This window comes from Tamandua tetradactyla, chromosome 7, assembly GCF_023851605.1.
Source record: "Tamandua tetradactyla isolate mTamTet1 chromosome 7, mTamTet1.pri, whole genome shotgun sequence".
Classification (NCBI taxonomy): Eukaryota; Metazoa; Chordata; class Mammalia; order Pilosa; family Myrmecophagidae; genus Tamandua; species Tamandua tetradactyla.
The window spans coordinates 122,091,036-122,163,124 of NC_135333.1; the positions used below are offsets into that span (position 1 = coordinate 122,091,036).

Below are 72,089 nucleotides of genomic sequence, written 5' to 3' on the forward strand. Positions count from 1 at the left end.
CTTTCCATGTCAGACATCAGCCCTTCTTTGGAGTGAAGATATCTTTTTCTGGATGCCTTGTTTGAATATTTCTATGGCCTCAGAACAGTAAACTCTTGATGTAATAAATGCCCTTCTTAAAAGCCATCCCATATCTGCTATATTGCATCCTGGCAGCTTTAACAAACCAAAATATCATCTCAATAGCAAATATATGCAGAAACAATTTACAAATGGAAAGGAGTGGAACTGTGTTAGAACCAAGTCAATGGTTAGTCCTGGGGTGAATCAAATCCCTCCATTAACATTAGGAGGGTTACCTTTATGATTATAAAATTCTTACATTAAAAAAAAAGGATAACAGGGGTACCAATGAGGGTCAATCACCAGGTTTTTACAATCAAAAAGGTCACAATATGAAAGCTATACAATCACTATCAGAGATCAAGACAACTGGATTACAGTTAAGAGATTCCAGGTATTTCCCTCTGTCTAATATGTGAGAAAGTAAAAAGGAATTTCTATATAATGACTCAGTAATCATAATCATCTCCCAATCCTAATTTCTCAGTTACATCATACTGAACTATTCCAAAGTCAGTACTAAAGCAAAAGTCATAAAAGTAGAAGAAAAAAAAACATTATCCATGAAAATATATATATATATAACTGCAGATTTCTTATCCAAAAAATAAGCAAGCAAAAAGACAACAGTATAACATCAAAAAATGCTGAAAGAAATTTTCAACATAGAATTTAACAGCCAATGAAAATATCACTCAATGATGAAAGTGAAGATAAAATATTTCAGAATTTTTTAGACATTGAAATTTGTGACTATTAAACCTGGAGTAAAGTATGTTAAGTAAGTTTTGCAAGAAGAAACAAAATGCTGCCAGACAGAAACCATGATCTGCATAAAGGAATGAAGAAGGCCACAGATTTCAAATGTGTTTAATTGGCAGCAAAGAGGAGTTTTTGACAGGGCTACAGTGTACTAACATACCAATTCCTAACAAACTGGTATTCCTTGAGCACCATGGAAAACATATACAGGGTGATTATTATAGTAGTTTTAAATTAAAAAAATAGAAAATCATGATTGTTAAGCAGCTGCTGCTACTTATTTTCAGTTTTTAGCCTGATTATGGGTTTTCTCTTTTTGGGGGTGGGGAGGAGTTGCATGGTCCAGGAATCGAACCCAGGTCTCCCACATGAAAGGTAAGCATTCAATCACTGAACCACCCATGCATCCTGGGTTTTCTTGAATAATCCAATCAATAAACCTGTATAAGATAGACTAATCAAAAATGGTAAAATTTAATATATATGATTTAGGGGCATTGGAAGATGGAAAGATTTTTTCACTACAAAAGATTTCTTCAGTTCCCCTCTACTTTGTTTCAAATTTCTTGTGAACTACAGAACACAAGTCTGTGAGATATTTCACTTATGAAATGTTAGTTCTAGACATAGGTAGGCTATCCTAACCTTTAGGTCCTGTTTATTTTCTTTTAATATATATTTAGAGTTAAAGAAGCAACCAGGGAAGAAACTAGCACCTCAGATTAATGTAGAATTCTTTGTTACATTCTCTGAATTCACCCTACAAACCCCACCTCATAAATTCCTGGTTTGGTCTGTATTGAGGATTAATGGGCCTATACATGACTGTGGACTAACTGCAGAAAATGGGTATTTTACTTTTTTAAAGCTGCTGAAATGCAGATAGCATAAAATGGATTGGCTTTTATGATGGGGATTTACTAACTTACAAGCTTAAAGTTCAAAAACTGAGAAAAATGTCCATATCAAGGTATCATCTGGTGATGCTTTCTTCCTAAAGACTGGCTGCTGGTGATCCTGGGCTCCTCTGTCACATGGCAAGGCACATGGTAAAATCTGCTGGTCACCCCTTCTCTTCCAGCCTTGCTCTCAGCTTCTTTCTTCTCTGGCTTTCTCTCTGTTACTATAGCTTTCTCTCTCAGATTCTGTATCTTTTCACTATAAAAGACTCTATAAGAGGATTAAGGCCCACCCTGAATGTGGAACCTACTCACCAAAAGATACTACTGAAAATGGGTCCAGTCCTACAGGAATGGATTAACTTTAAGAGCATACTTTTCTGGGGTCCATAAAAGTCTCCAAGCCATCACAATCGGAAATAAAACTGCTGTGATAATCTTAGAATTTGAATCAAGATCCAATAATTAGAAATTATTGCTTTAAAATGCCATCATATTGTACAAAGAATACCTAATGAATTCCCACAGATACCTTTACAAGGCTTACAATTCATGGCAAAATGCTGATTGTTACTGTCATAATGCTTTTCAGATGTCACACAAAAGAAAGTTGAAGAGGAAATTCTGAAGAGCAAGTCCTCAGCTTACATGAGAGTACAGTAGCATTTCCCTCCCTCCCTTAGAAGGAAAGTGTAAGGATGAATGTCTTCCAACAAATGTTAAATGTCAGCAGATGCAACAGGAAAACCACTTGGAGAAGTAAAAGGTGTGATGGTTAATTTTGTGTGTAACTTGACTGGGTTACGGTGATCAGTAATTTGGTCAAACACTAATCTAGATGTTGCTATAAATGTATTTTGTAGATGTGATTAAATCGACTTGAACTAAAGGAGAATTCTTTTAGTAATGTGATTGGACCTAATTCAATCTATTGAAGGTCTGAATAACAAAAACTGAGGTGACTATTATGGCATGTAGACAATGCAGGGCTCCATCATCCCACGGAAATGTTGGTCAACAAGCAAGAACTGGCAGACACATATTAAACAGTTAAAGGATTGTAGTTAACAAGAAAAATACTGAATCTAGAAAAATGCCACCTAAAAATGGTAAGATTTCACCATGCCCTTGTTGGCCCATCACCCACCCCTTCACCATTTCAAAGCAGAGTTGGCCCATGTTCCCAGTGCAAGTTGATCCAGGTTCCAAAGGGAACAGAGTAATCCTCATGCACATACTGTGTGTTTGCATGTCTTTGCCAATCTCTCTGATAGCAATCTGCAGGATTGACTAGGAGACACATCCTAGGTTCACCACACAAAATTTTATTCTGGGTGGCCCACAGAAGTTTCCTACAGCATTCTGTCAAATATTTGAATGTCAGTTGAGTGCACTAGCTATGGAACAGACAATGAACTACCCAGACTGTCAGTAAGCACTACTTTCTAAGGAAATGAGGACATTCAGATATGTGCAAATGGAGGAATCTCTAAGGCAACATACTCATGTCCAGGATAAGATGTGTGCACCAGAAAAGATGAGGGAAGAGCTTATATATTTGCGTCATGCTATTCTCTAAACTCCTTGTTAATAGAACTAATCTCTGAAGGGCACCACTCAAATCTAACAATCTTCAAAAACTGTGAAAGATGTTTTATATTATCCCTTTGTTTTACTATTACCTTCTGAATTTCAAGAAATTCTCTGTCATGAAGCTAGTTGGATATAAGCTTAAGGAACAGACAACTCAGAGTCTAAATTCCTGAACATCATAATAAATTATCAAAAAGTCCATGTTTTTTGGATGAGAAATAAGAGAAGACACCTGCTGGCTCATGTTAGAATATAATGAGAGCAAAAAATAGTCTTGTTAGGTCAACCCACTGGAAATAAAATCCAGTGCATAGTTTTTGAAAATGCTTACAAAACACGCAGAGAAACAGGAAGAGATAGAATATGCAAAGTGAAAGATTAAAGCATCAGTGAAGAGGACTAAGCCTGGGACGTTCCAGACAAAGAGTTTTAAAAACGTTCCAAGTATGTTCAAAAACATAAAGGAAAACAGAAAAAGAACTAAAGGACATCAAGCAAGAGGCAGATACACACAGGGAGAATATCAAGAAGGAGATAGAAATCACAAAAGGAAGCAAAAATACTGAAGACCACTTTAAAGATGTTTTTAATTCCCTAGAGGTATTCAATAGCAGATTGAGTTGGCAGAAAAAAGATTAATTGGACCTGAAAAAAACACAATTGAAATCATCTAGTCTAAGGCATAGAAAGAAAAAAGAATGAAGAAAAGTGAACAGAGCCCAAGAGAACTTTGGGATACCATCTAGCATATCAATATACACATTGTGGGAGTCCAGAAGAAGAAGAAAGAGTTAAAGGGTCAGAGAGAATATTAGAAGATATAAATGGCTAAAAACTTCAAAAATTAGCAAAAGATGTGACTATATACATTCAAGAACCTCAATGAACTCCAAAGAGGATAAACTCACGTAGATACATAATGAGATGTTTTGTAATCAAACTGTTCAATGCCAAAGATAAAGAGAAAATTCTAAAAGCCACAAAAAAGAAACAATGGGCCATGTGAAAGGGATCCTCAATAATGTTGTGTCAATTTTATTATCAGAAACCATGGAATCGAGAAGGCAGTATGATGACATATTCAAAGTGCTGAAAGGAACAAATGCCAACCAATCATTGTATATCCATCAAAATTGTCTTTCAAAACTGAGGGAGAAATTAGGACATTCCCAGATAAACGGAATCTGAGGGGTTTGTCAGCACTGGGCTGACCCTACTAGAAATGCTAAATGGCGTTCTTCAGGTTGAAAGGAAAGACACTGGACAATATATCAAAGCTGCATATAGAAATAAAGATCTCAGATAAAGATAATGGTACAGGTACATATAATTCCCACATTATTGTCATTTTAGTTGTAAATCCACTTTTTACTTCCTACAGGATCTAAAAACAATGTAAACACCAAAAAAAGTAATGCTAAATCAATGGTTTAGCATCATATAGTTTTGGATTAATAACATAACAATGTAATTTGTGAAAATAACTACATAAAGGTGGGGAAACAGAGGGTCATAGGAACATGGCTTGTGTAAGCATATTAATTGAAGTTAAATTGATATCAGGCCACAAGAGATTTTTATAGATTTAAACCTCATGGTAATCACAAAGAAAATGTCAGGTAAATATGCACAAAAGAAATGAGAAGGGATTTTAAAGATTTCATGACAAAATATCAGCTGACTGGAAATATAGGCAGTGATGGACCTAGCCTTGAAATGGGAGAAGTTCTGATACATTTCGCTACCTGGATGAACTTGAAGACATTCTGTTCAATGAAATATGTCAGACACAAAGGGACAGTTATTGTATGTTTCTGCCCGTCACTACCTGGATGAACTTGAAGACATTCTGTTCAATGAAATATGTCAGACACAAAGGGACAGTTATTGTATGTTTCTGCCCATGGGAAGAACTACAACATACAAACTCATAAAGAAAGAAAGTAAATAAAAGACTAGAAGGGTCAGGGGGGAGGGGAAATAAGAATTTAATGCATAATGGGTATAGGGTGTCTGGGTTGATGGAAAAGGTAGAACAACACTATGAATATGGACACTACAATAGAATGGCATCCCTGGGAGTAGTTGAAACAGAAATTTTATGTTGTATATATGTTACTACAATTTAAAAAATAAAGAGACAGTATATGGTTGACATTAGCAAAATGATAATGAAAGACATCCCCTGAAAAAGTCCCGTCTCAGAATCAACTAAGTGTAAAACCTATACTACATGTCCAGGGCAAGAATCAGGTGCAGATAAGTTTAGAAAACCTGAACAGCCAAGCACAGGCTATGCCAAAGTTCAAACTAGGTTGAGAAAAGTGTCAAAGAAGAGCCTTAACACAAAGCCAATTAAGAATAAAAACAGATAAGAGAAATTGGCCTTCAGAGTTAAAATACCAAAATAATCAGATTTTGTAATAATAGATTAATAAGCAAAAAATTCAAGCATATTAAAAAACACAAATATAAAGGCCAGTCAAGGGAAAAAGTTAAAACTTGAAAGGAGGCATGGAATTTGCAAGAAAGAATCAAAGATATTCAAACAAATACCCTAATCAGTTCAAGGAGATGAAGGAAAATATAGATAGAAATGAACTATTGGTGGAAATGCAATTAAAGGATATTAGGAAGACAATATGTAAGTGTAAAAAAAATTGAAAGATGTGCATAACAGAAATTATGGGATGAAAGGCATAACAGAGATTAAAAATAGACTAGAGGCATATAATAGCAAATTTGAACAGGCAGAAGAAAGAACCAGCAAGCTAGAACACAAGACTATTGAAATCATACCATCGGAAGAACAGATGAAGAAAAGAATAGAAAAAAATGAGCACTGTCTCAGGGACTTGACTGACAGGATGAAGTGTACAAGCATACACATAATGGGTGGCCCAGAAGTAGAAGAGAAAGAAGGGACATAAACAACAGTTGAGAAAGTAATGGTCAAAAATTTCCCACCTCTTAGGAAAGATATATTCGTGTCCAAGAAGTACAACATACTCTAAACAGAATAAAACCCTAATAGACCTACCTGGAGACACATACAAATCAGAATGTCAAATGCCATAGATAAAAAGAATTCTGAAAGCAGCAAGAAAGGAGTGATTCATCACATACAAGAGATCCTCAATAAGACTAAAGGCTGGTATATCATCAGAAACCACAAAGGCAAGAAGGCAGTGGTATGACATATTTAAGAAATTGAAAGAGAAAAACTGCTAGCCAAAAATTCCTTATCCAGCAAAATTCTCCTTCAAAAATGAGGGAGAATTTTAAGTATTCACAGATAGACAGAAACTAAGAAAGCCATCAGCAAGAGATCTGGCCTATAGGAAAGACTAATGAGAGTTATTAGGTTGAAGGTTAAAAGACAGGACAGGGTGGCTTGGAGTAGCGTAAAGAAGTGAAGACCATCGTTAAAGTAAATAAATGGGTAAATGCAAAACCCAATAGGACTATATCATCAATGCACTACTCTACTCTTTAATTCCCATTAGAGTCAGAATACAATTGGACAGGAAAATGTCATATTTCCTGCCAACAATTAGCATTTAATCACCAAAGACAAAGTGGGCATTACTATGCAATGAGCAACAGAATTGAGGCAGTATTCAGAATCTGATCCTCTGAGACCAATGACATTGGCTGATTGATCATGATTCCTTAAAAAAAAATAGATGGACAGTCCATGAAATTCTTTCTTGACCTACATATGGAGAAGAGTTATAGGTCAAGAGAACAGAAGTCTAACTCAAATCAATAAAACACAGTCATGGCACTTCAATCAATTACCAAATTTGAACCAGTTTAAACCCTTGTATATAGGCAAGGATGGGTCAGTATAATGAAGAACCTCATTATACTGACTGACTTTTATAATATTAGGGAGACTGTTCATTTGGAATTTTATAATATTAGGGAGACTGCTCGCTGGGGAAAAGGAAATAATCAAAACTTTCAGGAATTATTGGATATTGACTCTGAGCTGACACTAATTCCAGGAGACCCAAAACGGCACTGTGGTCTACCAATAAAAGTAAAAGCTTATGGAAGTCAGAGGATCAATGGATTTTTAGTTTAGATCCATCTCACAGTGGGCCCAGTAGGTCTCTGAAAATACCTTATGGTTACTGCTCCAGTTCCAGAATGCATAATTGTAATATACATATTCAGTCACTGTCAGAATGCTAAAATTGATTCTCCGAAACTCTGCATTGAGTTTCTGCTATTATAGTAGGAAAGGTGAAGTGGAAGTGACTAAAATTACTTCCATCTAGGAAAAAACTAAATCAAAGCAATACAATATTGCAGGTGTGATTGTAAAGATTAGTGTCTCCAACAAAGATCTGAAGGATTCAGGGGTGATGATTTTCATTTCACTTGCCTCTTTTATCAGTGCAGAAAATCAGTTGATATTGAAGAATGACAGTGGATTATTATGATGATGATGATGATTATGACCTCATAATGACTCCAAAGGCAGCTGTCATTCCAGATGTGGTTTATTTACTGGAAAAAATGAACACATCCCTTGTATCCGGCATACCGACATTGATCTGTCAATTGCTTCTTTCTCCATATCTGTTATGAAAGGTCGCCAAAAGCAGTTGATATTACCTGAAAAGACCTGAAATACACTTTCACTATCCTACTTCAGTGTTATACCCAATCTCTAGCCACCCAGACTACAGGGATATGTTTGAGAATAAGAAGGAATTTCAAAAATGAAAGTAACCAGATATATATGCATTTAAGATATCATCAAAGGTGGGCAGGCCATGGTGACTCAGCAGGCAGAGTTCTTGCCTACCGTGCTGGAGACCCGGGTTTGATTCCCAGTGCCTGCCGATACAAAAAAAAATAAAAAATATATCATCAGATACATTTTTTATCTGGATCAGTGCATGGGTAGTTCAGTGGTAGAAAGCTCACCTTCCATGCAGGAGATTGAGGTTTGATTCCCAGACCATGCACCCAAAAAAAAGATATCTTCAATGATTAGTGAAAGAATATCCATCAGACTATACTTGGAGTATGAAAGTAGAGATAAATAAAACTAGTTCAATCAATAATTCGATAGAAAAGTGAGAGCTATAAAATATGTGGACTAGATCATCATCCTGTTTTGGATTGTTGTCAATATAACTCAATACCGTTAAAACAAACTCAAGTACAAAAGGTGTAATTTAAAAGAACCAAAATCAATGTATGATCCTTTGAAGGCTATGGAAAAATGTAGAGGAACATATAAGCTTCAGAAGAAAATAAACTATTTTACTTCCTGCAATTTTGAAAGCCCAAGTTAAGAGTCAGTAGGAAATTTGTCAATAAATGAGTTTTGAAAACTTTGGTTTCTACCATATTTATGATTTTGAACACGTTTTAATAATTCATTTCTTGTGCTCTATCATCTGCTACCAAAGGAGGAATGGCATGAAACCCCCACCCGAGACCAACCACAGATATCACAAGGCCAAGATTGGAACCACAGGGCAAAAGACAAGAATGTGAGAAACACCCCACATCCAGGCCCAGGCATATTAAGCTTTGCTTGACATTAAATCTGGACCAGGATCTCAGGGACACTCCCAGTCTCCACTAAAAGCTAAGCATGAGTAAAAGCAAGCAGCAGTCTACTGCTGGTGGGTGGGGAAGGGAAAAGTTTTAGAGAGAATCTCTCTGACACAGTTCTGTGAAGACAACTGAAAATGAAAATACAACAGAAACACTGAAAAAACATTTGGCACATTAGCCTATATGGAAAGAAGAAGGAATGAACACCATTTACTAAATCAATTTCAAGTCTGATTCAATAAAAGTAAAAATTACCAACAAGAAAACACAAACCAAAATCAATTGTTGACGAAAGTGACCCAAGCCCCAACATTAACACCTGGATAAAAGAAGTAGCATGTTCCTTTCCACATTTAAATAGTACCTATCACAGTTTCCAACCTTGTAAGTGCAATTTCTGGCAATAGGAAAAGAGGGAAAGAAAGACTCATAGTCAGCATATATAGCAATCATCAGAAAAAATTAAAGATTCCATAACTGATGGATCTATCAGACAAGAAATTTAAAATAACTATGATTACTATGTTAAAAGGTCTAGTGTAAGATTCTGAAACATGCATGAACAGAATGGGTGCTACAGTAGAAATATGGAAACAATAAGAAAAACTGAAATTAAAATGCTAGATATATGCTATGTACATATAGTATATGTATATATAAATGTCCACAAGTGTGTGTGTGACAAGAATGTAATCGATAGATTTATCCAAACTGAAAGAAAAAAGATCAAACAAAATAAATCATCCAGGAAAATACAAATGTTTAACATACAAATTTTTACAGTCTCAGAAGCAGAAGAGATAGAAAAAAGGAAACTAGACACATCAAATTGAAACTGCTGAAACCCTAAATCAAAGAAAAATCTTCAAGACAGCCAAATGAGGGATAAATATTATATACAGAGTAACAAAGATAAAAATCATAGCAGATTTCTCAACATAAACTACAAACCAGATAACATTTTTAATACCATTTGTCCTGGTCAGGATCATGTGTCAACTTGGCCAAGTGGTGGTACCTGTTTGTCTGGTGAGGCAAGTGCTGGTCTGTCTGCTGCTATGATGACATTTCATAGAATTAAATCATGATCACGTCAGTTGCATCCATGGCTGATTCCATTTATAATCAGCCAAGGGGAATGTTTTCTGCAATGAGTTATGCTTAATCTAATCACTGGAAGCCTTTTAAGGAGGATTCAGAAGAGATAGGCTTTCTTCCTGCTTCAACTGGTGAGCCTCTCCTGTGGACTTCATTCAAACCCTCCATCAGAATTGTCAGCTTCACAGGCCTGCCCTACAGAATTTGGACTCTACATTCCGATGGTTATGTGACACACTTTTATAAATTTTACATTTATGAATATTTCCTGTTGTTTCTGTTTCTCTAGAGAGCCCTAACTAATACAACTTGGTACCATGAGTGGTTCTTAAGAAACAGAATCTTAAAAATGAGGTTTTATGAATGGTTTTCTACTTTGACTGGACTCAAACACACTAAGGACTCTAATTCCCATAATGAGAATGACACTGCCAATCCATGGAGTGAGTTGGCAAGAGATAGTCAAAATATCACCATTCGATTCTTCTAATGCTTCGCTTGTACAAAGCCAAGCTCTGGGGGGTAATGTTTTTTACATCTTTATGGAGTTTTGTGGAAATAGGAGGTATAGAGATGATAGCTGGTTGTTGTTAGATACACAGGATGCATTAATGAGCAAAAGGGATGGGCTTAAGTCTTCAAATGAGAAGCTTAAGTACTGTCTGACAGATATAGAAGTTTCTATGAGTGTCCTAAAGGAAAATCTTATTTCTTATAGCCATTGACTTGAGATCTCTGACAATCAGACTCAGAATCTTATTGTTAGAGTAGCAACTTTATAACATAAACTGAAATCTCAATCTTGCATGGTGTCTGCCATTAAAGTGAGGGCAGTGATTAGAAAGGAGTGGGACACTGAAAAATGGGATGGCGACATATGGATTGATAATGATGAGGGCGAGGTTGAAACCCTAGGTCATGCTGAGTCTTCTTTACATAACCCTGGAATAGTGTGCCCTGAGGACATAGCCACCCCACCTCCAGCCTGCCTTGAGGAGTTAGTCACCCAACCTCCTCCTGAAGGGATTAGCCCTAGAGTGATTAATCCTGTCTCACCAGATGAAACTGCAAAAGAAGGCCCTGAAGCAAATGGCTTGGAAGATATTTCTAGTTCTTTTCATGACCCACTCCCACCACCCCTCATTTCTTCCAGACCTATAACTAGACTAAAGTCCCAACAGGCCCCTAAGGTAAGGTACAAAGTATCACACATGAGGAGGTATGCTATACTCCAAAAGAACTGTGTGAGTTTTCCAATTTATATAGACAGAAATCAGGGGAATATGTGTGGCAATGGACATTAAGGGTGTGGGATAAAGGTGGGAGGAATATAAGGCTGAATCAGGCTGAGTTTATTGATATGGGCCCACTAAGCAGAAATTCTGCATTCAATGTTATAGCTCGAGGGGTTAGAAAAGTTATTAACGATTTGTTTGGATGGTTGGTTGAAATATGAATCAAAACATGGCCAGCATTACCTGAGGTTGAAATGCCAGAACTGCCCTGGTATAAGATAGATGAGGCAATCCAAGAAGCTTAGAGAGATTGGAATATTAGAGTGGATTTATCATGCAAAGCCTGCTCTTACACCCCAGGAATGTCCAGAGGATGCACCTTTTACCAGAACAGTGAGAAATTTGTGAGATTAACGCCATCATCCCTGAAGAGCTCTTTAGATGTACTTCTCTGTAGGTTAGATATTACTGTGGGAACTACTGTCACTGAGCTGGAATCCTTAAACATAATGGGGATGACTGCATCCCGAGTTGGCAGAAGCCAGGTGGCAGCACTTAATTGCCAAACACAGGGTGGATGTGGCTATTATAATAGACAGCAAACTGAAAGCAGGACTCAAAATAATCTAACTCCCAGAGATTTGTGAAATTGGCTAGTAAATCATGGGGTACCTAGAAATACAATAGATGGGTAGTCATCTAAATACAATAGATGGGCAGCTGAACTGTATAAACAAAGGAGTTCTAGGTCAAGTGAACAGAAGTCAAACCTGAATTACAAAAACAGAGTTATGGCCCCTTAATCAATTTCCATACTTGAGACAGTTTACAGACCCAGAGCCTCTTGAATGAAGGTGAGGTAAAGTCCCTTTGGAGGAGAACCCTGTACACTACCACAAATTTATACAGTTAATGTTCCTCCAAGCCTTCCCCAAGGAGACTGACGGCCTTATGCCAGGGTAACTGTACACTGGGGAAAAGGAAATGGTCAGATACTTTGGGAATTATTAGACACTGGTTCAGATGTGACATTAATTCCAGGGGACCCAAAACATCACTCTGGTCCATCAGTCAGAGTGGGGGCTTATGGAGGCCAGGTGATTGACAGAGTTTTAGCTCAGATCCATCTCACAGTGGGTCCAGTGGGCCCCCAAAGCCATTTTGTAGTTATTTCCCTAGTTCCAGAATGTATAAATGGAATAGACATCCTGAGCAACTGAAAGAATCCCCACATTGATTCTCTCTAACTCATACAATGTGGGCTATTATTGTGGGAAAGGCCAAGTGGAAGTCACTAGAACTGCTGCTACCTAGCAAAATAGTAAATCAGAAGCAATACCACATTCCTGGAGGGATTGCAGAGATTACTGCCACTCTTAAGAACTTGAAGGATGCAGGGGTGGTGATTCCACCACATTCCCATTCAACTCTCCTATTTGGTTGTATTCAAAGAACAGATGGGTCTTGGAGGATGACAGTGGATTATTACAAACTCAAGCAGGTGGGAACTCCAATTGCAGCTGTTGTTCTGTATATAGTATCATTGCTTGGGCAAATCAATACATCCCCTGGTACCTGAAATGCAGCTATTTATCTGGCAAATGCTTTTTTCCTCAATAGCTGTTATTGAGGACCACCAGAAACAGTTTGGTTTCAGCTAGCAAGGTCAACAATATACTTTCATTGTCCAACCTCAGGGGTATATCAACTCTCTAGCCCTATGTCATAATCTTGTCTGCAAGGACATTGATCATTTCTCCCTCCCACAAGACATCACACTGGTCCATTATATTAATGAAATCATATTGATTGGACCTAGTGAGCAAGAAGTAGCAACTACTCTAGACTTACTGGTAAGGCATTTGCATGTCAGAGGATGGGAGATAAACCCAACAAAAACACAGGGGCCTTCCACCTTAGTGAAATTTCTAGGTGTCCAGTGTGGGGGGCGTGTTGAGATATCCCTTCTAAGGTGAAGGATAAGTTGCTGCATCTGGCCCCTCCTATCACCAAAATAGGCACAACACCTGGTTGGTCTCTTTGGACTTTGGCGACAACATATTCCTTATTTGGGTGTGTTACTCTGGCCCATTTATCGAGGGACCAGAAAGCTGCTATTTTTTGAGTGGGGACCTGAACAAGAGGAGGCTCTGCAACAGGTCCAGGCTGCTGTACAAGCTGCTCTGCCACTTGGACCACATGATCCAGCAGATTCAATGGTGCTGGAAGTGTCAGCGGCAAATAGGGATGCTGTTTAGAGTCTTTAGCAGGCCCCTATAGGATAATCACAATGCAGACCCATAGGATTTTGGAGCAAAGCCTTACCATCTGCTGCAGATAACTACTCTTCTTTTGAGAAAAAGCTTTTGACCTGCTACTGGACCTTAGTAGAGACTGAACACTGAACTTTGGGCCACCAAGTTATCATGAGACCTGAGTTGCCTATCATGAGCTGGGTGTTGTGACCCACCAAGCCATAAAGTTGGGCATGCACAGCGGCACTCTATCTTAAAATGGAAATGGTATATACGAGATTGGACCAAAGAAGGTCCTGAAGGCACAAGCAAGACTTCCACTCACCAAGGCTGACCTGGCAACAGCCACTGCTGTTTGCCCAATCTGCCAGCAGCAGAGACCCACACTTAGCCCCTGATATGGCACCATTCCCTGAGGTGACCAGCTGGCAACATGGTGGCAGATTGATTACAGTGGACCACTCCCTTCATGGAAGGGGCAGTGATTTGTTCTAATGGGAATATATACCTACTCTGGTTATGGGTTTGCTTTCCCTCCACACAATGCTTCTGCCAAATTCCATGGGCTTACAGAATGCCTTATCCATCATCATGGTATTCCACACAGCATTGCTTCTGATCAAGGAACACACTTCACAGCAAATGAAATACGGGAATGGGCACATGCTCATGGAATTCTCTGGTCTTACCATGTTCCCCATCATGCAAAAGCAGCTGGATTGATAGAACGGTGGAATGGCCTTTTGAAAACTCAATTATGGTGCCAACCAGGTGACAATACCTTGAAGGGGTGAGGTAATGTTCTCCAGGAAGCTGAGTATGCCCTGAATCAGCATCTGCTATATGGTGTTGTTCCTCCCATAGCTAGGATCCATGGGTCCAGGAACCATGGGGTGGAAATGGGATTGACACCACTAACTATTATCCCTAGTGATCCACTAGGAAAATTTTTGCTTCCTGTCCCTGCAACCCTGAGCTCTGCTGATCTACAGGTTTTAGCTTCAAAAGGGTGAGTGCTTCCACCAGGAGAAACAACAATAATTCCATTGAACTGGAATCTAAGACTGCTACCTGGTCACTTTGGGCTACTCATGCTCCTGGATCAACAAGCCAAAAGGGGGATTACATTATTGTCTGGGCGATTGACCCTGACTATCAGGGGGAACTAGGGCTGCAACTACACAATGGATGTAAAGAAGATGTTTCCTGGAATATAGGAGATCCCCTTGGGTGTCTTTTAGTACTACCATACCCTGTGATTAAAATCAATGGAAAACTGCAACAACCCAATCCAGGTAGGACTACCAATGGCTCTGAAATTTCAGGAATGAAGGTTTGGGTCACTCCACTAGGCAAAGAACCATGGCCAGCTGAAGTACGTGCTGAGGGTAAAAGGAATATGGAATGGGTAGTGGAAGAAGGTAGTGACAAATATGAACTATGGTCACATGATCGGTTGCAGAAACAAGGACTGTAATGCTGTTTTGTTCATGTTATACTATATAAGTTGTAAGACATCAAGCTTAAGAATGAATATTACCCAAGGATTCGCACCCTATTCTGGAGAAATTTAATGTGTTTCCAGTTGTATGCAGGACAGTTGAGTATTGTTAGGTGAAAGAAAAGAAATTTGCATTTTATTGTTTTTTATTTAGAAATTAGGTATGGTTTAAGTGATGTGTATAGCTGCCAAGTTGACAAGGGGTGGACTGTCATGGTCAAGTTCATGTGTCAACTTGACCAAGTGGTGGTACCTGTTTGTCTGGTTGGGCAAGTGCTGGCCTGTCTGTTACTATGAGGATGTTTCATAGAATTAAATCATGATCACATCAACTGCATCCACAGTTGATTCCATTTGTAATCAGCCAAAGGTGGTGTCTTCTTTAATGAGTGGTACTTAATCTAATCACTGGAAGCCTTTTAAGGAAGATTCAGAAGATACAGGCTCTCTTTCTGCTTCAGCTGTCGAGCCTTTCCTGGGTAGTTCATCCAGATCCTGCATTGGAATCATCAGCTTCACAGCCTGCCCTACAGACTCTGGACTCTACGTTCCCACACTTATGTGAGACAATTTTATAAATTTTACATTTACAAATATTTCCTGTTGATTCTGTTTCTCTAGAGAACGCTAACTAATACACTATTGAAAGGTAGCATTGTTACCCAAGAATTATATACCCACTGAAATATTTGTTGAAAATTCTTTTCATAAGATTTGTTGAAAAGGTGAAACTTTTGTGTTTCACCTTCTTTTTGATAAAAAGTATTTTCTACACCACCCTTGGCTGATTACAAATGGAATCAACAGTGGATGCAGCTGATGTGATCATGATTTAATTCAATGAAACATCTTCATAGTAACTTTTTTATATGTCTATAAAAAATGAAGAAGGTGAGAATTGTCAAAATAAAGTTAAATATAAAATGCATGTTTGGCACTATTTTATCACTGTAAAAGGTAATGGCTGGCACAGCTGGGCATGGTAGAAGGAAGGCAGTGTGGTCATAAGACTCAAAAGCAAGCAATGGGTACTGAGCACAGTGCATTCAGATCCTACATTCTCAGAAGGTAGAATGGTATCATTGGGTTTATCAAGATTCCTATATGGTTTGAACATGAAATAACAGTGAAATTAGTATTCATACATATTAATTTGTCCTACCATGATAAGGCCAGTGAATGGACCATATGATCAATAAAACAAAGGAAACATCAATCCTCCTAGTCATTTAAACAAGAAGTTTTATGAATTAATAATTAGATATCTTGGAAGGGCTACCTCATTTAGAACATATGTGCAATGTCCTATAACACAGAAATCATCACATATTCCCTAACATCTCCTCAACTAGTTTTCTCCTAAGTTTAAACTAAGACATCCATAGAAAATATAAAGAGAACATCATGACAATCAGATTTTCACTTTATCATCTAATTTTTACTTTGATGAAACTGATAGATATTATTGTTCCATTTCCTATTTCTGCGGACATTGTCCCACAGGTGCTGATTAATTTATTTTCCTTTTTTAAATTTTTTCGTGGCCAAGTTAATGTCACTGTAGATTCATTAGTGGTTTGAACAGGATCACTAGGGACATTTTTGTTTTTTTCACTCAGCTATTCCCTGGGCACATGGGCAGATTAAAGCAATAAAACACATGCCATATCTATTAATGACAATATACACTAACCATTTTCACTGAACAGGGAGTTTAGACCATTTTTACATCCAAAGCCATGGATAGTTGCTAACATTCATTTGCCATTGTTTGTCTACTGTTTCAGCACCAGAATATGGGAAAATGTTATTTCCTGGTTTAATGAAATAAGATCTCTGATCAGATTCCATTCTAGAATTGGTGAGGGTAAAAGTGGTACAGTCTCTGTGCTGTTGCAACCAAAGGTAAACTTGAGGCTCACCTTGTAGTTGTAGGAATCTTACCTGGAAGAGCATGTACAAACTGAAAAGTATGTCACAGTTAAAGGAAATAAAACCACTAGCAACAAAGTTTCTCAGACCCAAGAAGATACATTGGTTTCATAGCCCAAAATTGATGGGAAACTACCAGAAAGTAAGTATGAAATGCATGTCTTATTTGTGTCTGAAAGTTTGGGAGTTGGAACCATAGTGTTGTGCAAAAGCAGTCCTTGGATTAAGACAGGGAGCTTAGATGTTTCTGCTAGAAAATCTGTGGTACATTCATGTTCAGGGAGGATTTGAAAAGTAATCTCTGAATTGTCATTTTGTTCCACATAATCTGACACCTGAATCTGAACATGAGTCTTGAATAGTGTGCTTGGTAAGGATCAGGGTTAAAGGTGATACCAGGAATGTATACAAATGGAAAATGTGGTCACCTCCTTGATATACTGAGGGAGGCCGAAAAGGATATTGAAAATTATTTCTCCCTTTTTCATAGAATCATGAGTGCTAGAAAAAACTTCAGAGAGGCAATGGTCCCTGCTATACAACTTAGCACCCTGCTAAACAGTGATTTAATTTATCCTTTAATTTCCATCTCTCCCTTGGGCTTTCTCAGTCCTAAAAGAATCCAGTATAATTACAGCCATATTGATTAGGTTAGATTACATTGAAGGATTTGGAGTCTCTGAAGTTAGTTGCTCTTTTATTGGTGTTCATACTCAAGTTTTTATTCACATAAAAATGCTCATTAACTAGGTGTCCATTATGAATTTAAAACAGCATGTAGTCAGGAAATACGATAATGATGATTTCTCATGAGATTAGCTATTTAAAGATAGGCACTAATTATGTACAACAATCACACTTATGAGAAAAATTCAAATAAAATAAATATCCACTAATGCTATCTTAATAACAAAATTAAAAATCTAAAATAATACCCAAAATAATGACACCAAAATTCACAAGCCTTTAGTGGAAAAAAAAAATCTCAGATACTGATAGAACTACACACATTGAAACATTTTCTAAAAGTTCAGCAGTAAGTACCAAAAGCCCTTTGATTCACTATTTCTTCTTTGGCTATTTCCTAGTTGTAAAATATAACACATGGATATAAAAATATTTACATACAAGTATGTTCACTAAAAGATTATTATTATATAATAATTACTTATTATTATACAGGTCTCAGACAAGATCATGGTAGTTTAAAGAGATGCTTCTGTTCTCTAGAAAAAAACATCCCAGAGGGAAGGCACAGGATGGGTGGGGATTTCGGCATCAGAGGAGACTGAAACAGGATTTCAGCGGAGGAAACACAGCAGAGACTTCAAAATGATACACAGAAAGGACACAGGCATGAATATTTCAGTGCATTATTATAAAAAGTGTTCAAAGAAAAAATCCTGGAAGAGTATAGGACTCAGGAAAATTCAAGGTAATTCTGGGACACAGCACCCAAGTCAGCCAAACAATAAAGGCAACTCTAAGATGTAGGTGAGAATGAGCAAGTATTTATTTGAAGGGAATGGTGTTGCAAAGCATGGGAAATTGTACAACTAAGTCATTGATGGTATTCCATTATCATGGGATAGGAAAAGGACTTGATGCGCTGTCATGAAAGATGGAGAAATAGAAATTTTAATGCACATATTTTTTCCATTTCACCAATATCTAGAGCCCCTCCTCTAAACTGACAATCCTAATTTCATTTGACTGGCAGATTTTCATGGTACTTATTGCCTAATTTAAAATTGTACCTTTAGGGTACACGGGTGGTTCAGTAGTAGCTTCAAGTGGGAGACCACGGCCCGATTCCCAGGCCAGGCACCCAAAAATAAATTAATTAGATAAATAAAATTGGCCTTTTAATTGTACTGGAATTGAAACTTGAGATGAATATTTTCTGTTAACCCTATTCTGAAGGCCTGGATAAAACAGAATTAAGATAAGCAAAAGAGGATTCAATCATTTCTACCTCAGCATTACTGATGATCAAATAAAAGAAGAATGGGCATGGTGTCCCTTGCTTGTATTTTCACTGAATACTATGTTGAAATATTACTTTTCTAATCTGCCACTCAGATTCCAAGTTTACGATTTATTAAAATGTGTTCTTTATATATCTACAGACAGTGATGAAAAATCATTCTTCAATTACAACATTCATCTTGCTAGGACTAACAGATGACCCATGGATACAGGTTTTTCTGACACTATTTCTGTTTCTCACCTACATTTTCACTGTTTCTGGAAATCTAATCATTATCCTCCTCACACTGGTGAGCTCCCACCTCAAAACACCTATGTACTTTTTCCTTCGGAATTTCTCCATCTTAGAGATAATATTTACAACTGTCTGTGTTCCTAGATTCCTGTACAGCATGACAACTGGGGACAAAAGTGTTACTTATAATGCTTGTGCTATACAATTATTTTTTGTCATCCTTATTGGAGCAACCGAATTCTTCCTTCTAACTGCCATGTCCTATGACCGCTATGTGGCCATCTGCAAGCCCCTGCACTACACCACCATCATGAGTGGCAGAGTGTGCACCATGCTTGTCCTCTGCTGTTGGCTGGCTGGGTTAGTTATCATACTCCCACCTCTCAGCCTGGGAGTGCAGTTAGATTTCTGTAGCTCCAATCTCATTGACCATTTTGGCTGTGATGCCTCTCCTCTTTTGAAGATCGCATGTTCAGACACGGAATTCATAGAACAACTTGTTTTAATCATGGCTGTGCTGACCCTCATAGTCACACTAGTGTGTGTGATTTTGTCCTACACGTATATCATCAAGACTATTTTAAGACTTCCTTCTGCTCAACAAAGGAAAAAGGCTTTCTCCACCTGTTCTTCCCACATGGTTGTAGTTTCCATCACCTATGGGAGTTGCATCTTCATCTATATCAAACCAGCAAAGGAAGGGGTGGCCATTAATAAGGTGGTGTCATTGCTCAACACCTCAGTCATCCCTTTGTTGAACCCCTTCATTTATACTCTACGAAATAAGCAAGTCAAACAAGCTTTCAAGGAGGCAATAAAAAAGATTGTATTTCTCTCAAGGAATTAGGAGACTGGTTTTAATTGTTAAAAATATATGAGTCTAAGTATTTCTTCTTTTCCATGTATTCTAATCACTCTGTTTAACCACCAAAGTTTATTTTCTATTATTCCTGAAACCAAAGACTAAAATAAGGATCATGGTCTTATTTCAAATAAACCTTCCTTCATAATGGTGTGTTTTCTTAAGATGATATGAAGATAGATTTCTAGAGGTCTAAACAAGACTTAATCATCTCTATGTCTGAAACACAAACAGATAGCAACAAAAAAATTGAATTTTATGTTTGTTGATTCATTTATTTAGATAAATAGTTTTTTTAGGGCAAAAGTTATTCAATCCTGGACTCCTTCCTGGTATGAGGTACACTATCCCAAGATGAATGGGTAGAGGTGATTTATTTCTCATTTTTTGTAATGCAAACCATCCTGCTACAGGAACTCTGTGGAACAGAACTCAAAGCTTTAGCTTTCTCCATAGTAGGCAAGAAAGAATAAATAGGCTAATTGATAAATTTCAGTACATAAATTTATTATTAAAAAGGAACTTTCCTATAAAGAGTTTAAAAGAAAGGACTGTGCCTTCTTAACATCTCCTTTCTGACTCAGAATTTTCATAACTCAAAAAAATGAGGGCAAATCTAATTTGCACCCTGCCAATCCACCTACACCATTATCACCAAGGTCAGCAGTGGCCTCCTCTGGCCAATTCTAATGGACACTTTTTAGCCCTTGCTTCATGTTTCTCCTCCTGTGTTATTTGACCCTGGTAACCACTTCCAAACTTGGGAGTTATTTCTTGGCCTTTCTCTTGGTATTAATGGCACCATTTGCCTCCATTTCTTTCTTCTCCCTGTCCAGTCAGTTCTTGTCACTTTCCCTGGTTGGCTGCCTTTCCTCTCCTCAACCTTTAAATGTCAGAGATTCTCAGGGTCTGTCCTAGGCCTCCTTCTCTTTCTAATGTGCATGCTTTCCTGGAGTGATGCTATTCACTCCCCTACCTTCAGTTCTACCTGTCACATTCATCATATAAGGCAACCCGAACCTAAGTTTATTTCTCATTTTCCTAAAAAAAAAAAACAAAAAACTGATAGCAAAGGAATAGATGTAGAAGGTTAAAAGTTAATAATGACCTAAATTTATATATCAGCCTTTTTATATAAATAATCCTCAACAAACAATTTTGTTCATGTTTTTGGATATCTTCTAGGCATCAGTTCATCTGGCAAATGAAAAGCCTTCATCACCAGAAAGGAAAAATAACCCATGAGTGCTAGAACAATTGTTTCTGAAATCCGCAGAGGTGTCTAGCAATTTGCAGTCTAATATATCCATAGCTCTGGGCTGAAAGATCTAAAACCTCAATACTCATCTTTTTCTATAAGACTATGCTGAACAAAATGAACCTCTTACAGACCTGTTGTCTGTTTCTTTTTTTGTGAATGAAAGCTCTTAGGGTTGGGTGCAATGGTCTAAAAGACCACGGAGTCCTACATAGTTTGGCTAGTATGAATTCATACAAATTGACAGTTGAGTCTAAAAATATGAGTCATGGTATCATAGTAGACCTTTCAGTTCCAGAATTCTAAATGTAGTCTCCCAGGATTGGATATATATTTTTATAAAGCAAAATAAACCAAAGGAAGAGATTTCAATTCTCCCAACATTTCCCAATCTCTCTCCTCAAATCCAATAGATGTTATTATATCTGTGCTTTTAGAAATTTTTGGAATATCTCATACCTTTTGGTTTCAAAATTGAGCTGCCATCCAAGCAAAGTGAGAATTGACTGGACAGGGAAAAGAAAGAAATGGAGGCAAATGGTGCCACTAATGCCACTTCAGTCAGGTTTTTCCCTTGTGAATTTCAATACATGTTATAACTAGCACCTCATTTATGGTCCAGTGAGTTCTACAGACACTTCACAGAAACTTTAGGTCAGTTTCTAAAATAGTTCATATAGATAGTTTCAAAATTTTTATTTGAAAATCACCCAGAAATCTTGTTAAATACAGATTCTTCTTCAATAGGGCTGGTGGAACATGAGGATCTGTTTCAACCAGCACCCATATGATGCTGCTGCAACTGGTCTAATGATCACAAGGTTATGATGGAAAATGTCAGGTATTTTTCAGGTCAAATAACCAGTTCCCTTCTCAATATTAGATGAAAGTGTCTCTGTCTAGGCATGCCTAGGAGTAAACAATAATGTCTCATAAAATTAGCCATCTACTCTAAATATCAATGCAATTTCCATGAGTAACTTAGCTCTTTCTTGCCCTTGTGTCATACCAGTCACTGAAAGGAAACCTTACTCTGAAACAAATTGCCAATATAAGCCTATCTGGCATGAAAGATGATGTGAGCTGTAATGCATAGAAATCCTAATTTTCACAATGTCTTTAATTGAAAATAATCAAATTTACCAATAGTTATAAAGATGACAGCACTCATATGCTAAGGAAAGGGAATATGGAAGACTCAGGGTTGGGCCATATGAAAGCTAAACACTTTTATCTCTATCTCCCAAAGAGTCATAATTCAGACTTCAGTGAAAAATCCCCTCTGCATAATTATTTCATGCTTCTAAACATTTCTACATTATTGTTACTGCATTCATCACTTTTTTTATTCCCTCTTGTCACAATTTCAATCCAAAGTCTCACCTATATTATTAAAAATGTCCTCAGTGGTCTCCTTATGGCTTACCTCTTCCAATGATGCTTTCATAAAACATCTCAAGAGCTCCTTTTTCAGTTTACATCTTTCTAATGGGTCATTATCTTCTACACAAAAAAAATCCCAATTCTATAGGCTGCAATAAAACCTCTCTTCATTACACCATATACAAATATAACCTCAGTATTCAGAGATACATTCATTTATCATTGCTCTCCCTTAATTGTGAACTTCTAAGGAAAGTCTTGCATGTACTACTACCACCTAGATATCAGCAGATTTGGTACAAGAAATGATCTTGTACCATAAAGAACTAAGAGTGCTATAAATTGCCACAGGCATTATCCTAAATTTGGAGACCAAAGTCTAGAATCACAAAATTAAAACATTAGTATTGATCTTATTATGCCAAAATGTATTTTTTAAATCTTCTAACAACTCTCATACTTCTTGGTAAATGAGAAGATTCAGAGTTGGAAACAAATTGAAAAATATTATTTAAAAATTTTACTTTGGGGAGGAGAGCTACAGTTTCAATTTCAGTTTTATCAGTGCTGGTTAATGAAAATTAACTTATTAAGAACAACTATACAGAATCATATTTCAATGATTCATTTAACAAATGAAGAATTAGAGTTACAAAAAAATGTGGAAGGCTCTAGAATCAGAGAAGGAGATACTGACCAACCCGTTTGAAGAACAGGCTCTATCCCTGCCACCATGGTCATTGTGTTTATATTCTCACTGGACAAGGACAAGAGAGGTGGGAGAAAGAGGCTAACTGATTACCCACAAATGGGTAATCTGCTTCATCTGATTATTAATTTCTTCTTCTGCTCAAGTTACTCTTTGTTGAGCATTTACGTGGAAAGCAAATATAATATATTCACAACTTTGTGTACATTGTGAAGGGTCTGTGGAAGTTAGATTCAGGTGTCAACTTGGCCAGGAGAAGGTACCTAGCTCTCTTGCTGTGGACATGAGCCAATGGTATGTGAACCTCATCTGTTGCTGATTACATCTGCAGACAGCTAGGAGGCATGCCTGCTGCAATGAATGATGTTTGATTTAATTGGCTGGTGCTTAAATGAGAGACTCAACATAGCACAGACCAAGCAGCTCAGCATACCTCATCTCAGCACTCACAGCTCAGCCCAGGCCTTTGGAGATGCAAAAAGAAATCACCCTGAGGAAAGTTGTTGGAATTCGGAGGCCTGGAGAGAAGGCCAGCAGAGACCATCCTGTGCCTTCCCATGTAAGAAAGAACCTCAGTTGAAAGTTAGCTGCCTTTCCTCTGAAGAACAAACAAAATAAATCCCCTTTTATTAAAAGCCAATCCATCTCTGGTGTGTTGCATTCCAGCAGCTAGCAAACTAGAACAAGGTCTAACCACATACCTCTTAGTTATCAGTTGTTAGAAACACAATTGATTAAACAATTTTTGAATAAACAAGATTCTGAGTAAACAGTGAAGTCATTAGCCATTAAATATGAATTAGTGTACACCCATACATTTGGCTATCTCTCTTTCCATGCAAAATGACCAACTCGGTATAAGCATAACTTGGAGATATTGCATGTTTAAGTTTCAGACCACTGCAATAAAGTGAATATTGCAATAAAGCCAGTCACATGAATTTGTTGGTTTCACAGTGCATATAAAAGCTATATTTATATTATATTATCATCTATTAAGTGTGCATTAGCACTATGTCCAAAAAAACGATGTACATACCTTAATTTAAAAATATCTTATTGCTAAAAAATGCTAACCATCAACTGAGACTTCAGAAAGTTACCTTTTTTGATGGTGGAGAGTCGTCTCCATATTGATGGCTGCTGATTGTTCAGGGTGGTGCTTGCTGAAGGTTGATGTGGCTGTGGCAATTTCTTTAAATAAGACAACAATGAAGTTTGCCACATCGATTGACTCTTCCTTTCTTGAAAGATTTCTCTGTAGCCTGGGAGTTTCTCAACTAAATTTATGTAATATTCTCAATCCTTTGTTGTCATTTCAACAATGTTCACAGCACCTTCACCAGCAGTAGATTCTATCACAAGAAGCCACTTTCCTTGCTCATTTTTAAAGAGCAGCACCTCATTTGTTCAAGTTCTATCTTGAAATTGAAACAGTTCTGTCACATCTTAGGATCCATCTTTAATTCTGGTTCTCTTGCTGTTTCTTCCACATCTGCAGGACATAATGCTAATGCACACTTAATAGATGATAATATAATATAAATATAGCTTTTATATGCACTGTGAAACCAACAAATTCATGTGACTGGCTTTATTGCAATATTCACTTTATTGCAGTGGTCTGAAACTTAAACTTGCAAAACTTCTCCACTGAGATCTTGAACCCTCAAAGTAATCCACAAGGGTAGAATCACTTCTTCGAAACTCCTCATAATGTTGACATTTTGACCTTCTCCCATAAATCATGAATATTCTTAACAGAATCTACAATGGTGAATCTTTTCCATAAGGTTTCCCATTTACCTTGCTCAGCTATATCAAAGGATCTGAATGGCAATTATAATCTCAGGGAATGCATTTCCTAAATAATAAGACTTGGAAGTCAAAATGACTCCTTGATCCACAGGTTGCAGAATGGATGCTGTATTAACAAGCATGAAAACAACATTAATCTTGTACATCTCCATCAGAGCTCTCAGGTAAGCAGGTGCATTGTCAGTGTCCTTTTGAAACATTTCACTAGTGAGCTTAAAATATTCAGTAAACCATATTTCAAATCCATTCATAAAGCACAGGCAGAGTAGATTTAGTATCATTTGGAAGAGCCCTGGGTTTTTCAGAATAGTAAATGAGCATTGGCTTCAACATAAAGTAGACTAAGGATGTCCTTTGAAGCTTTGAAGCCAGGCATTGACTTCTTCTCTCAACCTATGAAAGTCCTAGATGGCATCTTCATCTAAAAGAAGGCTGTATTGTCTACATTGAAAATCTGTTCTTTAGTGATGCCAGCTTCATCAATTATCTTAGTTAGATATGCTGACAACTTATTTCTGCTTCACCTTGCACTTTAACATTATAGAGATGGCTAATTTCCTTAAATCTCATGAACCAATCTCTGCTAGCTTAAAACTTTTCTCCTGCAGCTTCCTTCCTCTCACAGCCTTCACAGAATTAAGGAGAGTCAGGACCTTCCTCTGGATTAGGCTTTGGTTTAAGAGTATGTTGTTGTTGCTGGTTTGATCTTCTATCCAGGCCACTAAAATTTTCTCCATAACAGCAATAAAGCTGCTTTGCTTTCTTATCACTTGTGTGTTCACTGGAGTTGCACTTTTAATTTCCTTCAAGAACTTTTCCTTTGCATTCACAATTTGGCTAACTGTTTGGCACAAGAGGCCTTGCTTTTAGCCTATCTCAGCTTTTGACATATCTTTCTCACTGGGCTTAATCATTTCCAGCTTTTGCTTAAAGTGAGAGATGTGTGATTCTTTCTTTAACTTGAACACTTGGAGGCCACTGTGGGATTATTAATTGGCTTAATTTCAATATTGTTACGTCTCAGAAAATAAGGAGGCTCAAGGAGAAGGAGAAAGAGGAATTCCTAGTCAGTGGAGCAGTCAGAACACAAACAACACTTATTGCTTAAGTTTGCCGACCTATATGGGTCACCTCAAAACAAATACAACAGTAACATAAAAGGTCACTGATCACATATCACCGTAACTGATACGAAAATTTTGAAATATTCCAAGAATTACCAAAATGTGACATGGAGACGCAAAGTGAGCACATGCTGTTCGAAAAATGGTGCCAGTAGGTTTTCTCGATGCAGGGTTGCCACAAAACTTCAATTTGCAGAACCCCATATCCGTGAAGCACAATAAAGTGAAGAGCAATAAAATGAGGTATGCCTGTACATGGTTCAGAGTACTCCCTACTGTTAAGATATCTTTTCACTGCATTCCTTCAGGATCATCTCTGCAGGATCATCTCTGTTGACATCAGGTAATACTAATGTACAGATATAGCAAGAGAAACAATTGACACATCAATAACTGCCTGCCAGGTACCATGGAAGATGTTGGTTTGCTGCAGACAGAAACCACGTCAAGAACAGCAGCAGCAATTGAGTCACCATCTGATTAATTTTATAATATCCTGTCAATCTCTAAAACCCATTTTAATTCAGCACAGCACAAATAAACTAGTAAAACCTGGCAAGAATCATAAGCCTACATCTTTCAACTCTTAATGTTCACATCAATCTCTGCAATTCTTTCCAGTATGTAATATTACTTTGGCTTACTATTTTAAACTGATAAAGGCACTTTGTTGGCATTTCTTATCATAATGACTTTTACTCCACAATTTGGGAAAGAATGTGTAGATTCTGCCAGATGATGAGATTTTAACTGTTTCTTCTTCCTCAAGGCACAGTCACGTAAGGAATGGGTCATAGCTCTGTTATATGGGAACGCTAAGAAGAAAATTTACTAAATAAATTTTTGGCAGTGCAGTAAGTTCCTTCTTTAAGGAAACATGACCTCCTCTTTATTTTAGGGGCTATGAGTCTGTGAACTGGTTCATGTCCGGGAATTGATTGAGAAGCCATGACCTGACCCTCTAATGTGGTCATTCAAATAAGACTCCAATTCAGAAAACTTAAGCTCTTCAACTTACGCAAATAAAGCAACATGGAGTAGGCTGTCCATCCACTCAGTCTTAAGGACAACGTGATCATTTACCAACACCAGAGATCTCAGTGGGTCAAACCTCCGTAATCTTCACCTTGGTTCTGCTGCCCATGATAGTAACTATATTTACCTTTTTTCTCAGGTTTAATTGTTGCATTTGGTCCTTGCACTCTAGGCTCCCATCATCCCATCGAATTAAGAGGGACTTTTTTTTCATTAGTGCCATTTCTTGTTGTCACCATGGGCATCAGAGTATAGCCACTACAAAGCCCTTGGGGAGGACAGGGTCCACTTCAACAGTGTATTTTTCAAGTGTTGGTACAGGGAGGGTCCTCTGGACTTTCCTGGGGATATTGGTAGAAAATAGGTGAACAGGTATTACATAATAATCTCTATCTCCCTAAATATACTAATGTGTTCCTCCACAAAATAACAAGAAAGTTCAGGAATCTCAATTTCATCAGTGGGGCACATTTGGGTCCAAATAGTCACTTCCAGCACCTAGGACAACATATTGAATCAGAAATCTCTATTTATAACATTCATAACAGAAAATTCTACCCAATTCAACATTATGCTCCCTCTACCCTGATCCAAAACCCTTATGATCCATTTCTATAGCTATTCTTTAGGTTTCTTTTGATATAAATTTTAAAAACCTTAATATAATGTTAGTTTGTATGGTACCTCCTCCTGGTCACATTGTTTACCCAATGTGCTGGTGTCTGTTGGAATTTGAGTCTTGTTATTGGACTCATAGCAATGTGACTACATAAGGATGGTCTTGAAAAAGTTGAGCATTATCCTGCTAGGAAACAACCTCAGAGGAGGTCAGAGTTCTTCAGATAAGAGGAGATCAAACTCATGAGGCAAGATATAAACATCTGCTTCTCTGGCAAAGAAGCCTGGGCAGAATTTGGAGCTTCAATATAATTCACACATATGTGCTCTTCTAATTTTAGGATCTCAAATTCTCTTACCAATGCTATACCTTTAAGATAAGTGGCCCTGGGAGGTTGTGAAGTCAATTTATATACTAATTAATTTATCAACAAGATTAGACTGGGGTTAGCTTCCAGAAATTTCAACCCTCAGTTACAGGAGCTAAGGATTTCTTTGTGGAAAATTATAGCTTTTTGGTTCCTTTTTCATACCTTTACCTGGGGAATTAAAATCCTGAGCTAATTATATTTCTTTCTCTAAGTTCTCCAAAACACTTAGAAACAACCAACTAATCACATAGTTCTTATATTCTTTATTTCCACTAAAATATTCTATGTTAGAAGCTACCTGGTAAAAAGCAGTCATAAAGGTAGCATTGATGGGATATTGAAATAGACTCCCTTTACACCTCTTTTATGGGAGGGGTTGCAAAGTATTGTGGCTTTTTGGGGTTCTTTGCAATTTTTTTTTTTTGCTTGACACATGCCTAAGCTATATTACAAACTATTGTCTCTAAACTCATCTCCTACTGCAGACCATCCCTGATATTCCTGACAGCAAACTCCTACCCCAGCAAATTCCATCATTTCTATACCATAAGAGAAAGTACTTCATAAATTGAAGATGCAAACATTTGCTGCTGTCAAACATGTAGCTAGAAAAATCCAAAGATAGTTTGGGTGTAGATGATGCCTTATTTTAAATAACCTTTCAATCTGGGGTATGAATTTGTAAACAAAATAAACAAGCAAAAAAACAAAACCAATATCCAATGTTTTAAGAGGAGACAAAATTTAAGCATAAAACATAGGTAAGCAAAGAAAAGAAATGGCTGCAGGAATATTTAGAAGAAGCAAAGCAATAAGTTACAGTATGTGACACATTCTAAGTTTTAAAAGATAAACAACTGTAGAAAATGTTTTAATAGTATGAAAAAATAAAAATATAATATGCTGAAGCTGAGAAAGACAGCAGGCATCATACATACTCTCGAGCTTAAACCACTAAAAATTGTACAAAATATATAAAACCAGTTTTCTAATATGGGACAATGAAGGACAGTGACTCCTGTAAAACAGTTATTTCATCTTACTGCTTGGAGAGAATTCAGAGAGAGAAACCCATATGGAGCTCCTTAGTCTACCAGAATTGAGAAGATGGAGTTGGAATTCCAACTAAGGTAAAGAGGCCATAATTCACAGGAAGGAGTACCAAGAGAAAAGACAGACATATCTGGTGTTCTACAGTGTCCTTCACTAGTATTCAGTTGAGCAAATGATCATCACACATATGTGATGACATTACCTAAAACCCAAATCCCAAAGTATTGCAGATAGCAACACTCTGAACCCACACAGGAGCTGAAATAGTTCCTGGTCACACAGAACAGAATATAAAATGTCACAGTTTTCTGGTTATTAGGTAGAATATTCTGAAGGATTTTCTCTCTATTGGGGAAAAAAAAACGTACTAGATTTAATATTCCTCTGATCCATCCAACACAGATAGTCATAAAGTCTGAAAGCACAAAACTGTTTCCAAGTGACTTCAAAGTCAAGAAATCTTACATGGATACAAATAAATTCCAGTTAGAAGAAGGTAAAATTCATAATTTTAATATGTAATCCAAAATAATAAGGTGTTAAAAATAAGAAAATGCAACAAATAATGAGGATAACAACATCTGCATGAATGCAAACTGACTCAAAAATTAAACAGGTGAAAATAATTATCGGAAAAGACTTTAAAATGGTAATCCATATGCTAAAGAAGCTAGAAGAAAGATTGAGTGCATTAAGTAAAAACATGGGAATTATTTAAAAGACTCAAATCAAATTCCTAGACTTGAATAGTGCACTGCATAAAGAAAAAACAAACTGAATGCATTTAAAATCAGTAGATGTTGAAGAAAAAAACTAGTAAACTGGGAAAAATAGTAGCAGAAACTCTCTAAATAAAACACGCAAAGAAATAAAATGAACAGAGTATTAGGGAAATGTGAGACAAATCATCCAGCCTAATTAATGTACTGGTGTACTTGGAGTCTTCTCAAAAAAGGACTTGGACAGGACAAAAAAAATTCTTTAATAAATGAATAAAAATGTTTCAAATTCAGTGGAAAAATTAAACCCACTAATCATAGAATCTTATTAAACCCTAACATAATAAAATTGCTTAAAATCAGTCATAAAGAGAAAATCTTTAAAAGTCTGCCAAAGAATAAATACAGCACACTTCTACACAGAAACAATGCAAGCCAGAATAGTATAGAGCAAATCTTTAAAATCCTGGGGTGGGAGGGATGGCAGGATGGAGAGCAACCTAGAATTAAATACTCAAAAAGAAAAATTTTCAATATTGAAGGTGAAACAAAGACTTTTAAGAAATAGAGAAGCTAAAAGAACTTGTCACCAGGAGACCTGTCCTACAATAAATGTTAAAATGAGTCCTTCAGACAAATATTGCAGCCAGATAGAAATATACTCCTACCAAATGCATGAAAAGCACCAGAAGAAGTAATGATGGGTAAACTTAAAACAATATTTTTATTAATTAAAATGATCTAAAATACCTGAGAGTTAAAGCCAAAATAATAACATGGTTGATTTTCAAGAGGACATAACTACCCTACATGATTGTGCATATAATAACAGAGTTTCAAAATACACAGAAAAAAGATTGATAACACCATAAGGAGAAAAAGACAAATCCATAATTATGGGCAAAAATTTCAGCACTCTTGACTCAATAATTGATTGAAATATATTCAGAAATTCAGAAAGTATGCAAAAGACTTGAGCAAAACTATCCATCCCCATGATCTGACATTTATTGAACACTCTAAAAAAAGAGCAAAATTTTTCTAAAAATTGCAAAAGTATTTTTAAAAGATAAACAATATTCAGGGATATACAACAAATCTCAATAAATTTAGAAGGATTCAAATTATAATAAATATGTTATCTGACCAAAATGGAATTAAATTAGAAATCAGTAACAGAAAGATTTCTGAGAAATAACCATTGTTGGCCGCTGTTATGACCCTAAAGAATGTTAAAGTAAAACGAGAGTGAGACTGGGATCAGGGGGTCTGAAGCTTTAGCAGTAAAGACAACAGACCACTTTATTCTTAACTAGTTCCTGCTTATATACTGCAGGGTTTATGTGACTAAAAGCATGCATACATTTCGCGATAAAACAGAGTGCCTACTTTTCAGTATATTACTCCCTACATACAAGAGATAGCTAACAAGACCTTGGGGCTTCAGAAAAAACAAACATCCTCTCCCTCTCAGACTGTCCTCCAAGTAAGCAGATAACAGTCTCCAAGTTTACTGCTGAAGCCACTTTGAAGCCAGTCACTCCCAATAAATTCCGCAGGTTTTCTATTAACCCTTGTCTCCTACAAACCATAATTGAAAGACAAATATCAAAATTTGTAGGATGTAATTAAAGCAATATTTATAGGGAAATGTATGGCACAATAGCAATAAGGGTGATTAAAATAATTATGGGATGGATGGCTATTTATGAATGGTTTTAAGTATACGCAAAGAAAAAGGCAAATTTAAAGCACTGATTTTAAAGCAGAGGTGGAAAATCAGAAAGCATTTCAAGCAACTGGAAAAAAAATTTTTAAGGATTGTGATTTTAGTACCAACTAGGTGTGTAATTCAAACAGTGCTCTTATACTAAAGTAAAGGAACTGTTTGGGAAAGAATAGGACTCTGAGATTAAAAAAAATTCGAATAGACTTAGATAAAACTAAAAACATAAGCACTGCATGCAGGATAAAGTTTCTACAAAGGGAAACATTTCAGTTAGGACCACATCCAGAGACAGGGTTGATAGGCAGGAGTCCCAGATAGGGTGAAGTTCAAATGCATATAACAGAAAATACAAAATACCAGTGGTGCAAACACTTAAGAAACTAGTTTTTTCCTCTCATGTAGAAGCCGATGTAGATTTAGTCATCAGGAATCAAGATCCCTTTTATCTTTCATATTCACCATTCTTAGCCTCTGCTTTCCAATTACTTGGTTACCCGTTGTCCTAGGTGGTTGCTGGCATTCCTGTCATCATTTCACATTGCAGTAAACAAGTAGAAATGGAAAAGGGCAAAAAGGCATGGTCCACCTCTTTGACTACATTTTAGAAGTCTTTTCAGAAATCACATCCAGCATCTTCAGTTCACATGTCATCAACCAGAATCTTAAACACGTGGCTGTAGCTAGATGGGAGGATGGATAATATTTTTATCTGGGCACTTTGCCACCTTAAAAAATGGGGTTCCCTTGTCAAGGATATGGGAAGAAAAATACAGGAAATTACCAGTCTCTGCCACAGCAATATATCCAAGATAATCTTCAAAGATTTAGTCTGAAGACAAATATCTCCTTTCTCCCCAACCTATCCCCTCTTCAGGAAAAATTTTCAATCACCCTTGGCCAACATATGATAACAGGAAAGTGTGATGTGACATAGCTTGTCAATTTGAGTAATGAATTGGAGGACAGGGGAGCCACATGGCTCAGTGAGGGCAACAGGAATAGCCTTCTGGCCAGATTTTCATCATTTAACACCAAAATCAGTATGAGCAACAAGAGGGATAGTGTCCAGAAATATCAGCAAAGATAGTAAAAGAGGAACTTTTATTCAAGTTCACTGGTCAACAAAATATGAAACAAAAAGCCTTAGCAAAATATGAAATATTTTGTTCTGGGGCACAAAATCCTCCATTGCTTCAAGTACTAAAAGTAGTTTCAAACTCTACCTCAAAAGAGATGTGGAAGAGTAAAGAATGAACATGAAGACAGGATTACAGGAGTACATTGAGTTTGGAAACACTGGAAGCCTCCTAAATATTGGGAAGATTTGCTAGTGTACTATGGGCAAAGATGCAGGATCTTTGTATTCGCATAGATTTTTGTTCAAAACTTACACCAACACTGTGTGGCATTCAGACTGGTCACCTCTCTGCCTCTCAGGTTCCTCATCTCAAAAATGATTATTAATTTTGACTTTATATGAGGTTTATGTCAAATATAGATAATATACAAAGTGTTAAGCACAGCATCTACTCCTGGGAGAAATAAAAAGATCTAGCAAAGAAGACAAAATAGAATTCACATAACATCAGACCACCCTCTAGGTCCCTAAGGACAGTATTCCCACTGCTGCATGTGTTTTTATATTGTTGATTATATTGTCAACTCATTACTAACTTTTGAAACTGGGTCACCAAGGACTATTTGTTGTGCCCTGGCAGCAAACTAAGCATATAAAAGAAGTGTCACTTTGTAGAATCTGCAGGGAAACCTCCCTCCCCGCCTAGGGAGATCAGATGTGCCCCCTGCCAAAAGCAGGGAGACGAGTTCCTTTTTCTCTACACTCTTTTCTTTCTTTGGAAGAGGAGGCTGACACTGATCTCATCATATCAGGAGCAATGAAAAATCTAGGTGAATTCTGCGTGATGTCAGGCTTGTCTGTGTGAGGGTATGTTCGTGTCTGTGCAGTGTGTGTCTGTGTGTGTATGCACATATTTTGAAAGGTGTGAAACAGGAGATGAAGAGAGGTGGAATGTGAGAGTGGGGACAGAAGTACACATAAACGTCATCTGCAGAAAGCTCTACAAATTGTGATTCCATCAAAGACATCTGATGAAGGACAGTCAGAAAAGTAAGCATGAAGTTATCATGATATATTTTTCCATTTTCTCTAGACATACAAAGTGAGTACTGTCGGTGGCGGTGTGAAAATCTGGAATTCAGTTAATTACAATTAATACTGCAAAAAAGGAAAACAACAGCCATTTCTGATGTGTTGTTACCTTGAGTAAATATCCTTTGAACGGTCCTGACATATTTATATATATATATCCATGTCAATTGAAGAAATTGTTACTACTTAAAGAGATGGAAATATGGAAGCAGCTCCACCCAACAATACCCTTAGCATCATAGAAATAAAATGATATAAGGATTAGAAATTATCTCACAGGGAAGCTCACCTTATTATCCATATGTTATTTAGGTATGTTCTGTCACTTTTGGATGAGCAGGAGGTAAGAACATTAAAATTCTTCAGGAACCTCAACTGTCCCAGTCCATGGGCCACCTCTGTCCCAAGAGAAGACTGAATGAATCTTATTGTTCAAACATAAGTAAGGTCAAACTGTCTGAAATATATATATTTTCCCCATACTACTTATACCCACCTATTACTAATGCTTGGCATTTGAAATATATTCAATTCACTAAAAAAAGAGAGTTGATGAATGAGGAAACTTGAATCTCAGTCACTCTTATAGCCTCTAAAGTGACAGTGATAATAAGTACTTTTGCATAGGTTAAATCATTGACATAAATTGAAAACACTACTTATGAGAGGAAGGTGGTTAATTTTATTACTTATTTAATGAAATTGTTCAATCTTAAATTGATCAAAGTAATTAAAAAAAATGTAACTCTCAACCTCGCAGGGTATCTTTTCCAATATTAGACAGAACATACTACGGTGCTAGTAAAGAAAGCTCAAAAGAGCAGTTTAATATTCAAAGATTCTGCCAGCACAGGTTTGGCTGCATTTTTAGAAGTGTTGCTTTAACAAGCTTCATGAATTAAAATACAATGCCCATGAATGTTAACACAATATTATATGAGGAATTTAACACATTAAATTAATCAACATGCAAAAGTCAATGCAGCCTGCCCATGTAAAAAAAAAAGTCAGTGCAATTGAGCTCAAGGTCTTTCAAGACAAAAGAATAAGACATTTGTAAAGGAGAAGCAGGCAATAATTTTAAATCTTTAAGAATTTTGGAGAGGGCAAGCTGAATTGAGTATGCCAATGAACAGTACAAACTTGCAAGGTGCCCTAAGATAGAAAGATAAAGGAATGAAGGAAAGAAGGTGAACTAAAAGTAGAGAAATGAATCTGACCTATCATGCAATTTGACATAATAAAATATCGCCCTGGCAAGTTAAAACCTGGCAAAATAGCATCTCTCTAGTAAACCATTTCTTCCACAAGAAGAGGTGGGGTTTATTCTCTTCCGTAATCATGTCTGTGAACCCTGAGCGATGCACCCAGTCAACTCATGGTTACATCTGACATTGCCAAATTTAGTAAAAAGAAAAGAACCTAGAGAAACTAAGTGAAGATAGGAAAATAGGAATAGCTATCACTACAGAAAGAGTTATTGTTAAGGAACAAGCATGGAGTAGTAACTGTTTATTGCAGCTTTGAGTTGACAAAGTTGCATTCTCACTGTTCCATCATATTACTATGCCACTGAGCATGTGCTAAAATGAAATATGATCTCCTATTGGAGGTCTGAACACTCCTTGAGGAAGCAATTTATTCACGATTGTATTTCTAGTCTCTGATGTTATGCCCTGCATATGATATGTGTTCATTAAACATGTATTTGAGTTAATGAATGTTGATTATTTATTTGTGCATTAGTAAAGTAACCAAATGCACTTTTGAGTCTCAGTTGGAAACACACACATTGGGTACAATTGGAGTAGGTAGGATGTCCCTACAAACCCTTATGTTATGCCTAAAATGTCTCATTTAAAAATCAATTCCAACTAATAAAAACAAAAAGATAAACCAATGGGGCAGCATAGTAAGTTATTAACTAATGGTATCCCTAGTGAAAATTCACTTACCAAATCATCTTTTACAGGATGGACACCTGAGAGCAGCTGCTTGATATGAATCTCAGTGATGGTAAGTTTTGACACGAAGGAGAAAGGAGTTTCCCGAAACACTACCTAACGGGATTGCTAAGAAAATGTAAATAAGAGTACAATACCAGCTTGAAGTTGGTGTATAGTGCCAAAATGGAAAATTATCACTGCCAAAGAGAAAACAGAGTACTTTACAATCAGTTTATAAAAATTGGTTCATATGAGTTCATTTGTTCCTGGATGTTGCTTAGGCAAGTTAAATACATTAAAAATTCAGAGAAATAAGTAACCTGGTTAGGGCACTGGCTAGTAAATTAGTGGGGAGAGGTGAATTGAGGAGGGAAGCAGCAGAAATTGAAACAAAGAGAGGTCACAAAGATATGCTTAAAACAGATTCTTAGGCTGATTAGTGCTGAAAAGAAGTTGCTCAGGCTGACAAAGAGAATACCACTGATCAATCCTTCTGGACTCTGTCCACAGACCAGAGCAATACGACAGGACTTAATCCTTGTAAGACTTCAGGAAACCCTCTGTTTAATCATTCCCATCACTAGCTTAGAATTCATTTTCAAAATTACCAGGAAAGACAAAACAATGACACAGCATTGTATTTTAAACTTTTTGTCTCCTTATTTAAAGAGAATCTGAAGTGCAAAGGGCTGAATTAACCCTTATAAGTGAATGGTCTGTTGTTGTAGTTCATTATAACGTAAAATGAAGCATGAAATACTAGTTAGCAGATTCTTCTTCTTGGTTTTGAAAGTGGAGCATTTCAGTTTGGTAAAGAAAAGCAAAGAAAAAAGAGGATGGGAGCAAAAAAATCTTCGAAAGTATCATCATTTTTTATGGAATAAGGAAAAATAAAATCTTTAAACCAAATGATATTGTTGAGAAACTGCATGCAAAACATACAATTTATGTCTTATTTGACATCTTTATAAAGATGCTTTCTAATCAGGAAATTGTAAATATAACAACTCTATTTTAAATACTTTCAGTAGAAGTCTCTAATCAGATGCTAAAGGCACTGCTATATTAACAATTTGATTATTAAGTAAAAGAACAAAATGCATGTACACTGGTTTGCTAGGATCTTTCATTTGGGTTCCAATGCAAGCTTCTTATGACACTTCTCTTCTCAGGGCCATCCACTTTTGACTTGATGCAAATCAGTGATGAGAAATCATACAGCAATAACTACATTTATCCTGCTAGGATTGACAGATGACCCAAAGCTACAAGTTGTGCTTTTTGTATTGTTGTTTCTCACCTACATGCTGAGTGTGGCTGGAAACCTGACCATTATTAGCCTCACACTTTTGGATTCCCATCTTAAAACACCCATGTATTTTTTCCTCCGAAATTTCTCCTTCTTAGAAGTCTCATTCACCACTGTCTGCATTCCCAGATTCCTGTACACTATGACAACTGGAGATAATACTGTTACCTATAATGCTTGTGCCACCCAATTATTTTTTGTTGTCTTCTTTGCAGCAACAGAATTTTTTCTCCTTGCTGCCATGTCCTATGATCGCTATGTGGCCATTTGTAAGCCTCTCCATTACACAACCATCATGAACAACAGAGTATGCACTATACTTGTCCTCTGTTGCTGGTTTGCTGGCCTGTTGATCATCCTCCCACCTCTTGGCATAGGGCTTCAGCTGGAATTCTGTGACTCAAATGTGATCGATCATTTTGGCTGTGATACATCTCCCATTCTACAGATAACCTGCTCAGATACAGTGCTTATAGAAAAAATTGTTTTGATTTTTGCTGTGCTGACACTCATTATTACCCTCATGTGTGTGGTTCTCTCCTACACATACATCATCAAGACAATTCTAAAATTCCCCTCTGCCCAACAAAGGAAAAAGGCCTTTTCCACTTGTTCTTCCCACATGATTGTGGTTTCCATCACCTATGGCAGCTGCATCTTCATCTATATCAAACCTTCAGCAAAGGAAGAAGTGGCCATTAATAAGGTGGTGTCGGTGCTCACCACTTCAGTTGCCCCTTTGCTTAACCCCTTCATATATACACTTCGAAACAAGCAAGTGAAAGAAGCCTTCAAAGGCACAGTGAAAAGGATTGCATTTCTCACAAGGCAGTAAAAGACCATTGATGCTTTGAGACTAAGTTAAATTTAAATATGAATAACCCATGAACAGCTTTCATGACGTTGCCAAATATACATGACCAGAGTCTCAAAATTCCCAATATCATAAAAAAGAGATGTAAATAAATAAAAGTTGTAACTCTGGTCATACGGGTTCTCAAAATGTGAAATGTCAAAGTCCAGCGACCAATTTTCACTTCATGGGAATATTTTTATGTCTAGCCCCCAAATGGTCAAGAAAGTTTAAAAAGTGATCTAAAGCAAAATGTGTACTCCAGAGCTCTCCTCATTTTAAAATGTCCATTTTTCAGGAAATAGTAGAAGAAGTTAATGGGACAACTTCAAAAACCTGAATAAAATTATATTGTTTCTTTTACACTAATTTATTCACAAAAATGTTTCTGCTGGCTTTTCCAGAAATTTTTGCGATCTAATGCAGCCTGAAATATGATATGACTACAGAAGAGAATCAGCAAGACTTCCAAGTGCTGGGAGTCTTCTACAGACATTGCCATCGATGGCGTTTAGACCTAGGCTCAAGGAGAACAAACCCCAAAATTAGAGGCAGGATAATGAGACATTGGTTGAGTAAATTCCCCAACTATCCAGAATTCCACCACCCCTTGAGTCAAGAAGAATGTTAGAAGTTGTGAGCATCGATCCAAATGTTCAAAAATGTTCATAATCTGGGAATGACATTCTGAGGGACATTTGGTTGGTTAGTGTAAACTCACTAATACAGATAAATCCAGACATAGCGTGAAAAAATGAGGAGGAGATAGAAGAAAAAGCAGGTAACAGTCATAAGGTAACTTGCACCTAGCAATTAAAATCCTTTCTAATAAATGGTAAAAACAAGCTTTCTAAATTCTTTTCATGTTTTATAATTGTGAAAATATTTTTATGCTTTTGTTGTTATTATGTTTATTAAACATCTTCTAGTTGATCAAAGATAATTTTTATTTTTATCATATTTCAAATTATCTATATAAGTACATGGCTATAGGATACCTATAAGCTTCTTTAAAACCACAAAAATAATCGGGAAAAAAAAGGGGGGCTCTATTTCCTAAGGCCTTTCTTATTTGCTCATTAAAAATCTCTAAAACACCGACAAAACTATACTAAATGTTTTTCTAACTCCCTTCTGACAATCAATCTAAGCATGTTATCTATATAATGTTTATATTTACCTAGTGATTAAGTGAATTACCTCACCTGAGTTGTGAATCCTCAGCAAGCAGAGTTTGTGTCTGTGAATTTCATTGTTTATTTTAGATGAAGATGGAGGAAATTAAGTACATTTTGAAGATTCATAAAAACATTCAGTCCCACTTACCATGCAAGGACTGAGCATAGCTAGATAGGACCAATATTGGAATAAAGTAGGTTTGTGAAAGATAATCATCTAACTTTTATTGTAAATACTGAGGCATTCACCTTTTGTCCACCCACTCCCCAAGAGAAAACACAGAAGGGTGGCAGGTCTTTTAAGTCTCATCCTCCAGCCTTGAGCTGGAAGTAGTGCATCAAATATCTGAGGTCACCCTTGAACCCCACTGAGGTTCCTAACAAATGACTCAAAGAGTACTGCAGTTGTTCATGGCTTTACATTTTGCCCAACTTGAGTAATAAAAATATTCAGAACTTTATGGTACTTAATTGTATATGCAGGTTGGAGGAATTATATATGCATAAAAGCTTATTTATGTCTGTTACCATCCAGCTCACAGAGTCTTCCTTGTAGATTTCCTATATAATCAGTCAATGGCTATTATCAGTTTCTTCCAGCAAAAATTTCTTGCTTACATCTCATATTCCTCTAATTACTGACATAGTTCTAATCTAAAACATCATTATCTATCAACCTGAATTACCTTGACAACTCCTTAATGGTTTCCTGCTCCTAATCTTTTCTCCATATTATTCATCGCAAGCAATATCACAAAATACATTCTTCTAAAAATGCTATTTTTAGTTATTTCACTACTTGCTTGAACTCCCCCAGAATCTTCTAGACCCCTAATTTGAAACTCATCTACTTGACATTCAGAACTTGCCAAAATCTGTTTTCAACCTCATCAATTCAAATATTTTCTACATCTAGATATTAACCTTAATGCAAAATCCAGTCTTTTTCATGTGATAGTTGTTTGCCTGAAATGTCCTTCATTCTCCCCTATACTCTATTCACATTTCAGCTATCTTTAGAGCCCAGTCAAGTCTAACTTCCACTTGCCTTCCTCAACCTTTCTGTCACTTTCCTTAAAGTGACATTCCATTTCCTCTACTCCTAGTAAGAATTATTGTTTATTCCATTTATTTTGTCATTATTTCCTGATTGATTTGAATTTCTCATGTTCTATATATATTAATCTTGGGTGTACAATTCTCCAAGGGCAATGCCTTAAACATATGAAGTATTTAAAGACTTCTTCTTGACTAGTAGAGGCCTAATTCATCACCACTCTACTAGCTGTCAATTGTAGAAACAGATTTGACTACATGACCTGCACTCTTTTTATTAGAAGTGTCCAAAAAGTCTATAATATAAAAGATTGTGGGAGCTTTCAATATTATAAATTATGTCCTATAAGATTTTCTCCAGAAAGATATGTGAAACCATCTTCTGCCTTCTTAATTAGATATAATCCAGTTTGATATCACTTAGAGCTCACACTACACTTGTCACTGCTATCTAAATGATTAAGGAAAGAGAATGTGAACATGAAGAGCCCTAAGGTACAGGATTAGACAGCAACAGAGAAGAGAAAATACTAGGTAATGTAATTTAATAAGGTACAGAAAATGTTTCTCCTGCTTCCACTCAACACCTGTCATCCTTCTTTCATTTATTCATTGACCCATTATTTATTGGATAACTGCCATATGCCAGGAGTTCTATGTACTGAGACTGTGACACTGAACATAGAAGTCAAGGTTTCTGATCTCATAGAACTTATATTCACTCTTAGAAAGGAAAAAGAAGATGCTGAGAATGTAAGGAGGACCTCTTAATTTCACCTCTTCCCTTGGACTCTAGAACACTTATTCAAATATGGAACTCCTTGGAAAATAAAAAATAATTATAATCACATTTATGGAGGTATGTCAAAGAAGCACAGATGCCAACTGAAAGATCTCCCAGTGGCCAAAGCTGGAATAACTTGAGCAACAAAACCAAGCAGTATTTGATTACAACCCAAAATATAAAATAAATAAGCAATGAGTCCATACTTTTATAAACATATGATTAAATTGTTTAATAAATTGAGAGGAAAATCTCCTATGTGAAAAATTCCAAAAAAAAAAAGTACATATTCTACCCTAAAGGAGGAGAGTGTAATTCAAGTGTGGGCTGAGCAAGATGACTTTATTCCAAAGGGTACAGTATGAGAAGGGGGATTAGAACAACTTTACAGTGAAAAAAACTGACATCACTACCTGAGCCGGTATTCAAGGTCAACATCAACAATAAGTCATATTAACAGTCTACATCCTTGGTATGATGTGATGGAAATAGCACTTTACCACTATGGTCTTCCTCTCAATAACCCATAACCCCAATCTTATCAAGAAAGAAACATCAGACAGATTTCAATAATGGGGCATCCTACAAAATGCCTGGCTTACAAAATGCAGAAATGAGGGAAGTCTGAGAAACTGTTGCAACCAAAAGGAACCTAAGGAAACGTGACTATTAAATATAATGTGTACCCTAAATGGAATCTAGAATAAAAGAATACAACTAAGGTAAAAACTAAGGAAATCTGAATAAACTATGGGCTTTAATAATAATGTATTAACACTGGTTCATTAATTGTAGCAAATGCATCATACTAATGTAAGATGTTAATAAGGAAATCTGAGTGTGGGACATATGGGAACTCTGTACTATCTCCTCAATTTTTCTGTAAATCTAAAAAATAAAGTGTACTGTAAAATAACATAATCACCAAGTTTAAGGACAAGTATTACCTCCATTGAGAAAAATCTATGGCTACTTAAATAATGGATTTGAAAGAAAATTTGGAGATTTCTTTTCATTGACCATGCAGTCACTGCAGGGAAGCCATTCAACCCCATTGTTCCAACTCTCTTGATCTCCTCCTTTGCCTGCCAATGATACAATATTTGCTGCTCCCATAACAAATTCTTTCTCAAGTCCCTCTGGGATACCTTCTATCAAAGATCTATTTAACTTTTGTTCCTGAAGATGGCAACAAAGGCTCTTCATAGTCCCTGCAGAATCAGGACCCCTAGGGAAAGTATTGTTTGTCGGTACAGTTGATCCCAAAGTGACTGCTCTTAAGAGATAAAAATTTAGCTACTTTGGATATTAAAAGCCTAAGAAAACTAACATGTCTCTTGCTGAGGTAATCATTTCTCCTAGGAATAGAAAGAAGCCTAGAAATTCTCTGGCTTCAAATAATGCTTCGTTCATAATTTTATCTGATGTTTACATATTTGCTAGGTATTATAGAAAATGCAAAGAAGTAAATCCACCCTGGGGCAACAATCCAACATATAAAATATGCAAATGTCTTAGGGTTGCCTGATCTGCATGGCAAAATCACAGAGGGATTAGCTTAAAAATAAAAAATTATTGACTCATAGTTTTGAGCATAGGTGAAGTCCAAAATTCTGGATCCTCCTTGTGGCTTTCTCTATTTCTGAATTTCTTTTGTTTAAAAAAGACTTTGATAATTCAGATTAAGACCTAGCCTCATTCAGTTGGGCCACACCTTAACTAAAAATAAAACTTCAAGAGATCCTATTTATAATGGGTTCATACCCACAGAAGTGTGAATTATGATTAAGAAGATGTCTGAATTGGGGTACATAATTCAATCTATCACAACAACCAGGAAACTTAACAAGAAATTTCACAAAGCAATATATGTGGAATAATAATAATAACAGCATTAACATTATTGTCTAGTGCCAGGTACTGTTCTAAGAACTATGTAGGATGATAAAAGAATCAATTAAGATCCCTTTGACTTATACACTATTATTACTATAAAATATTCCTATTAACAATTATTAATAATAACATGCTTTTATTATTATTATTATATAATAGAGCCTAGGTCACACAACTAAGAGGTGGAAAAGAAGAGATTTGAACTCAGTTCATCTGAATCCAGAGTCCATGCACATAAACGAAACACAATCTGCTTCCTATTCTGGCAGCCTCTATGAGAAGCCAGAACTTTCCTCATACCCAGAAGAGATTTAGAAAAGTGAAAAGTAAGGAGACCATTTCTTGCAAGAGGACTGGATCAAGAACATATATGAGACCTTGCTTCAAAACTCTGAGTAAATCTTTCTGTCTGGGAAAAATGTTTATCTAAAGCATAAATAAAAATGTGTATTAATGACATTTATTGACTCATTAATAAGAGAGATGAGGGGGAAGTAAAGTCTAAGTGACTCAGAGTTTGAGTGTGGATGACCCAGAAGACACTTGCTCTTGGCACAAAAAAGGAAACCGGCATGAAGAATTAGTATTGTATTTTTCTAATCATTTCTCCAAATTGGTCTTTCTGCCTTTTTCCAGATTCTCATTTCCTGAATCCACCATGTATATTCCTTCCAGGATAACCTTACAAAAAGGAATTTGAGTTCTTTTGCTTACATTCCTCAACAGTTCTTCAATGGCTGCCTAATGAGAACCGATTAAAGATAAACTTCCTTAACAAAGCTTTCCAGGACTTTAGTTATCTGGCCTAAAATTTCCCACCGACCCTCCTCTTCCAATACTTCTCTATACCTTCTCTTCAGCCACATGAGCTCATACATTAGGACTTTGTAGTGCAATCTCCTCAGCCTGGAATCCTTCCTCCTATTATACACCTACCAAATGTACCATTCATCCCTAAAGGCTCAAGAAATCATAAAAGAACTCCCGCAAACTACCACCATCACCTCTACCCTTCCATTTGGCATCTGTGTGCATGTACTTTTACTTTCCTTCCTGTATCTACTGTATACCAACAAAATGACAGTGACAGGCATTGCACAATAGCCTGTCATGTATTTTTCAAGCCTTAGAAAGAATGAGCAAAGAACTGAAACAGTTTTCCTGACTATCAACCTGTCTGGGGCCATCCCCCCGTACTGGCTTCTTTGGTAATTCCAGGCAGTCAAATAACATAACATTCCTCTCTGTTTCTTTATGTTCTTGTATTTTTTTTCCTTCTCCCATCTTTCTTTTTTTTTTTTTTTTTTAGCTTTTATTGTAGTAACATCTATTCAACTCAAAATTTCCCATTTTAACCATTTTGAGTGTACAATTTAATGGTATTAATTACATTCACAATATTTTGCTACCATCCTCTTATTACCTTTGTTCCTACATATATAAGTAAACATATGTGCAGATAACCAAATAGATCAAAGTTATTCTTTGACTTCCTACATGAACTACCTTTTCTCCTATCTTAGACCTCCCTCCACTTTATAATGGACCTCACATCCATTAACAAAAAAATGCTCCCATTATCTACCTCATTCTCTCCTGAATCATCTTCACCTTTATCTATCTCAGAGATCATTCCCCTGCCTTACAAACATGCATATAATTTATTCTATTCTAAACTTACTCCATTAACTTTGTCAACAAATTCATCTACCACTCCATCTCTCTTTGACCTTTTACAGCAATATTTCCATAAGCAGTTGCCTATATTCCCTGCCTCCAGTTCAGTTCCTCCCATTCTCACATAAACCCCCTCCTGCCTGGCTTTTGTCTTCACGGGTCACCAAAACATCTCTTCTCATGATCACCAAGGACCACCACATTGCTAACAACAATGGCTAAAACTTAGTCATCATTTTATTCAATCTATCAGCAGTATTTGATTCAATAATCACTCTTTCCTTCTAGGAGCACTAATGGCCTAGGCTTTCAGTACATCACATTCTCATGCTTTTTAAATTTTGTTTATTAAACCACTCACCAAATGATGGACCTTAGGGCTGCTTTCAATTTATGGCTATTATGAATAAAACTGTTTTTCAACATTCAAAGTCATATGTTTCCTCCACCTTCAGTAAATGCTTAAGAGTGGTATTGCTGAATCATATGGCAAATTTATGTTTAACTTGTAAAAAAAACTGCTCATCTGTTTTTCAAACAGATGTAACATTTTGCATTCCCAAGAATAATGTAGAAAAAGTCTCATTGCTCCACATCTTAATCAATCCTAGAGACTGTCAGTTTTTTAGAGACAGCCATTTTTAGTAGAATTGTAACATAATTTTATTTTGAACTTCCTTAATTATATTGGTATTAAGTCTCTTACATGTGCTTATTTGCTACTCACATATCTTGCTGGTGAAGTGTTTAATTCATTTGCCCATCTTTATAGGATTGTTGTTACTGAGTTATCATAATTCTTTGTATATTCTGGATGCAAATCTCTTTTCAGATACACATTTTGCAAATGTTTACTCTAAATTTATGCCCTGCCTTTTCACTAACGTAGCAATGTGTTTTCGTTGTTGTTGTTGTTGTTTGCACAGGCAGGCACCAGGAAACGAACCCAGGTCTCCAGGTTGTCAGGTGAGAACTCTGCCTGCTGAGCCACTGTGGCTCATAGCAATGTTTTTTGAAGACATAATATTGATAAAATCTAATTTATATTTATTTATGATACGTTTCCTAAGAATTTTTTAGCTTAACTTTAGGTCACAAATATTCTCTACTATGTTTTCTCTTATAAGTTTTATAGTTTTATACATTTAGGCTCATGATTCCTTTCAAGTCAATCTATGTATAGTGTAAGATAAGTGGCCAGTTTCCTTATTTTTATATATATATATGGGTATCCAATTATTACGGTACCATCTTTTAATCATTATTTTACCTTAAGACTTCAAAAAATGAGTTGCTCACATATATGGGCTATTTCTCAACCAGCTATTTCATTTGTGTTTCATTTTCTACATATCTTTACTTATACCAGAACTACACTGTGGTAGTGTAGAGTAACTCTTTAAATAGGTGCCCCAACTTTGTCCTTATTCAAAATTGTTTTGCTATTATAGGCCTATTTTTTCATATAAAATTTTAAATCTACCTTGTCAATTTCATCTTTAAAAATGGCTTGCTGCAATTTTGATTGGGATTATAATAAATCTGTAGATCAAATCGGGGCAAATATAATCTTAATACTTTTAAGTCTTCTAATCTGTGAATATATCTCCATTTATTTAGGTCTTTTTTTTCAATTTTAGAGACTTTTTATTTTTAAATAATTTTAGAATTACAGAAAAGTTGCAAAAAGAATAGAGTTCTATAGAACATCTCTTATTGTTAACACCTTGCCTAGCTAAACATAGTACAATTATCAAAACCAAAAAGCTAACAATAACACAACTAACTAAGCTACTGACTCTTTTCAAATATCATCATTTTTTGTATTAATGTCCTTTTTCTATTCCAAAATCCAATCCAGGATGTCATATTGCATTTAGTTGTTAGGTTTCCTTAGTCTCCCCAATCTGTGACAGTTCCTGTCTTTTCCTGTCTTTTAAAAAGTCCTAGTGAGGTATTCTGCAGAATGTTCCTCAATTGGGATTTAACTGACATTTCCTCAAGATTATATTGAGGTTATACATTTTCTGGCACAAACAACCCAGAAGTGCATAGGCTCTTCTCAGTTCACAGATTTATATATGACTTTATCACTTGTGTTGCTAATTTGGTCACTGGGTTCAGGGGGTGTCTGCTGGAGTACTCCAACGAAAAGTTACTATTTTTCCCTTTGCAATTAATTGATATCTTGAGGGAGAACTTTCTAAGCAATCTTATTGAGATATATTCACACACCATACAACCCATCCAAAGTATACAATCAACGGTTCATAGTATCATCACATAGTTGAGCGTTTATCACCACAATCAGTTTTAGAACATTACTTGAAAAAAAAAATTCCCTAAGCCTGCCCCTGCCTCTGTAATTGACCCTTAGTATTGGTGTGGTACATTTGTTACTGTTGGTGAAAGAATATGAAAATATTACTGTTAACTATAGTCCAGAGTTTGCAGTAGGTATTTCTCCCATATATCACTCTATTATTAACTCCTTGCAATAGTGATGTATATTTGTTCAGTTCATGAAAGAATACTTTTATATTTGTACTATTAAACACAGTCATTGTCTACCACAGGGTTCACTATGTTATAGGGTCCCATGTTTTATCCTCCAGCTTTCCTCTAGTGACACAATTCTAAATGTCCCCTTTTGGCCACACATAATTCAGAGAAGTTCATTACACTCACCATAATGCATTGCCATCACCATTTCCAAACATTTAAACACAACCCAGTTAAAAATTGTGCACACACTGGGTGCACAGGTGGTTCAGTAGTAGAATGCTTGCTTTTCATGCAGGAGACCCAGGTTCGATTCCTGGATCATGCACCCAAAAAAAAAAAAATTGTGCAGACATTAAGCATCTCCCCATTCTCTACCCTCATTCTGTCATCTAGTACTCTATATTCTAGATTTTAACTCAATCGGTTTACTTATAATTAGTTTACTTACAGTTAGCTCATATCAGTGCTATCATACAATATTTGTCCTTTTGTGACTGATTTATTCCACTTAAAATAATGTCCTCAAGGTTCATCCATGTTGCCCCATGTTTCAGGACTTCATTCTTTCTTACTGCTGAATAATATTCCATCATATGTATATATCACATTTGTTTATCCAATAAACAACAAATGGGTTGCTTCCAAGGCCAATTGTGAATAATGCCACTATGAACATCGGTTCACATTCACATCCCTGCTTTCAGCACTTTTGAGTATATACCTAGTAGTGAGATTACGTGTCATGTGGCAGTACTACACGTAGGTTCCTGAGGAATCACCAAACTGTCTTCCATAGTGGCTTTATCATTCCCACCAGCAATGAACAAGTAAGTGTTCTATTTCTACAATCCTCTCTAACACTTATAGTTTTCTGTCTTTTTAATAGTGGCCATTCTAATAGGTAAACCATAATAATATCTCATTGTGGTTTTTTGTTTGTTTGTTTTTCCGATGGGCAGGCACCAGGAATGGAACTCAGGTCTCCAGCATGGTAGGCAAGAATTCTGCCCCTGAGCCACTGTCGCACTGCCCCTCATTGTGTTTGATTTACATTTTCCTAAGAGCTAGTGAAGTTCAGCAACTTTTTGTGTGCTTTTTAGCCATTTGTACTTCTTCTTTGCAAAAATGTCTTTTCATGAATTTGTCCATTTTTTTTAATTTGGTTGTCTTTCTATTGTTCAGTTGTAGGATTTCTTTATATATTCTGATATCAAACCCTTATCAGCTTGTATGATTTACAAATATTTTCTCCAATTAGGTAGGCTGCCTTTTCACCTCTTCAGCAAAGTCTTTTGAAGAATAAAAATACTCAGTTTTGAAGAGGTCCCCTTTATCTATTTTTAATTTTGTTACTTGTGCGTTGGATATAGGGTCTAAGAAACAACTACTTACTACTTGAAGATGCTTCCTTACATTTTCTTCTAGAAGTTTTATGGCACTGCCTCTTATTTTAGGCCTTCGATTCATTTTGAGTTAGTTTTTCTATAGGGAGTGAGATAGGGTCCTCTTTCATTCTTTTGGATATGAATATCCAATTCTCCCAGCACCATTTATTGAAAAAACTATTCTGTCCCAGTTGAATGGACTTGGGAGTTTGGCAAAAATATCAATAGACCATAGATCTTAGGGTCTATTTCTGAACTCTCCATTTGTTTCCTTTGATTGATCTGTTTATGCGCATGCTAGTGCCGTGCTGTTTTGACCACCATGACTTAATAATATGCTTTAAAGTTAAGACGTGTGAGTTCTCAAACTTCATTCTTCCTTTCCAAGATGTTTTTGGATATTCAAGATCCCTTACCCTTGCAAATAAATTTGGCCTTTCCATATATGCAAAGTAGGCTGTTAGAATTTTGGTTGGTATTGCATTGAATCTGTAGATCAACTTGGGTAGAATTGATATCTTAATGACACTTAGCCTTCCAATCATGACCACATAATGTCCTTCCATTTATTTAGGTCTTTTTTAATTCTTCCATCAAAGAGTTCTAACTCTAAGATTTCAAAAATTGCACAACCTTCATTAAATTCATCCCTGAGTGTTTCATATCTTCTTGAAGCTATTGTAAAACATATTTTTTTAATTTTCAAATTCTAATTGTTCATTTGTTAGTATTTAGAAATGAAATTGATATTTATATAGTGACTTTCTATCTAGTAACTTTGCTAAACCCACTTAATAGTTTTAGTAGCTATTTTGAATTTTCCTAATATTTTATGTTGATGATCATGTCATCTGAAAATAAAGATTATTTTAATGCTACATTTCCAATTTTTATGTCTTTTATATTTTTACCACCTATTGTACTGCTTAGACCCATTAATACAATGTCAAATAGATAGAAGTGATGAAAGCATAAAATGATGTCTTGTTCCTGACGAGAGGAGAAAGAATTCATCCATTCATCATTGAGTATGATGTTATATATAAGGTTTATTTTGCAGATGCCTTTATCAAGTTAATAATGTTCCATCTATCCCTAGTTTTTGAGAACTTTGACCATAAACATGTGCTGAATTTTTCAGATGCTTTTACTTCATATATTAAGATAATCATATCTTAATATATCTTAAGAGAAATTAAATTTCTCTTCCAGTCTGCTAATATGGTAAAATATGTTGATTGATATTTGTATATTCAATCAACTTTGCATTATTGGGATGAACCTCACTTTGTTACAATGTATTTCCTTTTCTCTATTGCTGGACTCAGTTTGTTAAAATTTTACTATGAATTTTGCCTATGTGTTTATAAAGATCTATGATAATCTTTCCTAATAATGCCTATTTGATTTCGCTTAGTGGTAATACTGGACTCATAAAAAAAGTTGCAATGTTTTCCTTCCTCTCCTATATTCTGTAAAAGTTGAGTAGAGTTGGTATTATTCCCCCCTTAAATATAAAGTAGGATTCATTGGTGAAGTCATTTGATCTGAAATTTTCTTAACTATGAATTCAATATCCTTAAGAGACACAGGGCCCTTCAGTTTATCTATTTCTCCTTGATTAAGCATTCAAAGCATTTTCAATTTCGTCTAAGTTGTTAATATCATCAGCATAAATCCAAATAACATCTGATACTGTTATTAGTAATTTTCCCCAAACCCTGCCTTCTTCTTCCTGCTCAGTCTAACAGTTTATCAACTTGATTGAAATTCACAAATATCCAACTTTTAGTTTCATTGATTTTTCTCCATTATTTTTATGTTCTGTATTTCTCTTCATTATTTCTCTCCTTCTTACTTACAATGAAAGCTTCAATTAATGTTTTTAAATGTTTCTTCATTTTTATTATGAGAAATTAATGTTATACATTTCCCTCTAAACATAGAGGGAATATTCCAAGTAATATTGGAACATTATTCTAAGGAACATTCCAATTACTAAGTAATATTCTAAGTAATTTTCCAGCTTCATTCTACAAACTTTGATATGCTATATTTTCATTTTCATTCAGCTCAAAATATTTTCTAATTTTCCTGTGATGTATTTCTTTGACCCTTATTATTTAGAAGCATGTTATTTAACATCCAAATATTTGAGAATTACCAATATATTCTTTTGTTATTTATTTCTAGTTCAATTCTACCATGGTCAGAAAAATAATCCCTGTGTTTCAGTTGTTTTTAATATATAAAGACTACTTTGTGGCCCATCATATGGTTTAACTTGGTGAATAATTGATGTGTACTTAAAAATATGTATTCAACTATTGTATAATGGATTGTTCTGTAAATGTCAATTTTGTCAATTTGGTTCATAGTGTTCTTCAGATTCTATATCTTTACTGATTTCACAACTACTGGTTCTATCAATTTCTGAGAGAGGAGTACTGAAGTCTCCAACTACATTTTGAATTTCTACATTTCTCATTTCAAGTCCATCAGATTTGCTTCATGGATTTTGAAGAATTGTAAATACAGTGAACATCTTATCATTATGAAATGTTCTTCTTTATTCCAGGTAATATTCTTTGTTCTTAAATCTACTTGTCTGATAATAAAATAGTCACTGTGACTTTCCTATGTTTATTTGCATGGTATATTTTTATAACCATTTTACTGTTGACATGTATTTAGAGTGGGTTTCTTGTTAACTAGATACAATTAAGTTTGCTTTGTTATCCAATCTAACAATCTCTATTTTTTCATTGGAGTATTTAGACAATTTATAATTAATATAATTATCAAAAATGGGTGTGATGGTTAGGTTCTGGTGTCAACTTGGCCAAATGATTATGCCCAGTTGTCTGGTCAGACCCATATTGGCCTGACCTTGCTGCAAGGATAACTCGTGCTTCGTTGATTAGATCATCAGTCAATTAATTGCATCTGTGGATGTCTCCCACAATGAGATAAACCAATCAGTTGAAGGCTTTTAAGGAAGTAGAAAGACTCTCACTGTTTCTTCAGCCAGCAAGACTCTCCCGTGGAGTTCATCCAAACTCTTCATTGGATCCTCCAGCTTCACAGCCTGACCTATGAATATTGGACTCTTCCGTTCCCACGGTTGTGTGAGATACCTTTATCAATCTCATATTTACAGATCTCTCCTGTTCGTTCTATTTCTCTAGAGAACCCTGACTAACACAATTGGCCTTAACCAACTCCCTACTCACTTGTTTTCAATGTGCCCCATGTTTTTTTTTTTCCTCTTTTCATGCCTTTTTTATTTATTAAACATTTTTTATTATTCCATTTTATCTCCACTATTGACTTATTTGCTCTCTCTCTTATAATTTTAACAATGGTACTAAGGTGAAGAATATACATCTTTACCTGATAACAATTGACCTTTAAATAACATTACATCACTTCGAATATAGTGCAATGATCTTATAAAATTTACTTCCATTTTCCCTTCTTGTTGGCATACATTTTGTGCTACTGTTGTCATACATTTTACTTCTATGTATGTTATAAACCAAAAAATATATTTTTATTATTTTTAAATGGACAATTATATTTAAAGAGATTTTTTAATGAGAAAAAAATTTGGATACTGACCCACATACTTACCATCTCCAGATTTCTTCCTTTTTCATGTGTAGATCCAAATTTCCATCTGATATCATTTTCTTCCTGAAAACACTTTTTAATATTTCTTATAATGCAGTTCTACTGATGTTGAATTTTCTTAGATATTATTTGTCTGAAAAATGATGATTTTTTTGCCTTCAGGTATGAAATATAATCTTAGGTGAGTTGGATTTTTCTTGCAGCACTTCAGAGATGCCACACCTTTTGGCTCACATATTTTTTAATGAAAAATATGCTATCACTCTTATCTTTGACCCCCTGTACATAACATTTCTTCCTCTGTCTGGTTTGACAATTTTCTTTTTATCATTGACTTTCAGCAATTTGGTCATGATGTGCCTTGCTGTAGTTTCTTTTTGTTTTCTACCTCAAATTCAATGAATCTCTTTAATTTGGGGGAGGTCATAATTTTAAACTAATTTGAAAATTCTTCAGCTATTGTTTCTTCAAATAAATTTTTCTGCCCGGTCCCCATTTTTTTCAATACTTCTGGGATTCCGGTGATGTGATATTAAACTGATTTTGTACCACAGGTTACTGATGCTTTATTCATTTAGCATAGACTTTTTTTCTTTCTGGGCTTCATTTTGTATGGCTCCTCTTTCTGTGTCTTCAATTTCAAGTTTCATCAAAGCTTATCTTATGTTTTTCATTGCAGATACTTTATCTTTTATCTATAAAAGTTAAATTTGAGAATTTTTAATATATTCTTTATCCTCTTCTCATCATGTTCATGCTTCTCTTTATTTTATTGATTATATTAAGCATATTTATTATACTGATTTTGCATCCTCATCTGCTAATTCCATCATCTCTTTAATTTCTAGATTTATTTATATTGATTGATCTAGTTGTAAATCATATTTCCTCCTTCTTTTACATGCAAGATTATTTTTTATTGGATTGCTTACATTGTGATTTTTTTTACATTTATGGTTGTTTGATTTTGTTATATTCCTTTAAATAGAGGCCCACAGTGAAATGTACTCAGTTCAATTCCTTTGAGGTTGGTTTTTAAGCTTTGTTAGGGAAGGTCTAGGGCATGCTTATTCTTGGGAACATTTACATAAAATTTTAGAGACTCTATCCAATGCCCTATATTTATGAGTCTTTTCCATTAGGTCTATGGGACATACAAACTATTCCTGAGCCTGTATGAGTGCCAACAGCTGTTCAGTCTACTTTTAGGTAAATAGAGGAACTCAATCAATGACAGGGATATATAAGTTCAGTTACTATTAATATTTTAGTGCTATGTGAAAATGAAAGCTCCAAAAGCCCATCTTCTTCATATAATTTCTTAGTAAAGTGAGTGATCTTAGATAATTGATGGAAAGGTTACTTAAATACATATTTAAGTATTTAAAAATATTAAAATAATATTTAAAAATACAGACCTCTGCTTCTGGATAAGATGAAACAAGGATGGAATATGCCTTATCACCTGAAATAACCAAAAATCAGGCTAATAAAGGAAACTGCAGTTATCAGATATTCTATCAGCCAAAGAAGTAGGGTGACACCTGAAAGAATGGAAAGGAATGGGATTATCACTATAATTATTACGACTTCTTTTTTCAAAGTTTCCAAGTTATAGCACAGGCAGAATATTTGACTTGAGAAATCAATACCAAGTGTCTTGGGCATTGACTGCTTGAGTTCTCAGCATAAAGTACCAAAGAGGATAGAGCTGCAAAGAGAGAAAAACTCAGAGATCTGCAGAGGTTCTCTTTTAAATATTCATCTGAGTACTGAAATGTACATACATGTGTGGAAATTATCCAAAGCCGGAGAAAGAACCTCCCAAAAGGATCAGAGAAAACAGTACCCAGTATTTTCCCAAGGGTAAGAATAATGCCTATTGCCCCCATCCAAACTGAAAAACTTCAAGAGTCATGGGGCATTAGCTAGAGTACATGAAAGAGCTTACCTCAGTAGTGACGAATAATTATCCCTGAACTTACTATTGTTCCAGTACTAACAATTCTTAAGAGCAAAATCAAGAAAAGCAAAGTGTTTCTCTAAGTAACTTAAGTTGATCCTAAACCAAAATTCAAGTATACTGATAGAAAGACAAAAATATCCAGTATGCAGCAAGGTAAAACTTACAATGTCTGAAATCCAATAAAAAATTACCAGGTCAGCTTCTACCAGGCCTGGCATCCCTCAGAAGATGACAACAGTGGGGCATGCTGGGATGGTGAGAAAAGCCTGAAGGAAACACTGCCATGCAGGTAGCCAAGAAGGGCATATCCTTTGCCCTCACAGATGAGGACACAGATGCTTAAAGAAGATTCAAAAGACTACTATATATATATATAATCCAAAATGGAGATATAAATTAATCAATTGAAAGTGACCCAGAACAACCAATAAACAATAACATTAAAACAGCTATTATAACTGTATTCCATATATTCAGAAACTAAGTAGAGTCAAGGAAAATATTTAAAAGACCTAAATCAAGCTTCTATATATGAAAACTACAATGAGTGAAATGCAAAAATACACTGGATGGGATTAAGCACAGATTAGACTTTGCATAAGTAAATATCCATGAACTTGAATATATAGCAATACAAAACACCCAAAATAAAACAGAGGGAGAGAAGAAAATTTAAATAAAGTAGAGCATCAGTGAACCATGGGATAATTTCAAGCAACTTGACATACTTATAATTGGGCTTAAAGGGAGAAAAAATTTAAAGAAATATTGGCTAAAAATTTTTCAACTTTTATGAAAATGATAAAATCACAAATCCAAGAGGATCAGTGGATTTCAAGCAAAAGAAACATGAATCAAACTCCATCAAGATTCATCATAATCAAATAGTTCCAAATCAATGATAAAAGAAAATCTTTACAGCAGCCTAGAGGGAAAGAAAAAAGGAATGATACATACAGAGAAATGAAGATAAGGATGACAGCAGATTGCTCATCATAAATAATGCAAGTGAGAAGACAGTGGAGCAATATTTTAAAGAAATGAAGGTAAAATATATATGCTGGCTACAAGAAATACATGTCAAATATGAGACACAAAGAAATCGAAAGTAAAAGGGAATAAAAGCAAAGACATATCATGCCAATAATAATCAAAAGAAATATGGGTTGGGTAAATTAATATCAAGCCGTGTAAATTTAAGACAAAATAATATTACAAGGGATGAAGGTGATTATAAATGGTAAATGAATCAATTTATCAAAATACTAAATATTTATGCACTTAATAAAAGCTTCAAAATGCATGAAGCAAAAAACTGATAGAACAAGCAAAAATAGAGAAATCTGCTATTGTAGTCAAATATTTCTATATGCATCTCTGAATAATTGATAAAACAAGTAGACATATAATCATTTAGGATACACAAGATTTGAACATAACTATCAACCAATTTGACCTAATTGACAATTTCAGAACACTCGACCCAAAAATAGCAGAATACACATTGTTTTCAAATGCACATGGAAACATTTATCAAAGTAGATCATATTCCGGGCCACAAAAATGATTCTCAATTAATTTAAAGTCTTTAAGTCATCTTAAATATGTTCTCTAAGCTAAATGAAATTGAACTAGAAATCAATAATAGAAAGATCTCTGCGGTGGGGGTGGGGGGGGATGGAAAAAAACTACAGTGCAGAGGCCTAAAAGTGTTCCCGTATGGTATGTGCTGCTCTGAGCCACTGGTAGCTCCAGATGTGTCAATTCACTACCAAGACAGAAATAAATATATTTGAGAGAGTCAGGAGTTCCAATTGCTTGTTGTTTTCTGTTGTTGTTACTACTTACACATTCTGATACCTTGATAAAAACTTGTTTATTCCTCAGGTTATACATTTGTTGAGGAAAAAATACAGCGTAATCTAAAGTGAAGCACATCCTGTATGTGCAATGAATGACAGAAAATATAGAGGAAAAAAATTAGTTCCTACTAAGTATGATGTAGCTTTATGAAAATGACCCCCCTGAGAGAAATAAAAACTTATCTTATATTTAAATTTACCTTATATTTATTTTATATTTAAAAGAAATATCTTGAAGACAAGAGATATGTTCTATTTTAGCTTCTATCAAGATTGATGACTTTGAAATTCCTCTCCCTAGGCCTTAGACTCCCCATGGTAAAGTGGAAACAGTGATTCAGATATCCTATCTATGTACCCTTGAGCCTCTTGGAAAATAAATTCTAACTACAAGAAAACAAAGTATTTTAATTAGACTTTTGAAGTTACACTGATTTTAAAAACTAAGTACATTGGAAACAAAAGGGTAACTTCACTTGAAGTCATCAAGTAAATTTAATGTGATTTTTTATGGTGTTCTTACTGACTGGACATACCAAGATGAAAATCACTTGTTATTCCCTCAGAATGCAGAAATTTAACACAATGTCACAAGCTGTAATCATTCCCATAAAGATATATCACATTTGGGTACTAGGAGAACCTAGAAAAGGCAAATATCTATCTGGTTTTTTGTAACTTCGAAGATTTTGTTGACTTCATGAACTCATGGACACAATGGGAAACAGCAAATTAATATACATCAAATTAATCTAAAAGGAGTAGATTTTGACTGATTTTTTTTTTTTTTACATGGGCAGGCCCTGGGAATTGAACCCTGGGGTCCGGCATGGCAAGTGAAAACTCTGCCTGATGAGCCACTGTGGCCCTCCCTTGACTGAATTTTATATACATCAGTGGAACCATTTCTCCAAAAAAAGCACAGCAAAAAGACAGATTTTTAATGAACACCTTTTCCATAGTAACATCTTCCTTACCTAGAATCATTATGAACAGACACAGCATATTCATGATCACTTCATACTTTATCTATTGCCATGAATAACATCTTATTTTTGATTGCTCAAGTTTTACATATTATGTTCTGGGTTGATATCAAGGACCACAAAATTAAAAAGCCTTTTTAAAGTAATTAGTTATAAGACAATGGAACAAATAATTGGAAAGCTTATATCTAGCCATTCAAACTATTCTTCCCTAAAATAATTTAGTATCATTGTAGTGAACTGAGATGTAAGTGGATTCCAAAGTATTCTTGTTTCCATAAATTACTACATTCTCTTTGAATATTAAGCTTCTAAACTTGTTACAATATCAACCATGTCTATATTTAAACACATTCAAGACTTATAAAAAGATTAAGTCACCATCATCAGCATATATGCAATCATGTTTCTATGAAGTTCCACAAGATGCAAAGCATACATTAGCTGGTCATTAGAATGCATTAATTCTTCAAAAAATTTACTCTGCATTTATTTGGGGCCACATTTCTGCTAAGGTACTGAGGAAATAATGCAAATAACCACAACTACCTCCTTGCCACAATTTTTCAAACCAGATTGCCTTTGTCTTTAAACCTTTGATCCCTGAAGCACAGGGAGACAGGGTAGTACATTTAAAGAGCATAGACTTCGTCATCAGGCAAACATGGGTTCAAGTCCAACTCTATCTCTTAGCAAATATGTGACCTTGAACTAATTATTTAACCTCTCTTTAACTCAATTTTTTCATCTGTAAAGTGGGTTACTCATATAACCTACCAACAACAGTTGTCATAAAAATGATATGAAATAATATATATAAATTACCTAGCACAGGACTAGGCCAAGGAAAAACTCAATGTTATTTACCTAGCCAGAACATTGATGTTTTATGGAACTTTGGATACCCCCACATTTATCCTACCTCAATCAAATATTTAATACTGCATTCAATAAAGAAAATATTAGATAATATTTTATTAAATGAATGGAAAAGATTATATGAATAATTTATGATTCTGTACTATTTGTACCAATTTTACTTTGGGTTAGAAAAAAACTGACCTAAAAGTTTAAGGCAAATACAGAAAACTGAATACAAATTTCCCTAAATATTAGTGATGTCTCATTTTAAGAATGGTCACCAGAGGAGAAACCTGCTTAAAATAGAGGAAGCTCTTTCTTTTGAGACACAGGGTGATAAGACCTCACCCAAATCTGCCTTCCCTCAAAGAATTCTGAGAAATTTTCCCCTTAATTCAACTGAAACATCCCCTAGGCAATGTGAAGAGAATGAGAACTTCTGACGTTCTGTCAAATGACTCATTGTTTTGCACATAACTTTTTGCATCTCTGTCTCCAAAGATATTCTCCCCAAAGATGTATGTTTAAAGCTTTTATTTGAAAGAGTTCATTCAAAGTCATTACACTGTAGATTAATTAGTGATTTTTTAACCTGGGCTCCCAGGGAACTCTTTTGTTTGTTCAGTCAGTAGATCCCTGCACACCTGTTACAGACTAAATGAATATAACTATTGCTGTTCTTGCAAATGTAAAACTTAGTGGGAGCCTGCTTCCCTGTTCAGAAAGATCAGAATATCTATTTCCCAAACCAGAAAAAGTTCCTATCAGTTTCTACAGTCTTTCCATCTTCCCATTTAACTGGAATATATGAACATTTTTTACCCAGTGGAACAATATATTTGAACTCATTACTTTTAAATTTCTTAAGAGGAAACATAACTGGGAATTAGTGGACATTAAATAACAAAGAAATCTCTCTTGCTTATAGAATTTTTGTGAGTGCTAGTGGGGGCTTCACAAAAAAAGTGTACTTAGTTCTGTACTTATATCATTCCATCCCTGCCCAGCTTTGAGTCACATTGAGGAATTTTGTGGTTAAACTGCACTCAGAAGCCATGCAGGACCAGTGGAGAGATGAGTATAATTTTGTCATGACAGAAATTCATCATATGAAAACATAAGAAAATTAAATTTGAGTCCTAAATAATGTTGATCAATATTCCAGAAGAGGAATCAACAGATAATTCTGAGACATGACTCTGAACGAGACCTTTGGATGGTGTTCATGGAAGGGAGATAGGTCAAGAACACAATCAGATGATTTACAGAGAATACAGTCACTTTGAGAGGCTCTGAGAAAACTCTCTTCTCCCCAACCCAACAAAACATATCCCAATGTTCTCTACTACACAATTTGAGTCTTCAAGTGAAGGATACAATCTTCTTTATTAGACTTCATATTTTACAACACAGTGTCCCCAAATGTATAAACACATTAAGCTACTGGTCAATTAACACATTAAGTTGGGACATTTATTGCCCATTGTAAGAAAGTCTATTAATTTTGTTTCCAGATGAAAGTGAGATATGAATAAGAAACAGAGAAATAGTAAATTTTTCAAGGCCCAGAGAATACTCCAAGTTAATGAGTACTAGGTAGGGCATCATATGAGGGCATTTAAAGCCTGGATCAAAAGTAAGAGAAAGAATAGAAAGATAATTCATGTCCAGACACTTAACCTCTCACCTTTAACATTTGGTCTTCTATGGTCAATCCCTCGAGTGACTCTACAATACATGGGATGCTACAAGCTAGTATGTAACCAAGAATCTGAAAATCCAGGGGAGAGGTTATACAGTGTAACTGGGCATAATCCACCACTCAGAGGGAGAAAAAGAGCCATAGTTCCCTAGACAAAGAGGAAACACACCTCAAGGCTACTGGTGGGAAATATTTTCCAACAAGCAAGTGAAAACCATTCCTATAAAAAACTAATTGGAGTCTTATGGAAGGATACTGTTCCTTTCAAGTACTGGGAAAAATCAGGATCCCTACAGATGGTGAGTACAGATGGGAAACATTTGAATAACTACAATGTGATTAATTATAGATTGTTGAAGAACAGTTATCTCCCTGTTATTGCCCTAATTCAGGTATAAATAGTTAACTGCTGGATGCTTTAGTTAGTCAGGTAGAAGTAGCATCATATAAACAATTAGTCATCTCAAAAGATAGGAGAACATAGGACAAGAAGAAGTCAATTATTCATTCACTTAGTCTCATGAAAAGCATATATATGACTAGAATAAACAGGTAAGGAGATAGTATTTTGAAATATTTAAGAACTAAATTTCTGAAGTCAAGTACTTATCTTCATATTCCTGCCTTACCATAACCTACCTGGATGAACCTGGAAAGGTTGCCTAAAACTTATGCGCCTCAGGTTCCTTATCTATGAACTGTGGATTATAATCATTGTGAGAATTAGAGATAAACCACATAATGTATTTAACAATATTGCACACATAGTAAACACTCTAGAAATGTTAGCTGATATCTTAGTGTGATTTGCAAATTAACTTGAAGAGAGAAATGTTTATTTCTTCATCCAGAAGCACATCTTATTTGATGAGCTTTATCAGAGTTTTATTTTTCAATTAGAAACAAATTATCCTTAGAAGTGATACTTGAAAGTTATTGCCAGCTTTTGAAACCTTAGTGTTTATCCATTTTCCAATTCTATAAGCTGAGATCAGTTTTCTGAAGAATAAGACATTCACTTATTAAGTGATTACTCTTTTATTAGAGTACTCATTTATTAAGTTTTCATATTTATAGAGACTCTGGGACAGAAATGTGTGGGGCAGTTATCCTTGGAAGCTAAAGAACACATATAAGATTGAAAACCTGAAGAAAAGAAATCAGGCTCCTAGAAGTCTTTTTCCCCACATTGGCAAAGAAGAGAAAATATATAATTAGGATTCAGAGTACTTGAATGTTTTCCTTCCACTAATAAACCTGGTGATATCCAACCATCTATTCTCAATTTCAAAATTAAGGGAAAAGACTTCCTGGAAGATGGCGGCTTAGTAAGACGCGCGGAACTTAGTTTCTTCTCCAGGACAGCTACTAGGGGAGTAGAAACGATACAGAAAGCGCCCAAAGCCACAACAGAGATAAAAAAGACAGCGTACCCCATCCTGGAACGGCTGGCTGGCTGAGAGAAGCAGCTCGGGTGGGATCGCTGAGGCGCGCGGGCCTTACCGGGCGGGGTGGCAAGCGGCCGGAGTTACTCCCTTCCCCCTTCCCGGGCCGGCTGGGAAAATTGGAGAGGTGGTCCCCTGAAACCAAGGCGACTGGCGCCCACACCACGTGCAGCCCCCGGACCAACTGAGAGAATTGGATCGGAAACCCCCAGGCCGCGGAGAACGGTGACGGGTGGGGGAGGCCCCTTCCAAACCCGTGACGCCCGGGGAACGTGCACTCTCTCGGGTGGGCCGCTGCCGCTGGCGCCCTCCCACCACGCTTGTTGCCCAGGGCCGACTAGGAAATTCGGACGAACTCTTTCCCTGGCTGCGGCGACCAGCAACCCTCCCTGCGTTCGGACCCCGGGCCGGCTCAAGCCGCTTCGGCTAGCGAACCCCCAGGACGGCGAGAGTTTTCCAAAGTTTAAGGTCCCACAGCACCTTTTACTGGTGGGACCCACAGACAAACGTGTGCCACGAGTGCCACCTACTGGGCAGGATAAGAAAAACAGAACCCAGAGATTTCACAGAAAAATATTACAACCTTGCTGGGTCCAACACCAAGAGAAATCTGAATAAATGCCCAGACGCCAGCAGCAGAAGGTAACTGTCCACGCTCAAAAGATTGAGAATATGGCTCAGTCAAAGGAACAAACCAATAGCTCAAATGAGACACAAGAGCTGAGACAACTAATCCTGAATATACGAACAGAAATGGAAAACCTCTTCAAAAATGAAATCGATAAATTGAGGGAGGACATGAAGAGGACATGGGCTGAACATAAAGAAGAAATAGAAAAACTGAAAAAACAAATCGCAGAACTTATGGAAGTGAAGGATAAAGTAGCAAACATAGAAAAAATAATGGATAGCTACAATGATAGATTTAAAGAGACAGAAGATAGAATTAGTGATTTGGAGGATGGAACATCTGAATTCCAAAAAGAAACAGAAACTATAGGGAAAAGAATGGAAAAATTTGAACAGGGTATCAGGGAACTCAAGGACAATATGAACCGCACAAATATATGTGTTGTGGGTGTCCCAGAAGGAGAAGAGAAGGGAAAAGGAGGAGAAAAACTAATGGAAGAAATTATCACTGAAAATTTCCCAACTCTTATGAAAGACCTAAAATTACAGATCCAAGAAGTGCAGCACACCCCAAAGAGATTAGACCCAAATAGGCGTTCTCCAAGACACTTACTAGTTAGAATGTCAGAGGTCAAAGAGAAAGAGAAGATCTTGAAAGCAGCAAGAGAAAAACAATCCATTACATACAAGGGAAACCCAATAAGACTTTGTGTAGATTTCTCAGCAGAAACCATGGAAGCTAGAAGACAGTGGGATGATATATTTAAAATACTAAAAGAGAAAAACTGCCAACCAAGACTCCTATATCCAGCAAAATTGTCCTTCAAAAATGAGGGAGAAATTAAAACATTCTCAGACAAAAAGTCACTGAAAGAATTTGTGACCAAGAGACCAGCTCTGCAAGAAATACTAAAGGGAGCACTAGAGTCAGATACAAAAAGACAGAAGAGAGAGATATGGAAAAGAGTGTAGAAAGAAGGAAAATCAGATATGATATATATAATACAAAAGGCAAAATGTTAGAGGAAAATATTATCCAAACAGTAATAACACTAAATGTCAATGGACTGAATTCCCCAATCAAAAGACATAGATTGGCAGAATGGATTAAAAAACAGGATCCTTCTATATGCTGTCTACAGGAAACACATCTTAGACCCAAAGATAAACATAGGTTGAAAGTGAAAGGTTGGGAAAAGATATTTCATGCAAATAACAACCAGAAAAGAGCAGGAGTGGCTATACTAATATCCAACAAATTAGACTTCAAATGTAAAACAGTTAAAAGAGACAAAGAAGGACACTATATACTAATAAAAGGAACAATTAAACAAGAAGACATAACAATCATAAATATTTACGCACCGAATCAGAATGCCCCAAAATACGTGAGGAATATACTGCAAACACTGAAAAGGGAAATAGACTCATATACCATAATAGTTGGAGACTTCAACTCACCACTCTCATCAAGGGACAGAACATCTAGACAGAGGATCAACAAAGAAATAGAGAATCTGAATATTACTATAAATGAACTAGACTTAATAGACATTTATAGGACATTACATCCCACAACAGCAGGATACACCTTTTTCTCAAGTGCTCATGGATCATTCTCAAAGATAGACCATATGCTGGGTCACAAAGCAAGTCTCAACAAATTTAAAAAGATTGAAATCTTACACAACACTTTCTCGGACCATAAAGGAATGATGTTGGAGATCAATAATAGGCAGAGTGCCAGAAAATTCACAAATACGTGGAGGCTCAACAACACACTCCTAAACAACGACTGGGTCAAAGAAGAAATTGCAAGAGAAATTAGCAAATACCTCGAGGCGAATGAAAATGAAAACACAACATATCAAAACTTATGGGACGCAGCAAAGGCAGTGCTAAGAGGGAAATTTATTGCCCTAAATGCCTATATCAGAAAAGAAGAAAAGGCAAAAATTCAGGAATTAACTATCCATTTGGAAGAACTGGAGAAAGAACAGCAAGCTAACCCCAAAGCAAGCAAAAGGAAAGAAATAACAAAGATTAGAGCACAAATAAATGAAATTGAAAACATGAAAACAATAGAGAAAATCAATAAGGCCAGAAGTTGGTTCTATGAGAAAATCAATAAGATTGATGGGCCCTTAGCAAGATTGACAAAAAGAAGAAGAGAGAGGATGCAAATAAATAAGATCAGAAATGGAAGAGGAGACATAACTACTGACCTCACAGAAATAAAGGAGGTAATAACAGGATACTATGAACAACTTTACGCTAATAAATACAACAATTTAGAGGAAATGGACAAGTTCCTGGAAAGACATGAACAACCAACTTTGACTCAAGAAGACATAGATGACCTCAACAAACCAATCATAAGTAAAGAAATTGAATTAGTCATTCAAAAGCTTCCTAAAAAGAAAAGTCCAGGACCAGATGGCTTCACATGTGAATTCTACCAAACGTTCCAGAAAGAATTAGTACCAATTCTCTTCAAACTCTTCAAAAAAATCGAAGTGGAGGGAAAACTACCTAATTCATTCTATGAAGCCAACATCACCCTCATACCAAAACCAGGCAAAGATATTACAAAAGAAGAAAACTACAGACCAATCTCTCTAATGAATACAGATGCAAAAATCCTCAATAAAATTCTAGCAAATCGTATCTACAACACATTAAAAGAATTATACATCATGACCAAGTAGGATTCATCCCAGGTATGCAAGGATGGTTCAACATAAGAAAATCAATTAATGTAATACACCATATCAACAAATCAAAGCAGAAAAATCACATGATCATCTCAATTGATGCAGAGAAGGCATTCGACAAGATTCAACATCCTTTCCTGTTGAAAACACTTCAAAAGATAGGAATACAAGGGAACTTCCTTAAAATGATAGAGGGAATATATGAAAAACCCACAGCTAATATCATCCTCAATGGGGAAAAATTGAAAACTTTCCACCTAAGATCAGGAACAAGACAAGGATGTCCACTATCACCACTATTATTCAACATTGTGTTGGAGGTTCTAGCCAGAGCAATTAGACAAGAAAAAGAAATACAAGGCATCAAAATTGGAAAGGAAGAAGTAAAACTATCACTGTTTGCAGACGATATGATACTATACGTCGAAAACCCGGAAAAATCCACAACAAAACTACTAGAGCTAATAAATGAGTACAGCAAAGTAGCAGGTTACAAGATCAACATTCAAAAATCTGTAGCATTTCTATACACTAGTAATGAACAAGCTGAGGGGGAAATCAAGAAACGAATCCCATTTACAATTGCAACTAAAAGAATAAAATACCTAGGAATAAATTTAACTAAAGAGACAAAAAACCTATATAAAGAAAACTACAAAAAACTGCTAAAAGAAATCACAGAAGACCTAAATAGATGGAAGGGCATACCGTGTTCATGGATTGGAAGACTAAATATAGTTAAGATGTCAATCCTACCTAAATTGATTTACAGATTCAATGCAATACCAATCAAAATCCCAACAACTTATTTTTCAGAAATAGAAAAACCAATAAGCAAATTTATCTGGAAGGGCAGGGTGCCCCGAATTGCTAAAAACATCTTGAGGAAAAAAAACGAAGCTGGAGGTCTCGCACTGCCTGACTTTAAGGCATATTATGAAGCCACAGTGGTCAAAACAGCATGGTATTGGCATAAAGATAGATATATCGACCAATGGAATCGAATAGAGTGCTCAGATATAGACCCTCTCATCTATGGACATTTGATCTTTGATAAGGCAGTCAAGCCAACTCACCTGGGACAGAGCAGTCTCTTCAATAAATGGTGCCTAGAGAACTGGATATCCATATGCAAAAGAATGAAAGAAGACCCATCTCTCACACCCTATACAAAAGTTAACTCAAAATGGATCAAAGATCTAAACATTAGGTCTAAGACCATAAAACAGTTAGAGGAAAATGTTGGGAGATATCTTATGGATCTTACAACTGGAGGCGGTTTTATGGACCTTAAACCTAAAGCAAGAGCACTGAAGAAGGAAATAAATAAATGGGAACTCCTCAAAATTAAACACTTTTGTGCATCAAAGAACTTCATCAAGAAAGTAGAAAGACAGCCTTCACAATGGGAGACAATATTTGGAAATGATATATCAGATAAAGGTCTAGTATCCAGAATTTATAAAGAGATTGTTCATCTCAACAACAAAAAGACAGCCAACCCAATTACAAAATGGGAAAAAGACTTGAACAGACACCTCTCAGAAGAGGAAATACGGATGGCCAAGAGGCACATGAAGAGATGCTCAATGTCCCTGGCCATTAGAGAAATGCAAATCAAAACCACAATGAGATATCATCTCACACCCACCAGAATGGCCATTATCAACAAAACAGAAAATGACAAGTGCTGGAGAGGATGCGGAGAAAGAGGCACACTTATCCACTGTTGGTGGGAATGTCAAAGGGTGCAACCACTGTGGAAGGCAGTTTGGCAGTTCCTCAAAAAGCTGAATATAGAATTGCCATACGACCCAGCAATACCATTGCTAGGTATCTACTCAAAGGACTTAAGGGCAAAGACACAAACGGACATTTGCACACCAATGTTTATAGCAGCATTATTTACAATTGCAAAGAGATGGAAACAGCCAAAATCTCCATCAACAGAAGAGTGGCTAAACAAACTGTGGTATATACATACGATGGAATATTATGCAGCTTTAAGACAAGATAAACTTATGAACCATGTAATAACATGGATGGACCTAGAGAATATTATGCTGAGTGAATCCAGCCAAAAACTAAAGGACAAATACTGTATGGTCCCACTGATGTGAACGGACATTCGAGAATAAACTTGAAATATGTCATTGGTAACAGAGTTCAGCAGGAGTTAGAAACAGGGTAAGACAATGGGTAATTGAAGCTGAAGGGATACAGACTGTGCAACAGGACTAGATACAAAAACTCAAAAATGGACAGCACAATAATACCTAATTGTAAAGTAATCATGTTAAAACACTGAATGAAGCTGCATCTGAGCTATAGGTTTTTGTTTTGTTTTGTGTTGTTTTGTTTTGATTTTACTATTATTACTTTTATTTTTTTCTCTATATTAACATTCTATATCTTTTTCGGTTATGTTGCTAGTTCTTCTAAACCAATGCAAATGTACTAAGAAATGATGATCATGCATCTATGTGATGTTGTTAAGAATTAATGATTGCATGTGTAGAATGGTATGATCTCTAAATGTTGGGTTAATTTCTTTTTTTCCGTTAATTAAAAAAAAAAAAAAGAGAAGGGATAATTGGAGCTGAAGGGATACAGACTGTACAACGGGACTGGATATAAAAACTCAGAAATGGACAGCACAATACTACCCAATTGTAATGCAATTATGTTAAAACACTGAATGAAGCTGCATGTGAGGTATAGGTTTTTTGTTTTTGTTTTTTTTGTTTTTTTTTCTTTCTATTATTGTTTTAATTCTTATTCTGTTGTCTTTTTATTTCTTTTTCTAAATCGATGCAAATGTACTAAGAAATGATGAATATGCAACTATGTGATGTTATTAAGAATTACTGATTGTACATGTAGATTGGAATGATTTCTAATTGTTTTGTTAATTCTTTTTTTAATTAATAAAAAAAAATAAAAAAAAATAGAAAGCAGAAAAAAAAAATTAAGGGAAAGAATAAAATACAAACTATGTTTAAGATTGTAAATATGTTTCTATCTACAGATGATAATTTTATATAAATGGGACTTTCACCCATCACGATAAGGTGTTTTCCCCACAAAGGCTAGGTCAAGTCTACTTAAAATCTAGGCCTAAGAGTCACCCCCAAGAGAGCCTCTTTTGTTGCTCAGATGTGGCTTCTCCAGCCAACATGATGAGCAGTCTCACCACCCTGCCCCTCTCTGCATGGGACATGATTCCCAGGGCTGTCGACCTTCCTGGCAATGTGGGACAGAGATCCTGGAATGAGCCGAGAATTAACATCAAGGGATTGCGAGAACCTTCTCGATCAAGAGGGAAGAGTGAAATGAGACTAAGTGTCAATGGCTGAGAGATTCCAAACTGAGTCAAGAGGTTATCCTGGAGGTTATTCTTATGCATTAAGTAGCTATCACCTTGTTATTCAAGATGTAGTGGAGAGGCTGGAAGGAACTGCCTCAAAATGTAGAGCTGTGTTCCAGTAGCCATGTTTCTTGATGATGATTGAACAATGATATAGCTTTCACAATGTGACTCTGTGATTGTGAAAACCTTGTGTCTGATGCTCCTTTTATCTACCGTATCAACAGATGAGTAGAACATATAGAATAAAAATAAATAATAGGGGGAACAAATGTTAAAATAAATTTAGTTTGAAATGCTAGTGGTAAATGAAAGTGAGGGGTAAGGGGTATGGTATGTACAATCTTTTTTTTTCCGTTTTCTTTTTATTCCTTATTCTGTTGTCTTTTTATTTTTTTTTCTAAATCGATGCAAATGTTCTAAGAAATGACAAATATGCAACTATGTGATGATATTAAGAATTACTGATTATGTATGTAAAATGGAACGATATATTAATATTTTTATTTGTTGTTAATTTTTTTAATTAATAAATTTAGAAAGATAAGGTGTTTTCAGTAAATAGACTGGGGAACACAAAAGAGTGTGGAAGATGTGGTTAAGTTACTAGGGCAGATTTAATGGAGGTATTCTGAATTGGCACAATGTTACAGAAGATCAGGGCACCAAGAAAAGCCCAGAAGAGATTTTGAAGGCTGACTACCATTGAGACGTGAATTCAAGTAGAGAGAGATGAATTAAGAAACTTTATCAGGGCACTCCTCTACAAAGGCTAAAAGGATTTAGAAAGTAGAATACAATGTATTACAACTAGCAAGTGTTCTATTAATGATGAATGCACCTGACAATGAGGCACCACTTGTGAGATTCTGGAGGTCATTGAAGGGATTAAGGCAGAGCAATGACATCATTCGATATATCTGTTTTAAAGATCCCTCTGGTTGTTGTATAGAAAATGGATTTTAGATAATATTTTTCTTGGGTTTGTTCCAATTTTGAAAGAGTAGAGAGTAGAAAGGTAATAGTCATTTTAAATGAGTATATTTGACTGTGGAATTGAGAGACGGTAGAAACTAAAAGTAGGAGCGGTTTTAGGAACTCTATATTTTAATTATAATCAAATCTATTTAATTTCACTGAAAGAATATACATAGCATTTTTGATCAGAAGGATTATTAGAATTAATTTTAAAATCCCATATGTTACAATAATATAAATACTTAACAAATCCTTTTATCATGCGTAGTATATGCCAGACAATTTTCTAAGGGGTTTAAATGTATAAACTCATTCATTCCTTTGAATAACACTATGAGGTAAGTAAATTATTTTCAATAATTTATATATGAAAAACTAAGGCACAAAGGTTAATAACTTGCTAAATGTACATGCTAGAGTGATTCAGAATTTGAGTCCAGACAGTCAGGCTCCAGAGCCCATTACCTTCATTGATATGCTAGGCTGCTCCTCTGCCACCATTATATGATTTATGATCATGATTTTTACATAGCTGATATCAGAAAGAGCTTCATTTCCAGGTTTTGCTTTTTGTATTTTGTTTGTTTGATCTGGGAATCCCTATGCCATAGATTTAGTATTAAGATAAAATAAGATTGCTTACTACCAGCTTTCTGGCCATACTATTGTTTGAATCTAGGAGCAGCATAAGCCACCACTGCAATCACATTACCAAATAGAATAATATTGGCTTGCCTTACTTTTTCACTTTAATACCACTTTTAACCCATTTGAAATCCTACCCCTGTACCATTTCTACTTTATTTTTACCACAGAACATGTAGGAATCAAAGGTCAGTGATGAAAAATTACACAGTGTTAACAACATTCATCCTGGTGGGACTGACAAATGACCCGAATCTACAGATTCTGCTTTTTATCTTTTTGCTCATCACCTGTATGCTGAGTGTGGTTGGGAATCAGACCATCATCACATTCACCTTTGTAGATGCTTGTCTTAAAACTCCTATGTACTACTTTCACTGGAATTTGTCCTTTTTAGAAATCTCTTTTACCGCTGTCTATATTCCCAGATACCTGTATACACTTGCCACTGGGGACAATACAGTTACCTATAATTCTTGTGCCAGTCAATTATTTTTTGTTGTTGTCCTGGGTGTGACTGAGGCTTTTCTCCTGACAGCTGTCTTATGACCATTGCATAGCCATCTGCAAGCCCCTACATTACACGACCTTCATGAATAACAGAGTCTGCATCAAGTTCCTTGTTGGCTGTTACGTGTTGGCTCTGATCACTGTCTTTCCACCATATATCATGGGCTTTGACCGTAAGTTTTGTGACTCCAATGACATAGATAACTTTGGCTGTGATGCTGGTCCCATCCTGAATATTTCCTGCTCTGACCCAGAGTTCATAAAATGGTTTGTCTTGGTAATAGCCATATTGACACTCATTTTCACCTTGGTGTGTGTAATTATGTCCTACACATGTATTATCAAGATCATTCTGTGCAGCAAAGGAAAAAGGCTTTTTCCATTTGCTTTTCCCATATAACCATGGTTTCCATCACTTATGGAAGCTGCATCTTCATCTATATCAAACCACATACAAAAGAGGGGGGTGCAATGAATAAGACAGTGTCAGCACTCACGACTTCAATTGCCCCTGTTGTGAATCCCTTCATTTATAATCTGTGGAACAAGCAAGTGATACACAGTTTTAAAGATATAATCAAAAAGGTCACATCTATTGCAAAGAATGAAAGGACTATTGAATAGAAAAGGTAAAAATGTAAAAGAGTTCCCTATACCCACTTTTGACACTTTTATTGTGATATATTCACTTATTATAAAAGTCACCAACTGTAAGTGTACAATTCAATAAATTCTAGTAAATTAATAAAGTTGTACAAATATCACCACAATCCCAGTTTAAGAATATTCCCATCATACCCAAGAGTTTTCCTAATGACAATTTGTAATTAATACCCGCTTCCTACTACCAGCCCCAGATAACCACAGAACTGCTTTCCATCTCTATAAATTTGCCTTATCACATAAATTAAAATATATGATATATAGTATTTTTGGGGGCTTCTTTCATTTAGCATAATGTTTTTGAGATTCATCCATGTTGTAGCATGTATCAGTAATACATTTCTTTTTATTGAAAATAGTATTCCATTTCATGTATATGCTATATTTTATTTATTAAACAGTTGAGAGACATTTACATTGTTTCCATGTCATTATAAAAGCATATATTTTAATATTATTTATATCTATAATTAGGAATTACATAGTATGTATGGTATGCATGGTAACTGCCAAATTGTTTTCCAAAGTTGTATCATTTTATATTCTTACTAGCAATGTGCAGGGTCCAGTTTCTTCAGACACTCACCAACACTTGATTTTCTCAGTCTTTTTTATTATGATCTTTCTCATGGGTGTATAACGGTATGTCATTGTGAGTTTAATTTGTATTTCTTTAATGACTAATGAATTGAGCATCTTTTCATGTGCTTATTATCCATTTGAATGAGAATGTCCTCTTATTCTATTTGATAAGAATGCTATAAATCTTATTTATAAAAGTCAAAATTCAGTATTCACAGAATTACACATTCCTATTATATATATGTGTCTTGTTAATACTGGATAATCAACTATAGACATCAAAGTTAAGAAGTTATTAGAATTAACAAAATGGAAATAACAATTTATACTGGATTGCTGTTACTTTTGAAAAATATTCACCATAACTATTTTAGCTCCTGTAAAAGATAATCAAAACAGCACATCATTAAATCTGGTTTATAAAATTATTATCAAAGAATTCAAACTTCTTAGGGTACATACCGTTTTTTCATTTTGCCAATCCTTGCTTCCACTTTATCAACATGAATAAATATCATAAAAATAAGGGGGAGACTTCTGAGAAAATGGCAGAATAGGATGGGTCACGTTCACCCCTGCTCCAAAGAACAGCTAGCCAAGAGACATAAAAATGACCAGGACAGTGATTCCAGGGTGCAAGTGACCTGAAAGGTCTTCTGCTTAAAAAAGCTGAGGAATTGAGACCTAGAGAACCAAAGTCCATCCAGCTAGTGCAAACAGCCTAAAGTGCTCCTTTCCAAATGGAAGCCTGGAGCTCTCCTGAGTGTATCGACAGGGAGACAGGGCCTAGGAAGTGAGCCAAGCCACGTTTCCTGAAATGACACTTCCATGTGTGCCCCTCCCCCCCACACAAACACCCACTCCAAGATCTGAGACCCTCATACACACACCCAGACCCACACTCCTGCTTATGAAAAGGAAGGTTAATGTAGTTAAGATGTCAGTTCTACCCAAATTGATCT

The 72,089-nt window shown here is 35.8% G+C and overlaps 2 protein-coding genes and 1 long non-coding RNA gene across 3 annotated transcripts; all 3 read left to right on the top strand.

The window, feature by feature from the left end:
- Positions 1-19,056: 19,056 nt before the first annotated feature.
- On the top strand, positions 19,057-19,992 carry LOC143690108 (olfactory receptor 6C2-like). The gene has a single exon (XM_077168097.1). The coding sequence runs from the start codon at positions 19,057-19,059 to the stop codon at positions 19,990-19,992; it is 936 nt and encodes a 311-aa protein (XP_077024212.1).
- Positions 19,993-33,612: 13,620 nt separating this feature from the next.
- LOC143690111 (uncharacterized) lies at positions 33,613-51,166 on the top strand. The gene is made up of 3 exons (XR_013178996.1): positions 33,613-33,952; positions 35,967-36,010; positions 51,086-51,166. It is a non-coding gene; the product is annotated as an uncharacterized LOC143690111 (long non-coding RNA).
- On the top strand, positions 37,067-38,182 carry LOC143690109 (olfactory receptor 6C2-like). The gene has a single exon (XM_077168098.1). It carries the CDS (start codon positions 37,146-37,148, stop codon positions 38,082-38,084), a length of 939 nt encoding a protein of 312 aa, XP_077024213.1. The 5' UTR covers positions 37,067-37,145; the 3' UTR covers positions 38,085-38,182.
- Positions 51,167-72,089: the final 20,923 nt, after the last annotated feature.

Bases quoted from the DNA above. Each gene is read 5' to 3' on its own strand.
- LOC143690108 (XM_077168097.1), top strand. From the start codon at position 19,057: ATGAAAAATCATTCTTCAATTACAACATTCATCTTGCTAGGACTAACA.
- LOC143690109 (XM_077168098.1), top strand. From the start codon at position 37,146: ATGAGAAATCATACAGCAATAACTACATTTATCCTGCTAGGATTGACA.